The sequence below is a fragment of the Lycium ferocissimum genome, chromosome 9 (genome assembly GCF_029784015.1).
Source record: "Lycium ferocissimum isolate CSIRO_LF1 chromosome 9, AGI_CSIRO_Lferr_CH_V1, whole genome shotgun sequence".
Classification (NCBI taxonomy): domain Eukaryota; kingdom Viridiplantae; phylum Streptophyta; class Magnoliopsida; order Solanales; family Solanaceae; genus Lycium; species Lycium ferocissimum.
Genome location: NC_081350.1, coordinates 30573855 through 30645815, shown reverse-complemented (window position 1 = coordinate 30645815; position 71961 = coordinate 30573855). Strand labels below are relative to the sequence as shown.

The window sequence follows — 71961 nt, the reverse complement described above, 5'->3', positions numbered from 1 at the left end:
CTTGTAACATAAATAGGAAGCTAGATAGGAGATATGCTTTTGACGTTCCATGAGGCAATATGTATATAGAAGGAGAGTCTCATCTCTTCATGTAAAAATTTTTTGTAAGCTTAAATGAAATCCTATCAATCTTAGTATGGGACTTGTCCATACAAGATAGGTACAGTTGGAGATGATCCACTGTTTTTGTGCTTTAATGCAATGAATAAAAGAGCCCCTCGGTTGGGGGGTTGATTGATAAAAAAAAAAAAAAAAAAAAAAAAAAAAAAAAAAACGACCAAATGAGTCGTTACAGTGATAAAGTGGATATGATACATGTAGATCTCTGGGGAGCTTATAAAATTCCTACTTTTGATGAAAACAAGTTTTTCTTAACAGTTGTAGATGATTTTTCAAGATTTACATGGGTATTTCTACTTAAGCATAAGTATGATGTATGTGTATGCTTACAACAGTTTTACCAGTTCAACAAGACTTAAAAAATCATCAGAACTGAGAATTGCTAAATTCTGTGTGTCCAACATGTTTAATGAGTTCGGCATAATCCATCAACGAACTTGTGTGTATACACATCAGCAAATGAAGTTGCTGAGAGGAAACATAGACACATTTAGAAGTTGCAAGAGCTATAAGATTTCAAGCTCATATTCCTATTGAATTTTGGGGACACTGCATTGTAGCAGCAATTTATCTAATTAACAGATTGCCAACTACTGTATTAAACAATATGTCTCCTTATGAAAAATTCTATAATAGAAAGCCTTCTCTGAGTCACTTAAGGATATTAGGCTGCTTTTGTTTTGCAAAAGACTTAAGTCAACATGATAAATTGCAATCAAGACCTGAAACTGCAGTACATATGAGCTATTCTGATATACAAAAGAGCTATGCCTTAGCTAAGAACACATCGATATATTGTGTGTGAACATCATATTGTTTTTCCAACACTAAGATACACAAGCAATTTAGGACATGAAAGAACACAATCCAAGTGATACATTCTAATGAAATCAACTAGGTTAAAAGGTCATAAGAAATGATTGTCAAAGAAGAATCAAGAATTCTTGTTTTCTAATTAAAATCCAATTTTACACCCAACATAATGACTCTGAAATAATGCAAATGCACGTATGGTTCTCCCCATCCTTGGCCTTGGTACTAACCTATCTACAGTGCTTTTATTGGCGCCATTTTTGAACTTTGTAAATCACGTATGCAATCACTATGGATACGATATTTAATTTCCTTACTCTTTCCTCATAATACTTTGGATCTATTTGATACGAGGAAAGTTCGGTAAATGCAGTGATGGGTTTAGCCTTTAGGATGAAGCTCATAAAGCAAAGGTCTTGGGCCTCAAAATTTTTGGCCCCTTTTTTTATTTTTTTTATTTTTATCTATTATAAGTTTAAAAATTAATTTTTGAAAAAATGAATATTTTAAAGTTAAAAATATAAATTTTTAATTCAAAAATAAAAGATACAATATATTTGAACAATTCGAAGCATATGAAATTTTTTAACTACTGCTATCCAGAAATCAGTTGGTAAAAACAACGATGTGTACCATTCATGCTCGAGAAATCGTACTAGCTGTATTCCCTCTAAATTTAAATCATGGGATGCACGTGCGACAAATGAGATGCACATGTGGCGCACAAGATGCACGTGCCTGAGCTAGTTTTATTGAATATACTTGAGACATCTTGTTAAGATTTGGCTCTAGGCCAACAATTTTATTGAGCCGCCACTACTAAAAAAATAGAGAATTTCGACCTCATGCGGTCGAAAAAGGTCAATTTTCGGTCGCTAAGAGCTAGGTTGAATTTTTTTTGACCGCGTGTGGTCGATAATTTGACCACATGCAGTCGAAAAAAATCTACCTAAATTACGAAAATACAGTTTTCGACCGCATGAGGTCGAAAACGTTATTTTTTACTTAAATATTAGCAAAAAAATTCGACCGCATGCGGTCGAAAATATTATTTAAAGTTTTCGAGACCACGTGTGGTCGAAAATATGAAAGAATATAAAAAAAAAAATTCAGGATTTCGACCGTATGAAGTCGAAATTTAGCAATATTGTTGCCAGGAGGTCGAAATTCAAAATGCTTCCCAGAATTTCGACCTCATGGGGTCGAAATCTGGAAACATTTTTGCTAAATTTCTACCACATGCGGTTAAAATTCTAATTTTTGGGTACAATTTCGACCTCATGAGGTCAAAAATTATCAATATCTGGGCTTATTTTCGACCTCATGAGGTCAAAAATCTGGAAAAATAATTCCAGCATTCGGCTGCTTTTATAGCAGCCCACCTGCCAATCTCATTCATCAACCAACTCAACAATGCAATTCATCAATCATCCAACACATCCAATTAATCAACCATCCAACACATCCAATTCATCAACCAAATCATCAAAGTACTTCTACAATCATAAACTACAACATTCTGCAATCATAAACTACAACATTTTACAATCAAATTCAACCTAAAAGTACTTATTCAAATGAAAACTACATTCAAACACTTACACATCATAAACTTAAAGAACCATAAACTACATTCTACAATCAAATTCGCATTCAAAGTGTTGTTGAAATTCAGGGTCATCGGCGTGCCGCTTGGCTGAGTGGCACAAAACTCCCCAAAGTGTTGTTGAAATTCGTTCTGAAGTTGAAGGATACAATGTTAGTAGCTAAATTTAGTTTTTAAAAAGTAGTTATTATTGTTAATTAGTGACTTACCTAGGTTCACTTGGCCCTTGGTTCAATCCATTGGTCTGTACCATTGGCGTTCTTCGTCTTTCTCGTGTGAGTAATCTTGAAGATCTCATCTTGAGGTACTACATGACCCCTCTTGAGCTCCTGCAAACAAATCAAGATTAACAACTAAAAACAACTATAATTAAGTGACACTTATAGATGATAAAAGTGTATTGGACAATGTTTTTGAAATTGAAGTGTACTGGTCAATGTTTTTGGGTAGTGCCACTCCAAGAACATGGCAGAAAATGAATGCAGCAAGCCAAATGTTGATTTAGCGTTGACAGACGGTAACGAAGATTCCACACGGCCAAAAACTAATGTCTGATCATCCACAAAGTCAATTTCCTAGTGGAGAGGATCATAATGGTACTGAAGTGAATACTTCAGAAGGGGAAGAACATCACCATAGTGAATGCATGGACAATGATGACAGAGAATGTTTCAGTTCCCGACAAAAACATGTCTAGAAAGAAAAAAAAAGCACTAGTTTGGTCTTGTTTCTTAATTTCACTCAGTCATGAGCCATACTTTTAGTGCAAATGCAATACTCTTCACAGTATGGTCATATTGCTTAATTTCTCGCATTCATGAGCCAAACATATTTTGAATCTTTACTTGTTGTTAACTTATACACTAGCCAAGAATGCACAAAACTTAAAACTACTTCTGGTTTCCAAAGAAGCACATAATTATAAGATACATTTTGTTAACTGTAATTCCAGTCCAGTCCCCGAAATCCATGAAAATAGAAGTAATTCCAGGGTATAGAAATCTTAGTTACAAGTCATCAATTTACAAGTCCAAAACCAACAGTTTGTAAACTAATAACAGAACAACATTCTAACACCCAATGCTTGTCATATTGCTCAATATTTCTCATTCATAAGATAAGCATTATTCAAATTCTCCAGCGTGAATTTTTATCAGACTAACATTACTGTGAGTATAAGAGCTCCTACTTACGATATAGTAGTGAAAAGAAAGAGTGTACAAAAACAAAGAGTAAAAGTTGTCAATTGACTGATTTGATTTGAATCATATGCAAATAAGTTGGTTTGAATCCCTTATAGACAACTCCACATATCAACAACAACAACTCCAGTACAACACAACAAGAACAACATCAACAACAAGGCACAATATATCAACAACAAGTCATCAATACCTCATGATGACGGCAAGCTCAGATTGGAATCCCTATATCACCCTTCAACCCTATTATTATTGGGGCCCAGGAATCTCTATAGCACCCTAAAACAATCAAATTATACATCTGTTCATAGTAAATTGATGCCCGGGAAGAAAATTCTTTCTTAGTCCCAAGTCCCTAGACAATTAGCTTTAAATGATTACACAGAGAAACTGATTACCTCAATTATATACTTCATTCTATTCTTAAAAAGTTGACGCAATTGAACCTACATTTTACAAGTTGCCTCTGAAATAAGGAATCCGACTAAGTGCTACCAATGAATGTAAATGTAGCTGTTATGCGTGAGTATACTTGTAGTAATTCTCATCATAAAATTTATATTAAAAAAAAAAACAAATAGAAGAAGTTTAAAGATTGGAACTTTATCATAGCATACAATCTTGATATACTTCATCTGTTACTTGCTAGTGAAAGTAGTACGTAATATATTTTTGTCTTCATACTAATTTATGACTAAGGCATTAGTTGTATGCATTTTAAAGTCCATGCTAATAACACTTTGATCTACCATAACTATCCTATGAAATTCAATAATTCAATTTTGTTACAGACGGACTTACTGGAGAATAAAAAACAAAGCTCTCTCTTTTTTTTTTGATCAATTGATCAAAACCCTAAAATAAAGTTAACATTCTAAACCCTAAAACAAACATTGAACAATCAATAAAGTTAACAAATCTAGTAATTAAACTACACCTATACAAAGTAATGCAACTAATAATGATAAAATGAGATTGAAAATCAAAAAAGAAAAAAAAAATAAGACTAACCTCACTGTCTGTCGGCGGTGGCGGCGGAGGTGGCTGCTCCGGTGGTTTAACTGAGCGGCGTCACATACTTGGGGAACGCCGGTGGTAGGTGGTGGTCGTAGATGCGGTGGTGGGGTGGTGGGAATTTTGGGGAAGATAGTTTATTTAGAGAGGGGAAAGTTTGGACACGGGATGCAAATGGGGTTTTCAAGATCTGATAGGGTTTTTCTATTTTATTATTTTCAACCGTATGCGGTCGAAATATGTTTTTTTTTTTTTTAATAATTGTTTTTTATTTATATAATTTTTTTTTTTTTTTTTTTTTTTTTTAAAAAAAATTGTTTTTATTACATAGGGGGTAGGGGAAGAGGAAATGGGGGAGGGATTACAATGTAGGGATTCGAATTATTTATATAATTTAATTTTGTATAAAATGATTTTTTTTCCATTTATTATTTGAACAAAAATTAATTTCGACCACATGTGGTCGAAATTATATTTTCCCGTTAAAAAATCGACCGCGTGTGGTCCAAAACCTATAAAAAATAAAATAAAAAATAAATTCTAAAAATTTTGACCTCTTGGTCACTTTTTTTTTTCCACCAAAAAGTGAGGTCGAAATTTTTTGGTGGAAAATTGCAGTTTTTTTAGTAGGGCGCTCCTGGGTAAATGTTTCCATTTATGGAAAATATTTAAGTGGAAAATCTTATTAGTGTTTAGTTGGAGAGTGATAAACATTTTCAAAGATAATGTTTTCGTAACATTTCTAGTTTTGAAGGTGATAATAATGTCTTAGTGTTGGCTAAAACTATAATAAGAGCTTAAAAGTTGAAATAATTGTAACCAAAATGGCATATGTGTTCCGCCCAAAAATAAGAAACGTGATGCACATGACACAAAGGGCGAGCCGGGCGGGTCACGGAGAAGCAGTGAGAGACTTCTAGCAATGTTTTTTTAGCATACTCGAGCCTGTAGCACTCCACAAGTCCAGCTGAAAGCACTGCCATCACAGCTATGACAAGTCCCATACCCATCTGTTGAAGTTGAATTATTCCTTGACCCTCTCCCATTTTCTTAATCTTTTTTACTGTGGGATCAAGTACTAGGCGGTAAAGTAATATTACAACCGTTACGCTCATAATGTCAAAGCAGGACATACTAGCTGATGGAATACTAAAGTTCTGGAGTGTAATTTTCATTGCGTCACCTTGCTCACGAAGATTGAGGCCATTTGCATAAAAACTATAGTACATAGCCAAATGTGCAACAACCTCAAGATGCACTTAACCTCTTCAACTTGTGAAATAGGGCATCGGTGCTACGGGTTGCGATCGCTCTGCTTCTTATTGTCAAGTTCTTTGGATGTGAATCTACATTTAAAAAAAGATTTATCAGGGCATCTTAGAATGGGAAAAATATACAACCACAAATTGAGCGTCTAAGTAACTTTATTTAAATTGAACATTAGTGCTTTGACACTCACTTGAAACCGTGAATGTGGAGGATTAATCTACTAGCAGTTTTGAAGCCTTTGTCATCGCCTTCATATAATGTGTCTTCCTTCTCTGCCATCTCTACTCTCCACTTCTTCGATGCAACGACTATAACCTAAGAAAACTAGGTTATAGGGTTGCCATTAGATCGGAAATGCCTATACTTGGCGGTGCCTCCAAGAAAGAGCACAAATCCCACAAAGGTAGATGCAATGGACGCCCAAAAACCAAGAGGCCACATCCCGCCATACTAAAGGTAGTCTAACACGGCGTTAGAAAAAACCAAATCAAGGCTCAAGGCCAGGTAAAAATAGCTGAAGAAGGCCTGTTTGGATGACTTCTCCCTCAAATCATGCTCATCGAACTGATCCGCTCCAAAGATAATGATGTTAGGCTGATACCCTCCGTATCCTAGAGCAATCATGTACACGGAGATGTAGAATAGACTAATCGCCATGTTTGAATGCTCTTTACATAGACTAATCTTCATGATTGAATGTTCTCCACAGATAATTGCACGAGATGCACGTGCGTGAGCTAGTTTTATTGAATATGCTTGAGACCTCTTGTTAAGATTTGGATTTAGGCCACAAATTTTATTGAGTTGCCCCTGAGTAAATATTTCCATTTGTGGAAAATACTTAACTGGGAGATCTTTTTGGTGTTTAGTTGGAGAGTGATACACATTTTTAAAGATAATGTTTTCGTTACATTTTTAGTATTGAAGGTCATAATAATGTCTTAGTATTGCCTAAAACTATAATAAGAGCTTAAATGTTAAGATAATTGTAAGCAAAATGACATATGAGTTTGTCCCAAACATAAGAAACGTGATGCTCATGACACAAAGGGCGATCCGGGCGGGTCACGGAGAAGCAGTGACAAACTTCTAGCCACAAATTAAGCACCTATATAGCTTTATTTTGAATTGGACATTAGTGCTTTAGTACTCACTTGAAATCATGAATATGGAGAATTTTTCTGCCAATGAGATCTCATCATCGCCTACGTGTAACACAGATATGTAGAGTACTCACTTGAAATCATGAAGGCCTATTTGGATGATTTCTCCCTCAAATCATCCTCATCGAACTGATCCGCTCCAAAGATAATGACGTTAGGCTGATATCCTTCGGATCCTAGAGCAATCATGTACACAGATATGTAGAGTAGACTAATCTTCATGCTTGAATGCTCTTTACATAGACTACTCTCCATGATTGAATGATCTCCACATAGAGTTACACTAGATGCACGTGCGTGAGCTAGTTTAATTGAATATACTTGAGACCTCTGGTAAAATTTGAATTTAGGTCACCAATTTTATTGAGCCGCCCTGAGTAAATATTTCTATTTATGGAAAATATTTACCTGGAAGATCTTTTTGGTGTTTAGTTGGAGAGTGATACACATTTTCAAAGATAATGTTTTTGTAACATTTTTAGTATTGAAGGTCATAATAATGTCTTAGTGTTGGTTAAAACTGTAATAAAAGCTTAAAAGTTGAGATAATTGTAACCATTATGACATCTGAGTTCGGCCCAAACATAAGAAACGTGATGCTGATGACACAAAGGGCGAGCTGCGTGGGTCACGGACAAGCTGTTACAAACTTCTAGCCCAAATTAAGTATCTATTTAACTTTCTTTTGAATTGGACATTAATGTTTTAGTACTCACTTGAAACCATGAGTATGGAGAATTTTTTTATTTGCGAGCTCTCATCATCGCCTACGTATAACACGTCTTCATTTTATGTTATCTATACTCTTCACTTCTTCGATGTAGTGACTATAACCTGAGAAAATTGGGTTATAGGGCTTCCATTAGATCGAAAGTGCCTTTACTTGACGGTGCTTCCTAGAAAGAGCACCAATCCCACAAAGGCAAACGCAATAGATGCTAATATTCTGTCATCCTCAAAGTAGTCTAATACGGTGTTACAAAAAAGCGAACCAATGTTCAGCGTCAGGTAGAAGTAGCTGAAGAAGGCATGTTTGGATGGCTTCTCCCTCAAATTATGCGCATCGAACAGATCAACTCCAAAGGTAGCAATGTTCGACTGATACCCCGTATCCAAGAGCAATCATGTACACGGAGATATAGAATAGAATAATCTCAATGCTTGAATGCTCTTTACATAGACTTCTCCCATGATATCTCTATATGGAGTTGCACGAGATGCATGTGCGGCATACGAGATGCACATGCAGCACACGAGATGCACGTGCGTGAGCTAGTTTTACTGAATATACTTGAGACCCCTTGTTTAGATGTGACTTTAGGCCACCAATTTTAGTGAGTCGCCCTTGGGTAAATGTTTCCATTTATGAAAAATATTTAAGTGGAAGATCTTTTTGGTGTTTAGCTGGAGAGTGATAAACATTTTCAAAGATAATGTTTTAGTAACATTTTTAGTATCGAAGGTCATAATAATGTCTTAATGCTGGCTAAAAGTGTAATAAGAGCTTAAAAGTTGAGATAATTGTAACTAAAATGATATCTGAGTTCAGTCCAAACATAAGAAATGTGATGCTCATAACACATAAGGCGAGATGGGCGGGTCACAGAGAAGCAGTGATAAACTTCTAGCCACAAATTAAGCTTATATATAACATTCTTTTGAATTGGACATTAGTGTTTTAGTAGTCACCTGAAACTATGACTATGGAGAATTTTTCTACTATCGAGCTCTAATCATCGCCTACGTATAACACGTCTTCATTCTCTGTCATCTCTACCCTTTACTTCTTCGATGCTGTGACTATAACTTGAGAAAATCGGGTTATAGGGTTTCCATTAAACCGGAAATGCCTATACTTAATAGTGCCTCCAAGAAAGAACACCAATCCCGCAAAAGTAAACGCAGCGGATGCCCAAAAACCAAGGGCCCATATCCTGTCATCCTCAATGTTGTCTAACACGGTGTTAGAAAAAAGTTAACCAATGTTCAGGGCCTACTAGAAGTAGATGAAGAAGGCCTGCTTGGATGGCTTCTCCATCAAATCATACTCATCGAACTGATCAGCTCTAAAGATAGCAATGTTAGGCTGATAACCACCATATCCTAGAGCAATCATGTACAAGGATATGTAGAATAGACTATTCTCCATGCTTGAATGCTTTTTAGATAGACTACTATCTGAATTTCCTCGGCATAGATTTGGACGAGATGTATGTGCGGCCCATGCGATGAACGTGCGGCGCATGAGATGGATATACGTGAGCTAGTTTAATTGAATATAATTGAGACCTCTTGTTAAAATTTGAATTTAGGTCACCAATTTTATTGAGCCGCCCTTGAGTAAATATTTCCATTTATGGAAAATATTTAACTGGAAGATCTTTTTAGTGTTTAGTTGGAGAGTGATACACATATTCAAAGATAATGTTTTTGTAACATTTTTAGTATTGAAGGTCATAATAATGTCTTAGTGTTGGCTAAAACTGTAATAAGAGCTTAAACGTTAAGATAATATTAACCAATATGACATCTGAGTTCCGCCCAAACATAAGAAACGTTATGCTCAAGACACAAAGGGCGAGCCGCGCAGGTCACGGACAAGCTGTGACAAACTTCTAGCCACAAATTAAGTATCGATTCAACTTTCTTTTGAATTGGACATTAGTGCTTTAGTACTCACTTAAAACTATGAGTATGGAGAATTTTTCTACCTGCGAGCTCTCATCATCGCCTACGTATAATATGTCTTCATTCTCTGTCATCTCTATTGTTCACTTCTTTGATGCAGCGACTATAACCTGAGAAAATCGAGTTATAGGGTTTCCATTAGACCGAAAGTGCCTATATTTGACGGTGCCTCACATAAAGAGCACTAATCCCACAAAGGCAGACGCAGCAGACTCCTAGAAATCTAGAGCCCATATCTTGTCATCCTCAAAGTAGTCTAACGCGGTGTTAGAAAAAAGTGAATCAATATTCAGGGCCTGGTAGAAGTAGCTGAAGAAGGCTTATTTGGATGGCTTTTCCCTAAAATCATGCACATCGAACTGATCAGCTCCAAAGGTAGCGATGTTAGGCTGATACCCTCCGTATTTTAGAGCAATCATGTGCACGAAGTTGTAGAGTAGACTAATCACCATACTTGAAAGCTCTCTGCATCGAGTTGCACGAGATGCATGCGTGACACAAGAGATGCACGTGTTGCGCACGAGATGCACGTGCGTGAGTTAGTTTTATTGAATATACTTGAGACCCCTTGTTAAGATTTGACTTTTGGCCACCAATTTTATTGTATCGCCCTTTGGTAAATGTTTCCATTAATGGAAAATATTAAACTGGAAGATCTTTTTGTTGTTTAGTTGGAGAGTGATGAATTTTCAAAGATAATGTTTTTGTAACATTTTTAGTATTGAAGGTCATAATAATGTCTTAGTGTTGGCTAAAACTGTCATAAGAGCTAAAAGTTGAGATAATTGTAACCAAAATGACATCTGAGTTCGGTCTAAACACAAGAAATGTGATGTCATGACACAAAGGGCGAACCGGGCGGGTCACGGAGTAGCAGTGACAAACTTCTAGCCACAAATTAAGCATCTATATAAATTTCTTTTGAATTGGACATTAGTGATTTAGTACTCACTTGAAGCCATGAACATGGAGAATTTTTCTACCAGTAAGCTCTTATCATCGCCTACGTATAACACATCTTCATTTTTTGTCATCTCTACTCTTTACTTCTTCGATGCAGCGACTATAACCTGAGAAAATCGGTTTCCATTAGACCGGAAGTGCCTATACTTGACGGTGCCTCCAAGAAAGAGCACTAATCCTGCAAAGGCAGACCCTGCTGACGCCCAGAAACCAAGAGCCCATATCCTGTCATCCTCAAAGTAGTCTCACACGGTGTTAGAAAAAAGTGAACTAATGTTCAGGGCCAGGTAGAAGTAGCTGAAGAAGACTTGTTTGGATGGCTTCTCCCTTAAATCATGCGTATCGAACTGATCAGCTCCAAAGGTAGCGATGTTAGGCTGATACCCTCCATATCCTAGAGTAATCATGTACACAGAGATGTAGAATAGTCTAATTTCCATACTTGAATGCTCTTTACATAGACTACTCTCCATGATTGAATGCCACATAGATTTGCACGAGATGCATGTGTGGCACACGAGATGCACATGCGGCGCACGAGCATCACTAATGTAAGCAGTTTAATTGAATATACTTGTTACCTTTTGTTAAGATTTGAATTTAGGCCACTAATTTTATTGAGCCGCCCCTGAGTAAATATTTCCATTTATGGAAAATATTGAACTGGAAGATCTTTTTGGTGTTTAGTTGGAGAATGATACACATTTTCAAAGATAATGTTTTCATAACATTTTTAGTATTAAAGGTCATAATAATGTTTTAGTGTTGGTTAAAACTATAATAAGAGCTTAAAATTTGAGATAATTGTAACCAAAATGAAATCTGAGTTCGGCCCAAAGATAAGAAACGTGATGCTCATGACACAAAGGGCGAGCCGGGTGGGTCACGGAGAAGCAGTGACAAACTTCTAGCCACAAATTAAGTATCTATATAACTTTATTTTGAATTGGACATTAGTGCTTTAGTACTCACTTGAAACCATGAGTATGGAGAATTTTTCTACCTGCGAGCTCTCATCATCACCTACATATAACACATTTTCATTCTATGTCATCTTTACTCTTCAATTCTTCGATGCAGTGGCTATAACTTGATAAAATCGAGTTATAGGATTTCCATTAGACCAGAAGTGCCTATACATGACGGTGCCTCCAAGAAAGATCACCAATCCCACAAAGGCAGACGCTACAGACGCCCATATCCTGTCATCCTCAAAGTAGTCTAACACGGTGTTAGAAAAAGCGAACCAATGTTCAGGGCCAGGTAGAAGTAGTTGAAGAAGGCATGATTGGATGGCTTCTCCCTCAAATCATGCGTATCGAACAGATCAGTTCCAAAGGTAGCGATGTTAGGCTGATACCCTCCGTATCCCAGAGCAATCATGTACATAGAGATATAGAATAGACTAATCTCAATGCTTGAATGTTCTTTACATAAACTATTCCCCATGATTGAATGCTCTCCACATAGAGTTGCACGAGATGCATGTGCGGCATACGAGATGCAGGTGCGTGACCTAGTTTTATTGAATATACTTGTGACCCCTAGTTAAGATTTGACTTTAGGCCACCAATTTTAGTGAGTCGCCCTTGGGTAAATGTTTCCATTTATGAAAAATATTTAAATGGAAGATCTTATTGGTATTTAGTTGGAGAATGATAAACATTTTCAAAAATCATGTTTTTGTAACTTTTTAGTATCGATGGTCATAATAATGTCTTAGTGTTGGTTAAAACTGTAATAAAAGCTTAAAAGTTAAGATAATTGTAACCAAAATGGCATCTGTGTTCAGCCCAAACATAAGAAACGTGATGCTCATGACACAAAGGGTAAGCCGGGCGGGTCACAGAGTAGCAGTGACAAACTTCTAGTCACAAATTAAGCATCTATATAACTTTATTTTGAATTGGACATTAGTGCTTTAGTACTCACTTGAAATCATGAGTATGGAGAATTTTTCTACCAGCGAGCTCTCATCGTTGCCTACATATAACACGTCTTCATTATCTATCATCTCCACTCTTCACTTTTTTGATGCAGTGACTATAACCTGAGAAAATCGGGTTATAGGGTTTCCATTATATAGGAAGTGCCTATACTTGACGGTGCCTCCAAGAAAGAGCACCAATCCCACAAAGGCAGACGCAGCGGACACCTAGAAACCAAGAGCCCATAGCTTGTCATCCTCAAAGTAGTCTAACACGTTGTTAGAAAAAAGAAAACCAACGTTCAGGGCTAGGTAGAAGTAGCTGAAGAAGGCCTGTTTGGATGGCTTCTCCCTCAAATCATGTGCATCGAACTGTTCAGCTCCAAAGGTAAGCAATGTTAGGTTGATGCCCTCGTTATCCTAAAGCAATCATGTACACAGAGATGTAGAATAGACTAATTTCCATGCTTGATTGCTCTTTACATAGACTACTCTCCATGATTGGATGCTCTCCTCAGAGAGTTGCACGAGATCCATGTGCGGCGCATGAGATGCACGTGCGTGAGCTAGTTTTATTGAATATACTTGAGACCTCTTGTTAAGATTTGGATTTAGGCCACTAATTTTATTGAGCCGCCCACAGTAAATATTTCCATTTATGAGAAATATTTAAAGGAAGATCTTTTTGGTGTTTAGTTGGAGAGTGATACACATTTTCAAAGATAATGAGCCTGTTTGGATGGGCTTAAAAAAAGCAGCTTATAAGTTGGAAACAGCTTGTAAGCTGCTTTAGATAAGCTAAGCCAAATGAGCCCAATTAATTTTTTGGGCTTATTTTAAGCACAAATCCGTTTTAAGTCCACCAAACACTCAAAAAAGCTTAAAACAGCTTATAAGCAACTTATAAGCCAATCCAAACGGGGTCAATGTGTTCGTAACATTTATAGTATTGAAGATCATAATAATGTTTTGATGTTGGCTAAAACTGTAATAAGAGCTTAAAAGTTGAGATAATTATAACCAGAATGACATATGAGTTCGGCCCAAAAATAAAAAACGTGATTCCCATGACACAAAGGGCGAGCCGAGCAGGTCACGGAGAAGCAAAGGACTGATAAACTTCTAAAGAAAGTGTGTACATAATAATCTTAATTAGCCGAATCCCCCGTTGCAATGAGACATCAAAGTGAAGAGCTCTATACGTCATAACACATGATCACCCGTGCTTTTAAGTTCCATGATCATGTACTCTAAAAGACAAATTTGTAAGGCCTACTAAATCAAAAGTTGACAATACGTGTCATGAGTTCGAATTATGACAAGAAAAGTCTTTCCATCTTTTAGTGAATTTTTTTTCTTGGAATATATTTTGTAGCAATCAAAAATCAGAAAATAATATATTCTTGAAAATATTATACCAAATACTTCCTTTGTCGCAATTTATGTCTTTTTTTTTTTCAATCTAGAAAAAAGCCACCATTCTATATTTTTGTAACAATTTAACCGTTTAATGTCCATTTTATCCTTAATGACAGGTTTGTAGTACAAATGTCAATAACTTATTTTAGATCACAAATTTTAAAAGACTTCCTTTCATTTTAAAACTCCTGTGCAGTCAAATACTATCTCATTAAATTGAGATGGATGGGTACTCCCTCCGTTTCATAATAAGTGGTCTTTTTAGCCTATACACACCCCTTAAAAATTGCTCACTCCTAGAAAATTAGGAGTATTTTTACTAACTTACTCCTAACCAAATTCTACCTCTTTCTAAGTTACATCTTTCCTAACAAAACTACTTAATGATTCTTAATTATGTAAATAATGGTAATTTTGGAATAATAAGATCAATTCGTTTATTGAAATCCTAAAACACCACTTATTTAAAACAAAATGGAAAGCCTAAATACCATTTATTTAGAGATGGATGGAGTATTAAACAAGTGGATAAAGGGACCAGCTTGATATTCAGCACTCGGATCCCACCAAACATCAACATCAGTTTGTTGATTCTTAGAACTAACTTGATGGCGTCAGTCTGAGGCAGACTCGTATGTGCAGCGACCTATTATGGTCCTATTGATTTCACACACTTCACCATATTCATTGGCTCTGCTTCATGGTCCAATCTTAATTTTTTCTCATTTTCTTGAAAGCTTAATGTCCGACCCACGTAATAGCTCAAGAACCCATTATTTTTAAATTTAAGCCAAATATTAATTATATAAAATATACTCCCTTCGTCTCAATTTGTTTGTGTTCTGACTTGATATAAAATTTAAAAAGTAAAAAAAAACTTTTAAATCTTATTGTCTTAAACTAAATATCGATAAGTACGTAGAATATACCAAAATGTTTTTAACTCAATCTTATGGTCTTAAACATGCCACGTGAAAAATTGAAATTAAAGAGTTGACAAAAAAAGAAAATGAGAGACACATTCTTTTTGAAGCGAAAGTAAGATAAACAAATTGAAATGGAGGGAGTAATAATTTCTACAAATATATTAACTGAGCACTCAATCTTAATGTGATGCATATGCGGATTGATGAGGGTGAGTGAAGCAGGACCATAGGCTTCTAGACTGACTAACTTCTAAAGATAAGACACACATAACATCTTAGACGAATTCCAAATCAGGATATGTCAGAGTACTTTATAAGACATAACTCAAATTCACACAGATTTAAAATCTTTTGAACTCGATAATAACATAGCCCAAAGAACAAATTCGTGCATACGTTGGTCCTAAGCAGACAATATGTGCCATGTACTAAATTCAATGTGACACGTAATATGTTCAAATTAAAAATAGCTTAACATCCATTCTCTAATTTAAAATTCCTAGATTTAAAGCTTATGAAGCTTTGGTGAGTTGGGTCATTTCTCTGAATCTTGGGAAGGGCCTGCACATAATATGGTAGCCAGTGGTCGATTCATTGTATTCGACTCGAATATTTATAATGAAAAAATTATTAAGCATAAATATTAATTTATTGTCGTAAAGCAATAATGGATAAATAATACTTTGCACTTTACGATTTAAAGGTTACAAACTTGTCTCTGCCAGAATCAACCATAAGCACCACACTGCCTACTTCTTGTTTATTGCTATCAAAATACAATTTGGATCCAGTTATCACGGAAAAATCTGTTGCTTTTATTCTTTTTTTCTCCTTTTACCTTTTTTTGGATTTTACTAGTGTTTAAAAGTCTTTGAAGTAATCATCAACTATCTATCATCATATTTCCCTTTTGTTCCTCTTGCTGCTTGCTCTGCTGGTGGATTATGTCACATAGGTTATAATGATGAGACAACGATATGTGCATTTTATCCTTTTTTATAGACTTTAAGTTGGTACACGTACCGTCGATATAAACAATTTTTACGCCATCAGATCATCCAAAAGATATTTACAAGCAAAATAGTTTAAAATTTGAAATTTGAAAATTTTGAAAATAAGATATATTACATACCAAAATTTAAAATTCTTGAAAATAAGATACAATTATACATATAACACAAGAAGTAAAAATAATCCAATGTTATAAAAATTATTTATTTTAACAGTATACGTTATTTAAATAATAATGTTGAAATGAAATGTTGGGGCAGAGAAAAGAATTAATTCATGAGTCGTGTAAAGCACTATAAATAGTAAGCATAATCCATTCTATTCATCTTCATTCTGGAGATTTGGACCACAAATATTTTTCAAGAATATAATTATCCCTCTTATATGAAATAGATAGAAGCTTTTTATTTGTTTATATACGCTTTCCACGTGTGCAATCTGAAAACCTAAAACATAACGTGGATTGAGTGCTAAATTTGTGCATGCTTAGGTTTGACCAGCGAATCCCAACTGGGAAACAAATCCGAACCAAAAAAGAAGAAGATAAAAATAAGAAGTATGGTGACCATGTATTTTATTTAAAATATTATCTTTATATTTTTTATCCTATTATCGGCACAGTGGCAAATGTTGATCCATACACATTCTCAAGTCTCAACCCTTGCCCTTTTGGCATGCACTGGCTACTAGCTTTTCAAAAATTTCTACAAATCAAATGGTACTTTTGTTTCTACAGAAATTGAAAAACTACTCTTCATGTGATTTTAGTCTTTGAAAAAATTGGAAAAAAAAAAAAAAAAAAATCTTCCGATGGTGTTGGGTTAGTTGAAAAGATTTTTAAAAAGAAAGAAAAAAGTTCTGGTAACAAACGCGGCCGCCACTGAAGTCCAATGGCATGATAAAAGGAATTTTTATACTACATAGCAGCTCAACAAAGTCCATAACAAAAATGACCATAATCTTTATTCTTTTACAAATTTTAGTCAATAAGCAATATATAACAATATGTTATCACTGTAAAATTGTATATAATTAAGATTATACTGAGTATACACTTGTTATACACTCTCTCTTATATACTAAGTATATAAAATGACTGCTGCAAACTATTACAACTAAGGGGTGAAACTTTTTTAATTAGCTGACGGGTTAAAAATGTTAAGATACCCGGATAAAACTTTTCTAACACTTTTCAACAATTCTTGAGGTTTTTGTTCTAATTTTCGTGAGAGCTGCATAAAATTTAGTTGTACTTGCAAAGGATTCCGACCAGGAACAAAGATTTTCCCGGCCGCAAACAAGATTTTCCCGGCAAACAGATTTTTCGGTGGTGAAATGTGTTCTCGTTTACTCGAGTTGGTACCTCCGGTAGCCCATATCCATTCTCTGTCCTTTGGCCTATTTCACTACGTATAGACTCTTGCTAACTTGTGCTTTAGTATTGATCCTTTGTTTTAGATTAACCTTTGACTAGCGCATATTTACTTTAGTGGCTTTGGCGAGGGATGGTAGACTAGGGTCATGTCCTCGGTTGGGGACGGGGGCTAGGGTTGGGGGGAGGGGTTGGGGGGGGGGGCTAAGGGGGTTAAGGGAGCTTCTAGGTTGAGAGTAGGGTCTTGGAATATTGGGACTTTATCGGGGAAGTCCATAGAGCTAGTTAAGATTCTTAAGAAGAGGAGGATTAATATTGCTTGCATCCAAGAGACCAAATGGGTAGGATCAAAAGCTAAGGATGTGGACGGGTATAAGCTTTGGTTCTTGGGTAAGTCGAGGTGTAGGAATGGGGTAGGGATCTTAGTAGATAGTGAGCTAAGAGATTAGGTGGTAGAGGTTAGGAGGGTCAATGACAGGATGATGACGATTAAGTTGGTCATGGGAGGGTTCACCTTGAGCATTATTAGTGCCTACGCGCCGCAAGCGGGTTTGGATAAGGAGGAAAAGAGGCGCTTTTGGGAGGACTTGGATGAAGCGGTGGGAAGTATACCGCCTAATGAGAAGTTATTCGTAGGAGGAGATTTCAATGGGCACAATGGGTCTGTTTCGAGGGGTTATGATGATGTACATGGGGGGTTTGGCTTCCGGGACAGGAACGGAGGAGGAGTCTCACTCCTGGATTTCGCAAAGGCTTTTGGATTGGTGGTAGCCAACTCGAGTTTTCCGAAGAAGAAGGAGCACTTAGTAACTTTCCGTAACTCGGCGGCTGCGACGCAGATATACTTTTTGCTCCTTAGAAAAGATGATAAAGGCCTCTGTAAGGACTGCAATGTCATTCCGAGTGAGAATCTTACGACCCAACATAAGCTATTGGTGATAGATTTGGAGATAAAGAGGAAGAAGAAGAAGAGGGTCGTGGATGATCGATCGAGAATTAGGTGGGGGAGTTTGACTTTGTTTAGTGCCCTAGAGATGGGGGAGAAATCGGCGCTGGGGGCGTGGGATAGTAGGGGGGACGCAACCAAGTGGGATAGAAAACCAACAGACAGGAAGTAGCTAGAGAGGTACTGGGGTCTCAAGAGGTTGTCGTGGTGGGCACCGAGGGGATTGGTGGTGGAATGGAGAAGTCCAAGGGAAGGTGGAAGCAAAGAAGCAAGCGTATGCGAAGTTGGTTGACAGCAAGGATGATGAATAGAAGCGAACGAACAGGGAAAAGTATAAGATGGCAAGAAAGGAGGCGAAGTTGGGTTACAGTAAAACGGGCGGTTTGAGAGCGCCTCAGATGCGAATCCGTAGGACAAAGGTGGGGATAAGAAGTTGTTCAGGCTTGCCAAGGTGAGAGAGAGGAAGGCACGCGATCTAGATCAAGTGAAGTACATCAAGGACGAGGATGGCAAAGTGCTGGTAGAGGAAGCTCACATTAGACGGAGATGGCAGTCGTACTTTCATAAACTCTTGAACGAAAAAGGGGACAGAGATATTGTGTTGGGAGATTTGGAGTACTCTGATAGGCATCGCGACTTTGGATATTGTAAGAGTATAAAGGTTGAGGAGGTTAAGGAAAATGTTCGTAGAATGCGCAGGGGAAGAGCGACCGGACCTAATGAGATTCCTGGGGAATTTTGGAAGAGTGCAGGTAGGGTAGGCTTGGAGTGGTTGACTGGGTTATTTAATGTCATTTTCAGGATGACGAAGCTGCCTGAAGAATGGAGGTGGAGTACAATGATTCCCTTGTACAAAAATAAGAGCGACATTCAAAGCTGTAACACTATAGAGGTATCAAGCTGCTAAGTTGCACTATGAAAATGTGGGAGAGGGTGGTGGAGATGAGGGTGAGGAGATATGTGTTTATTTCAGAGAACCAGCTCGGATTCATGTCGGGGCGCTCGACTACAGAAGCCATCCATATTGTGAGGAGATTAGTGGAGCAGTACAGGGAGCGGAAGAGGGACTTGCACATGGTATTCATCGACCTAGAAAAGGCTTACGACAAAGTGCTAAGAGAGGTTCTATGGAGATGCTTGGCGGCTAAAGGTGTACCTGTGGTGTACATTAGAGCGACAAAGGACATGTATGTTGGAGCCAAGACCAGGGTAAGGACAGTAGGAGGAGACTCGCAGCACTTCCCCGTTATGATAGTGGTTGCATCGGGGGATCGCCCCAGCCCGTTTTTATTTGCCTTCGTGATGTGGATTGACGCGACAAATACAAGTCGAGGTGCCTTGGTGTATGTTGTTCGCGGACGACATAGTCTTGATTGACGAGACTCGCAATGCGAGTTCACGCTAAGTCGGGAGAGTTGGAGACAAACGTTGGAGTCTAAAGGATTTAAGTTGAGAGACCAAGATAGAGTACTTGGAGGCGTTCGCGGCATACCACATGAGGTCCGACGAGAAAGTGAGGCTTGGTACCCAGGCCATCCAAAAGAAAGGAAGTTTCAAGTATCTTGGGTCTATTTTATAGGGAGATGGGGATATCGACGATGATGTTGCACATCGTATTGGTGCAGGATTGATGAAATGGAGGCTCGCTTCCGGAGTGCTGTGTGACAAGAAAGTGCCACCAAAACTTAAAGGCAAGTTCTACAGAGTGGTAGTTAGACCTACTTTGTTGTACGGGGCGGAGTGTTGGTCAATCAAGAACTCTCACATTCAGAAGATGAAAGTCGCGGAAATGCGAATACTGCAGTGGATATGTGGGCACTCTAGGAGGGATAAGATTAGGAATGAAGGTATCCGGGACAAGTTAGGAGTGGCATCGGTGGAGGACAAGATGCGGCAAGCGAGGCTGAGATGGTTTGGGCACGTGAAGAGAGAGACACGGATGCCCAAAGCGGAGGTGTGAGAGGTCTATGGACGGTTTCGGGGAGAGGTAGAGGTAGGCCAAAGAAGTATTGGGAAGAGGTGATTAGACAGGACATGGCGCAGTTTTAGCTTACCGAGGACATGATCTTAGATAGGAGGATGTGGAGGACCCAGATTATTATAGAAGGACCCAGATTATGATAGAAGGCTAGGAGGTAGTCTCGCTTTTTCTCTCGTCCCAGTAGTTGTAGTTTTGCTCATTCATGTATTGTCATTTGATCTCTGCTTATATTTGTTGGGTCATGCACTTCGATTATCTTATTTATCTATGGTAGCTACTGCTCCTTTCTTTCCAGACTGCTTTATCATGACTTTCTCACTTTCATTCTCGTTTTCATATTGTTTTGATATGCTTAGCCCTATCAGATCTTTTGTCTTGTTCTCTCTTGAGCCGGGGGTCTTTCGGAAACAGCCTCCCTACCTTAAAAGGTGGGGGTAAGGTCTGCATACACTCTACCCTCCCCAGACCCCACATTGTGGGATTATATTGGGTATGTTGTTGTTGCCCCTCTTTTTAGGGTAACTTATACAGTAACTGCTTCATGAAAGAACTTGTTACTGTATTTTTTCTCTTTTTATACAAAAAAGACACCCCTGTCCCAAGATAATTAATTACATTAATGTTCGCTTCTCGAGAATTTAAGTCGGAGTTTAGACATAAATGTGGTGACATTTGAAATACAATAATATTTGAAGTTAAGCTATAAACGGACGTTTAAAAATTAAAGTTGTGTTTGAATATTCATTTCACTTGAGATAATGTTATTTTGTGAGGGATGAATTTTGTTGAACTTAAAAAGTGGTTAGAATAAGTTTTTCAAACTCGAAAAAACTAAACTAATTTAAGCTGGAGTGAAAAAATTGACTATATTGCGAAAAGTTTGTATTATGATGTGACGAATACTGCAACTAGTGACACTTTTCCTTATATCTTAACTCTTATGATCTTCATATAATTTGCTTCAATTAACACTCAAAAACATTTATTGACCCTTTATACTAAAAGGTTCATTGAAAAATAACTTCTATAATACCAACTACCAAGCAACCCAACTAAAAAAGTTAAAACTATCGATGAAAAGTCGCGAACCTCCAAATTCTAACGAAGATACAAAATACATTAGAATGCGGGTGAATCGAAGGAGGGGAACTTTACACACATATCCAGGTGACTAAAATTGCTCACGCTCAGCTAGCCTTATCCCTTGTAGCCTGTATAAGTGTATACTTATAATGTATAATAAGTTTATATCATGGGTATAAACAGTGTATACAATATGCACAACGCTTATACACATTTCATATAGTTATAATATTGGCTATGTTTTATTGCAAATAAAGCTTAAGATTTTTTTTTTCAACTGGGCCACTTTAGGATGTTGTGTATGTTAGTGATTTACAAAAATGACCTTTGAGGTAGGTGGTCTTGAACGTTTGACCCTGCTTGTTTTATGGCCAAAAATAAGTTTAACAAATTTTGACTTTTGACTTTAAAGGGGAAATTGAGGGCCAAAAGTTAAAGACCACTTATTTTCAAGATCATTAGGTGTAACTTCCTGTTGTGTAGTATAAAAATCTCTCAAAGCAGTCCCTCCTCGATCCACATACACGTGTCGGTCTATTTGAAAATTTAAATCTAATTGGGCCGCACCGCCAATTTATAACGGGCTACAGAAAATATCCAAAATTCGATCCACATTAACATGAACCTCCAATCCTCAAAATCTTGAAGCATGTTGTTCCTTTTGTTGCACCTAATGCAAACATACTTGATAATTATTAATTCAATCCACGTTAACAATAACCTCCTCAAAATCTTGAATCATATCTCTCTAAGCATGTGTAAATGATATTTTATATTGTACTTGCCACCCTTGAGCTAATGTTAAATGATGATTTAGAGCCTACAATTTTCTTGAGCATCATTGAAGTCCTAATGATTTCAATGTATGAAATTCTTCCTTCTCTTTCTTTTACAAAATTCTATTTAGTTACCTTACCATTTCAATTAAAAGAAATTTTGAACTCTGCTTTCAAATTATTCTATTATCTATTATATAGACGAGGGAACAAGTAGCTCGTGGTTGACATGACTGTTTGTTGATAATGAACAAAATTGTTTATGTGCACTTCATCTAGAGGCCATTAAAAATTCAGTGAAAAGTAAAAAAAAAAATTCACCTTGATTTGGGCCCATAAGCTAACCACAGGCTTTTCCCCATGAAACAAATAATATTTCGTATTATTAAAATAAGAAATAGTTAAGTGACCATAAAATTAGATACATGCTCCAATGAACATCTTAATTCGTGGGAAAATTGAATTCCCCAAAGACTTCTTGATACAAAGAGATAACTAAACATATATTATAAATAAAGTTACTAGGAATACGCAAAAATTGATCACTAATTGAATTTGAGTACCTCTGTAGGATAGATCAGGTTCTTCCATGATCCTCCCAATACGACATCTATTACCCTTATTACTACAAAAAGGAAATTAAATACAACTAGTGTACAACATAACCATTAATAAGTTATGAGTAACATTATTTCGGAGGAATAAAGAGAGGAAACACTACCAAGCATAAGAATCAGGAACAACTCAATTAAACACCACAATACGTTTTGAGAGCATCTCTAGCTTCATTATCAGCTCCTGTCATACGATATTTAATATATCCAACAATGTCAAAGGGCTTGAAGAGTATCGGGTGTTCCTCATCCACCATTTCTTTTGGAGCCTCTATAATTTTGCCTGGTTTTGGCGATGAAAATAACATGATGGAGAAACGTTCAATGTCGCCCGCTATTGTTACTCTATGAAAAGCAGATTGTATTTGATCATTTGTCCACGCCTGTAAATTATGAAGAAAAGGTCAAATTTGCTCATATATATGTCAACTTTGTAATGGGAAGGGCCTAATATATACCCCAACATGGTTTACTTTTTCTAATAAAAGTAATAAGTATCTATTACTATTTATTTGTTTGATAAAAAATAAGGAACAAAAAAATGATAATTTCCTCTTTAAATTGGAAAAATAAGTTATTCGAAATTATGGAATTAATGTCAATTATCACTAAATTATAAAAAATAATATATGCATGGATAATTAGGAAAAGACATTAAAATATAATATATTAAAAGAAAGTATACAAGATGAGATCCAGATAGATAAAATTACTAAAGTATACGGTGTCTTCGTCCGTGTTCTTTGTTTAAATAAATACCACTTGAAGAATTTTATTAAAAAAATAAAACGCGAGGATGCCGTAATGTAATAACTAGGGGTGTCAATTGTACAGTTCAGACGGTTATTTTATAAAATTTATATCATATTAATTTTTCGATTATTTTATTTTATGTAACTAAAATTATACTTTTTGACACCGTCCCATTATCTCTATTTCTTTGTTGTTTAACAAATATCAAGGTTTATCCCAATTTGTGCTCTGAGTCAAAATTTTCACTAAGTGGTTTCAAAATATAAATAAGTAAATTCAAGAAGAAGTCAAGGGGTGCCAATATTTTTTTTTATTTTTTATTTTTACTAAAATTATTACTTAGGGGGTAGGGGAAAGGGGAAAATGGGGGGAGGTTATATACATAAAAAAATTATTTTTACCTAGCTTCATAGTGTAATTTTCCAATAAAGGGGTGTGAGGTGTTAAGTACATGTAGCTCCGCCACTAATCTCTATTTATTTGCTGTTTCCGTTTTTTGCAATAGAAACACGTGTAAATCCTTATTCGCATAGGACGTTTACATCAAATTACTATATTTAAGTAAGATTTAGGGAGATGAAAATGTATGTTAATTAACTAAATGTATGTTAATTAAATATTATAAGTGCTAAATCTATATGTAAACACATATCATGCATTTTCGGCTTGGTGTAAGCATCAACTGCGAATAAATTTTTACCTAAAAACACTTATCCTCAAGGCATCATCTGCTAAAATGACAAAGGAATCAGGAGAAGGATTGGACTCAATCCGTTGCAATCCAACTTGATCTTGTTTCACTATTGTCAAGAAGCCAGTGTCTGTATGGCCAATTAATCTTGGTTTGCTCACATCTTCACCTTGAACTTCCTTCTTGTAGTTCATAAATCGTAAAATAAAAACTTGCTGATCCAAGAATTCATCAATGTAATTTTTTAGCCCCAAACTCTCTAAAATCATCCTTATCAGCATTTCATTTAACTCCATAAGTGACTTTGAGTAGGACTTTACCACATTGCTGCCAAATTTATTTATTTTATATGGTTAAATTTAACATATAAAAACTTGTAGAAATAGGAATATAAGGAGATAATAAGAACTTGTAGACATAGTAATATAAGGAGATAATATTTAAACAAAAACAAGATAAGTGAGACCAAAATAATAGGATGTATTAAACAAAATATTAAGTGGTCGTTTGGTTGGAGGGGTTAGGATAGAAATCCCTCAAACAAGATTATTCTTTCCCGCATTGGTTTCCAGGATTAGAAATCATGGATTTATGATGTCACAATTATAGTATCATTTTTATACCACACTCAACGTGGGGTAATGATTAGGGGATAAAATACAAAATACCAAAAATATCATTATCCAAAACTCTTCTTCAAAAGTTGTTACGTAAGCTAGGTTAAAATTGAAAATCAATGTTTATCCAAAAAATAAAATAAAATAAATAAATAAATAAAATTGGTCAAAAGTTTATTTAGCCTAAAACCAAACACATGTTTTGTTATTATACCCCGTAAATCAGATTATTAGTCCAATGAATCAAACATCACTAATATAAGTGTATACACTAAATAATCCTATTAATATACCGTTAAATAACAAAAGGTAATTAATGAAGTAATTAAGCATAATACCCATAGTGAAGATTTTCATCAGGCCAGAAGCCTCAGAAGGTATTGACGAAGGTTTCAATACTTTCAGGGAGGAGCAAATCAGTGGTGCACCTAATCTCATTGTATGGAGTGTGTGGAATTTGGTCTTGGTACCGATCAAAGGGTTTGTCTATAAACTCTCTCACTTTGGACTCCAATGGAAATGCTTCTTTTAAAGCATCGAACATGGTTTCTCCAATTTCCTTTGGAACCTTATCATATATTGCTTCAAAGCAACCATACTCTTTTAAGGCTTGGAGGACTTGAGCTTTTGTTAATTCCCATTCTAAAGAACCTGGTTTCAGCTCGGTCTTGAGAAAATCTATGGTTGGAATCTTGGATGCCATGGATGATATTCAATAATATAATGTATTTGATCAAACTAAACTTACTTAGATATATCACACGCCTATGACCTATTTATTAATCTTCCCCTCGAGCTATATATATATATACTAGTCGCATGGTACGCCTAGTAAGTAGGTTTTTTTTTTTTTTTTTTTTTTTTGGTTTTCCATCCGGTGTCCGGTATCCGCATTAGAGCCCAACTATATTTGAATTCGCACCGCATAGGGCCTCATTCCGGGGGAAGCGCTCCCTACTAGAAATTTTTCCATACCTAGGGCTCGAACCCGAGACCTCTGATTAAGGGAGGAGCAGGCCCATCTGTTGCACCACATCCTTTGGTGGTATATGTAGTAAGTTGCTCTATATCATTTGATGAGATTTTACTTTTCTCTACTTGCTTTTTTTCTCTTTTCTTAATTTTTAGTATATGTACTTTTGACTAGGGGAAATGTGGAATATAAAAGTTGATTTGGATACATTTCTCTTCTTTCAATAATGAAGGGTGACCTACAGGAAATATCGTTTCTTTTCGCTTTATCAGTGATCAGTGATATCTTATATATGTAAGATGGGATATATTTCTTTATTAAGTTACTATTACAAATCATTTGATGAGATTTTATTTTTCTCTATTTGATTTTTTCTCTTTTCGTATTATATGTGCTTTTGAGTACGTTGGGAAAATGTGGAGTACAAAAGTTGATTTGAATACATTTCTCTTCCTTCGATAATGAAGGGTGACCTACACGAAATATGGTTTCTTTTCGCTTTCTGGGTGATATCATATATATGTGAGATAGGATACCTAATTCGAATTTTTCTTTATTAAAGTTAGTATTATATATCATCTGATGAGATTTTACCTTTCTCTATTTGATTTTTTTCTTTTCGTATTATATGTGCTTTTGAGTACGTAGGGGGAATGGGCAGTATAAAAGTTGATTTAGATATTCTTTTCTTTCGATAATGAAGGGTGACCTATTGGAAATATCCTTTCTTTTCGCTTTCTCGGTGATATCATATATGTGAGATGGGATACTTATTAGTATGGACTCTTCTTTATTAAGTTACTACATATCATTTGATGAGATTTTACTTTTCTCTATTTGATTTTTTCTCTTTTCGTATTATATGTGCTTTTAAGAGTGTATATAAAAATTGATTTGGTAAATTTCTCTTCTTTCGATAATGAATGTTGACCTACAGGAAATATCATTTCTTTTCGGTTTCTCGGTGATATATCATATATATGTGAAATGGGATACTTAGATTGGATTCTTCTTTTTTAAGTCACTACATATCATTTGATGAGATTTTATTTTTCTCTCTTTGATTTTTTCTCTTTTCATATTATATGTGCTTTTGGGTACGTAGGGGAATGTGGAGTATAAAAGTTGATTTGGATACATTTCTCTTCTTTCGATAATGAAGGGTGACCTACAGGTAATAGCGTTTCTTTTGGCTTTCTTGGTGATATCATATATATGGCATACTTAGTTTGGGTCAAAAATGTCCTCCGAATTTATTTTGGGTCAAAAATAGCCTTCTAGTTATGAAATTTTTCAAACATACCCCTCTATTAATAGAAATATCCATTTCCCCAAAAAAAAAAACCAATTTTTGAACCGATCCAAACTTAACCCTACTCAAACAAAATAATAACTCTTTAGTCCCCCAAAAAAGACTCAAACGTTCAATTTGAGATTGGTAACACTTCAAAATCTCATACTGTAGCTTCAAAATCTCATGTTACAGATTAGGACAAACATTTTAGGTGCTTCTTGTTGTTAGATGAGCGGGGAAAACAAGCTGTGGGCATACTGCTTCTTCCATTTCATGGAGGAAGTTGGAGAAAGAATTATCGGGTGCTGTTTGGGTTTCATCGCTTGCTTGAATAGGATTTTTGCAGTGAGAAGGAATTTGTTATTTAAATCAGGTACTATTTCTGTTTTATTTTTATTTTTTCATGTTCTTCGTTTGGTGTTTGTATTGTCTCTAGAACTTTGATTTTGTTGCAGTGAAAACATGGCAATGACTGTGTATAAAATATGCTTTGCTGAGAAAGAAGATCTCAAATTTCTATCAAAATAACTAAAAGTTCCAGCAGAAATTACATACTTTTTTAGTTCTATCCATCCCTAAGTATACTCTATTGGTCTTCATTTTGTCGAAGTTGAGATAATATTTGAAGCCATATTGAATTGAAAGTTGGCTGGAAAAAGTGAAGAATCGGATGTGGAATTGGGAACCATCACTGTTCTCACTCTCTAATGTTATCTCTCTCTCTCTAATGTTGGTGAAGAGGAATTGAACGTTTGAGTCTTGTTTGGTGGACTAAGGAGCTATTATTTTGTTTGGGTCGGGTTAAGTTTGGATTGGGTCAAAAAATGGTTTTTTTTTTTTTTTTTTTGGGGGGGGGGGGGGGGGGGGAATGAATATTTCGCTAACAGAGGGCCGAGGGGTATGCTTGACAAGTTTCATAACGGAAAGGGTATTTTGACCCAAAATAAGTTCGGAGGACATTTTTAGCCCTTTTTCCAAAATAGAGAGATATTTTTGACCCTTTTCCCTTTTTTTTTATTAAGTTACTGTTGCATATGCATATCATTTGATGAGATTCTACAGTATTGAAAGAATCTAGCTAAGGGACAAAAACCTCAATCGACAGCCATTTTGGTTTGTGGGGCTATAATACGAAAAAAAAAAAAAGAAAAAAAAAAAAAAATTATCATATATCATATACTATATTAAAAGTGGGAAAATGTTAAGTGTAAAATTGAATTACCAAAATATACATCAAAAGTTAAACGGTATTTTTATCCCTCATCTAAATATCATTTTATAGTATTTTTGTACTAAATAGTAAATTCACCTTCAAATAAATGATAATAACACAATTAATTGAGAAGTTACTAGTGTGAAGTTTCTTTATCTTCCAAGCGCTTATTGCAAAACCATTAGCGTAGTTTATTCATTTTCTTGAATTTACTTTCATTTTCCGGTAGTTATAATTCATTGTAATTTAATAGTCAATTTTCTTTTTTTTTTTGCAAGAAGTATTTGTTTGAGGTTTTTCTTTTTGTGTGGAAAACATTAAGTGTGTAGTCGAAGCAAACATAGTGGAATATTCATGTACTTATCTATACTAATATAAAAGTGGGAAGCTTGAAGGTCAAATTTAAATTACAAAAATATTCGTGAAAAAGCCAAACCATCATTTTAGCCTTCACTTAAAATTATTTCTATAATATTTTTGTACTAACACGTAAAATTTACCTCTCAATAAGCAATGAAATAAATAGTAAAAATGTAAAAGATCCAGGAAAACAAATGTAAATGATGAACGCAATCATAAAGAAGGATCGCATATGTGGGATTTTTTTTTTCTTAAGCTAATGCATTTATTACAACTTAGTCAGATTCTTAATGCTTTTATCTTCCACTATTTATTGCTGTTTTTTGCAAATATGCACTTATATACTGCTCATTCAATATTTATTTCTTTCAATCTTCCAACTACAGTTACGAATTCATGTATGTTAGTCTTTCCATCTCCTTTATTTATTTGTTAAATCAAGAGTGAACAAGGAGCTCAATTAACCAACTTTTTTTCAGCCAAAAGTCATTGTCAATTGGCATTCTTTTTTTCTTAAAAAGCAGTTCTTTTAGTTTTGTATATGTCGTCACCATCTCAACAAACCAAACTCATGTACATGTATTACTCATGTATATTTATTTTCTTTTCCTGTTATTTTTTATGAATACTTTGATAATCCCACAACTTTTTTTATCCTCTACAACTAATCAATCATTTCTATATACGATAGTTATGTAAGTGTTAACAATTTTAATTTTAATGGAGCGGTTGTCAAATCTTGACAGGTTTTTGTGATATCAAAAAACTTAAAGGCAGCTACAAAAGCGGAGGCTGAAGTAATTCTCCCTTATTGTTAAAAATTTACCATTGAGATCGTGAAAAGGTTTGTCTGAAGTCTTATTTGTTTTTAATTTAAAGTGTTTATTATTACTGTTTTCTGTCAAATTTATTTTTTGTTGGAAAATAATTCTTTCTTTTTCCTGATGAGTAAAAAAGGAAAAAAAAACCAAGAAGTTTAGAAGAACCCAACATATTACTTAATGAGAAATTATGTTAGAGTTTAACTTTTTATAGAACATACACGAAAAACATCGTCTATAAAGAAGTATTAACAAAATATGATCTTATCACATGTTTGTACATAATAACATCAAAATTAATTTCTCTATACATCAGACCTATCCAACTTAATTTAGTTATCCAGTTTTACAAATATAGAAGATACCCGATCATTTTTGTTCAACAATCAAATTGGTCGAATAAGCTCACCATTTTTCTCTTTTAAAATTCATATTACTAATCACAGACTTGTTAATTAGTATATTAATATTTATGTTATTTAATAAAAAATTGTCTGGTTGCATGGAATACACATGCAACGCACATGTCTAGATACTAGTAAGATGAAAATTTGGACTCATCAATATATTGTGTATTAACATCATGTTGTTTTTTCAACACTAAGATACGCAAGCAATTTAGGACATGAAAGAACATAGCCCAAGTGTTAAATTCTAATGAAACCAACTAGGCTAAAAGATCATGCGAAATGATTGTCAAAAAGAAGAATCAAGAAGGCTTCTTGTTTTCCTAATTAAAGCCCAATTTTACACCCAACGTAATGACTCTTATACATTTTTTTGCGCGGATTGCCCTTCTTTTGGGGTGGTCTTTAAATTTTGCCCCTCATATTTGTGGTCTTTAAATTATGCTCCTCATATCATTGGTCTTTAATTTTTTTGCCCTTCGCATTGCAACTCGAGCGTTCACGCAAATCATGAGGTTAAGTTCGAACCCCGCTCAAGCATAAATTAAAAAAAAAAAAATGCAAGGCAAGGTTTGGGTCGCGTGTATGCTCGGACCGGCATACCTCTTTGTTAAGGAATTACCAAATTTATGCTGGGACCGCATACTTATGCCTTATGGGCGTATTCTTGGCATAAGCATGCATGCTAGTCCCATATACTTTGGTAATTCCTTCACAAGTTTATGCCCGTGGGGGCATACTTTTAATGGGCAAACTTTTATGCCGGACCCGACATAAACTTGTGGAGGAATTATCAAAGTTATCTTAGCCGGACTCCGCATACTTATGCTCTGCCCATAAGGCATATAAGTATTCCGGTCCCATAACTTTGATAATTCCTTCTAAGTTGTATGCCGGTGGGCATAGCGAAATTTAAACTCGCTTTGCGAATTTTTTTTTTTATTTTTCACTGTGTGGGGGTTCGAACCTGGAACCCACGGGTTTTAGCCGAAGGGCAAAATTTAAAGATTTCAAATATGAGGGGTAAAATTTAAAGACCACCCCAAAAGAAGGGCAATTCTGCGAATTGCCCACTCTTATATGCAGTAGCACTATGAAAGTAGTATGATTGGTGTAAGCATCGACTGCGAATGAATTTTTTACCAAAAAACACTTACCCTCGAGGCATCCGCTGCAAAAATGAAGAAGGAATTAGAGGAAACATTGGGCTCAATCCAGTCTTCATTTTTCATCTGAACTTCCAATCCAACTTTATCTTGTTTCACTATGGTAAAAAAGCCAGTGTCTATATGCCCAATTAATCTTGGTTTGCTCACATCTTAGCCTTGGACTTCCTTCTTGTAATTCATAAACCACAAAATGAAAACGTTTTGATCCAAGAATTCATCAATGTAATTTTTAGCCCTAAACTCTCCAAAATCATTCTTTTCAGCATTTCATCTAATTCCATAAGTGATTTTCAGTAGGACTTTACTAGGGGTGTTCGTGGTTTGGTTTGAGACTTTGGGTCGGTTATTGATTAAACCATAACCAAATCAATTTAGTCGGGTTTTAAATGTCTAAAACCATAACCTAACCAAATAAAATAATAACCACCGGTTTGGTTCTTTAGTCAATTTTTCTAGTTTATAGTAGCAGCCCTGGGCTAGACTTATCAAGTAAAACATTAAAAAGTTGAAAAAGACATGTCTTTTTTTTTTTGTTCAAATGATTACTTTTATTTATAGTTTAAGGTGGAACATACATCATAGAAACATTTTCATTATTAGTGACAGTGTAGTACTCAAGTTACCCAAAGTTGCTAAACCATTACATATAGAGCTAAAAACTAACTTAGTAGTGGCTGCACCATTTTTGTCATCTTAAAACACATACTTGGAAATAAAGTAGAGCATAGGAGTTTTTAGTTGTTGTTACAAACATACATATTAATTAAACATAAAGACTACCTAAAATTAAAATTAAAATATATAAAATAAAAAAACTTTGTGTAATGATCCCAAACTTTGGGGCAATACTTGCATTTTGCCCTCAATTCTCCCATTTTATTAAAAAACTTTGTGTAATGATCCCAAACTTTAGATGTTTTTCTATCATTATCTCCAAGGCTAGGGTCTCGACTACAAAGAGTTGTTCTTTTATGCTTTTTAGGAGGATTATCCACGGAAGAAGTATTAGGGCATTACCATGCGTCAGTGAGTTGGAAGAAATCTTTGATGTTATCAAGTATCTTTTATAGGAACATCCAAATCTACAACCTCTGTCCTTTTCATATGAAAAATATTAGAAGTTTAGGACCCATTCAAAAGAAAAAAAGAAAGGTATAAATTCGAAAAAAGAAGAAGAAAACAACCTAAAATCAAATGGCTGACAAAAAAATGCTAAAAATTTAAGTTAAAGACATTATTAGACTCTAACGTGAGCTTCTGTTAGTAGGTTTACACTTAACACTTAAAATAGTTAAAAGACTTAAAGACATGGGCTTGGACATATTCTTAAAAACATGAGCCTTGAACAATCATGTGAAATAAGTAGATCAAAAATCAAATTAATGATTAAAAGGTATAAAATATTTATAATTATTTATAAAAAACTAATATTATACATATAAATAATTATAAAATTTATGTATATAATTTATCGGTTTGGTTCGGTTATTTATTCTGTTATTTTATAATAGAACCATAACCAAACCAAATATTATCGGTTTTTAAAATTTAAAACCAAATTAAACCAAACCAAACCAAATGTCGGTTTTTTATTCGGTTTGGTTAAATTTTTTGTTTGATTTTGGTTTTAACCAAAACCGTGAACAGCCCTAGACTTTACCACTTTGCTTGTTATATTTGTCTCCACTATCTACAAGCACTACATTAAATTCTTGATTTTTCCTATATTCTATTTATCTTTCATTAATGGATGATCTTCTATAGTTGTGAAAGTTCTTCTTTACATAGTTTTAATGGAAAGCAAGTAAGAACTCATTGTACGTTATACAATTATTGATGCATTTTACTGGAAAATGAAGAAGAAAGAACTGAGGCATTTTGACTACTGTACTGCCCCTGGAAGGACATTATATTTTTGCTTAAAAATTCTATTAAACAGATTGTCAAATCATTAAGCGCAACAACGATACAAAAAGAAACTTAAAGCCCAAAATTAACCAAATTCCAATTTCAAATTATCAAAAAACAGGTGGGCGAAAGCCTCCATCAACGACCAAATTATGGCCGGTGACAAACTGAGACTCATCAGAAGCCAAAAACAAGACGGCGTCAGCTATATGAGAACTCTTCTGTGGCCCATTATTTTTCAAGCAACTGAACAATTCGAACACTTTCTCCGCATCCATTTTCATTCCTTTCTCAAACAAGGGTGTAGCTACTGCCCCAGGAGTAACACAATTCACACGTATACCGTACTTACCTAGTCCCAAGCTTGCACACTTCACCAATCCAAGCAGCGCGTGCTTAGCCATCGCGTAATCAATATGATTAGACGTCCCATTAGTCGTCACTGAGCTACCCGTGCATATTATTTTCCCTTTCACACCCCCCTCCACCATCGCCTCAGCCGCGTGCTTCACACACGCTGCTGATCCCCGAACATTGACGCTCATTATCTTGTCTAAACTATCCAGGTTAAAACCTAGGATAACTTGTTCACTATCATCAATAGCGAAAATTCCAGCATTGCTGAACATAATGTCTAGTCGACCGTGAATCTCCACCGTTGATTTTATCAACGTTTGGACCTGTTGCTCATCAATGACGTCGCATTTGATGAACATGCAGTTTCCATTCCCAATAGATTCGGCTACCGATCGGCCTCTTTCTTCATGGATGTCTGCAATAACAACTTTAGCCCCATGTTGAGCAAAGAGACGTGCCGTGTTCTCTCCGATACCACTGGCTCCTCCTGTGATGATGGCGATTTTACCCTCCAAGTTTTTATTGGATATTGATGGAACTGGAGTTTCCATTTCTTCAACCTTAATTATTGGACTGGATGGACTCAGTTCGAAGGTAACACAACTCTTGTCTTTTTTACTTTGATGTTGTTGTACTACTTGCACTTTATAAGAACTTGACAGTAGCATCTTCTTGCAAATTGCACATAGAACAAGTTAATACTCTCTTCGTCCCATAATAAGTGTCATTTTAAAGAAAAATCACGCCCATTAAAAAATCAATAAATACAATGTGAAGTTTACTAAACTACTCGTATTTATTGCGTAAATGTTTTTTGAGAATTGAAAATATTAAAGAGGATTACTTTTTTAATGCTAAGGACATAGTTGAGAATACTTGTCAATATTTGTCTTGAATTCCTAAGATGACACTTATTTTGGGAGGAAGAGAGTAAATGGCTTGTTGGGAAAAGAAATTTCTGGCGGAAAAAGTTGGCACACATGTACATGTCATATGTAAGTAAATAATGGAACCTAGGGGTGGGCATGGTATGGTAGATACCGATTATTATGCTGAAATCGAAATTTTTTATACCGTGGTTTCGGTATTTGGTATGCCTTTTTTAAAAGTTTGGTATTCGGTATTCAGAGAGAAAATACCGAAATACCGAATACCATACCGAAGTATATAATTACATATACAATTCATATATCTTAGTAGTATAATACTAACAAATATATAAACTAGTATTATTAGAAAACTAATTGTTTAAACGTTGGAACTTTGACTACTCTATCTTGATTTAAATGTTTTTTTTTTGTGTAATTGATTTACGAAGGGGATTGCTTGTACTTTCTTTTGAATATCTTTACATGCGTAAGATGTTTAGTACATAATAATTGAGACATTATTTCTTAAGCAGCGGAAGTCATAATTCTCCACGATATGAGTATATTTAAGTCGAAGTCGGACAAACTATGGTACCGATTTATCGTACCATAAAATACCGAAACCGAACTTTAAAATACCGAACCATACCGAATTAATTTTGTCACACCCCTACCAGGAGTATGACGGGCTCCGACCTGTATGCCGGGGACCACCTGACTTATACGTTACCTTGAACATCATAAACCATAACCCAAAGAACACCTGCACGCAGAAAAGGCCCAACAAAGGAATATCCGATCATTCAGCACATATGTACATATGCAGAACGACAAGGTTGCCACAACATAACGTATATCATAAAGCCGGCAAGGCTAACAGTAAAGTATCAAGAGCTCAAAATAAGGCCGATAAGGCCACCAATATATCATACAATAATATGAACCGGTGGAGCTATAAAACATCTAATATCTTATACGTCTACGAGCCTCTACGTGGAATACAATGATCATAAGGACAACACCAAATAGACTGCAGCTCCGAAGTAAGTGGAGTGCTCCTAAGAGTCTTCTGTGATAGAACACTTACGGGTCTGATCTGTCTCCCTGCCTACCTGCGGGCATGAGCGTAGCGTCCACCAGAAGGGACATCAGTACGAATAATGTACTGAATATGTAAGGCATGAATAACAATATAATATAGATATGAAAGGTAACATGGAATGAGGGAGATAACCTGTACATCTGAATGCCTCATAAGGCGGATGTCATGCATGCTTAGCCTTTAAAAAAAAACTTTTTCTTACATACATATATATAATATCGTCATCATAATGTACCCGGCCTTTTCAAGACTCGGTGTGTAACGTAACCGGCCCTTTCGGGACTCGGTGTGTAACGTACCCGGCCCTTTCAGGACTCGGAGTGTAACGTACCCGACCCTTTCGGGACTCGGTGTGTAATACCAACTGATCAGTAGTTGCACAATAGGTGCCGCACCCGGCCGACTATAGCGCGGGTCGGTGTGAGAAAATACATACGTATATATAAAGCATGCATAAGATTAAGAGCCCAATCAAAAGCCACAACTATATCGAAGTGACGTAAGGTCGGTAATCTCCGATTATATTATGGATCAATCATCATCGTTTATCCCACCTTGAAGGAACAAGGGTCATAAGGTGAGTTTACCAACAATGAAGGAAATTAAGAAATTGCAAAGTAAGCTCAATCACCTCATAATAATATAAAGCTCATGTACTTGGAAACCTCTATGAATAAAATCATCTCATAATAACATGAAATCTGTATGCCTTGGAGCTTGGATAAATAAATCCCTCATAATCATCGTCATGGTTATCATAAAAAAAAATTATTCATCTTTAGCACCATAAAAACTAAAGAGTCATGAATCTCTAACATTCTTGGAAATAAGGATTTTTATAGTCATGTATGGGTTAGTAGGAAAAGAATCATGCCTTTAAAAGAAAGAGGATTAGCCTTAACATACCTTTTGGTCTCCTTAACTACTGAACGTTTATCCTTCCAAGCTCATAAATCTACATGTAAACCATTCATATTATTGTTAGGCACATCGTTATACGCTCATCTTAAACCCTTAATTTAAATCCATTTAGAATCTGCCGAAATTCGGGCAGCATCTCCCCTGTTTATATGCCTAGCTCGAAACCATAATATCAACAACCAATCAACAACAACAATACCAACATCATCAAGATCATTATCCATACCAATATATTTCCTAAAACATCCCACACGTTGTTTTCCAAATTTCTCAACTAACCAACTTGTGATACTACTATTTAATCCCTCACTTTGTATGACATATTTGCCCCTATATGTGTGCTGGGCTTTAGGATTTGTTTTGGAGCTGAAAAATGGGGTCTTGACCCTTTTATAGGTGGGCAAAGTCGGTGACACTGTAGCAGCACTGGTAGCAGTACTGTAGCATGCGTTTCTGTTTTGTCAGCCGAACTTGTAACGTCCATAATTTTCTACTCTGATGTCCTATCGACGAGCGGTTTGTTGCGTTGGAAACTAGATTCGACGAACTTCATTTCAAGCTTTTAAAACACCTTAAAACTCCTCATATACTTAGAGATATACCCCTCCAAAGTTGACCCAAAATTCTATCCTTAATTCTGCCAACTTGTTCCAAATTTTCGACAGACTTATTTTCGTTGATTTGCTTGGTCCCAAAATCTTTCGAAACTCTGATTACATGATATTTATCACTAATCATACTTGATTATGGTCATGTCCTTTGGTTCCAAGGCTGTCCTTCTCGGCTACGGCTTGCAAGATCATAATTCATCCTTTACTTAAACCATATACTTAATAATGTTTCATTCCTCACACTCCAAAGTTGTTTTACCTAGCCATAGCTCAACATACTTACATTCAAATTTAACCAGTGTTTCTCCGAGGTACGGGGTGTAACACTGAAAGTGCGGGGTGTAACAAATTTGGTACGATAATGGTATAGTATTTTTAGAAACCAAAAATCGAAATTACCGTACTGAAGTTTCAAATACTGTACCATGCTCATCCCAAATGGAACCAGCACGAGACATGTTTCCTATCTTTTCAACATCTCATGTAATGTTATACTCTCACTTGGCCTTTATTTTTTAGTCAAAAAGAGTGTTCATTACTAAATTAAAAAAAAAAATTAACCTTATTTTTTCAGATTTACCCTTATTAAATATTAAGTGATCAAATTCCAATAAATATTTAATTAGGGGTAATTTAGTCAAATTATCTCTTTTTTCCTTAGGAATTAATATTTTCTTAAGGGGTATGCAATGGCTAAGTGGACACCTTTTTTGAATCGAAGGGATTATAATTAAAGAGATTATGATGAATTATTGTTTAATTGTCCTTGTCTTTTATTTTTCTTTTTGTTTTTCTTTCTGAAATACTCATTCCGTTTTCTCCTTTAGTAATCTTCGGAACTGGTTTTATCCCCTCCACCCTCTTTCTCCTAGAATTTGTTTCCGGTTCGCCTATTAAATTTGTGTTAATTCTTAAATTCCTTCAGATATACATGCTTATATGCCATTAATGAGACTTTTGGCTGCTAGTATTAATTCATAAATTTCCAGAATGAGAAGCAATGGAAAATGGAGAAAACTTAATTTTATATGTAAATTTGGCGTGTTAATATATCACTTTGTAAATTGAATCAAGCTTATTCTATCTTAAAATTCTGGATCTACCTTCGACTTATCCAAGCAGGTCAACCGTAAAGTTTACTTGAAGGTGCAAGATTTCACTTTGACTTTTTGTATGATTTATCATACTTATATTTTTTTTTAATGTAAAAACAGAAAATTAAGAATGAATTTATTTAATCTGAACATAAATAGATTTAAAAAAAAAAAAAAACTAAATGATTCTAGACTAACTAAGGAAACAATGTCAACTAAAACTAAACTAAATCAAACGTAATACAATTCATAATTTTGATTATGGAAGTCCACTAGAACTATAAACGTCATAAATAAATAGTACACCATCCGTCCCAAATTAACAATCATTTTAGCTAAAAAAATTGTCCTAAAATAACTGTCACTATTGTTTCAACTATACTCTTAATATTAAAAGAAAATGCATAGTATTTAAGCGGAAAATACCAATTTACTTTTATTACATAAGAATAATTTCGTGAACTATACGGGCATATCTTATTTTTATTATCTTTTAATAGACGTAAAAAGAAGTTATAACGATAATTAAAATGGGACGAAAAGAGTAGTTTGTAAAACACAACACATCATGAAGGAATTTCTAGAAAAAAGAAAAAAAAAAAAACACGAACTCGACTTTGCTTCTTGATGGCAACGTGGAATTAAGTTCCGTTGGAAGTGCTGTACAATAATCATGAGTGATGAAAGTGCTCCCAATGGAAATGCAACAAACCAGCTTTACTTGTTTACAACAACTGGTTTCTTTCTCGAAACCAGAGTCCAAATGTATGTATGTGTATATATATATTTCTATTACTAGCCATATATGCCCGTGCGATGCACGGGCTAAACATGATTATTCATTTTAATTAGCCGGTCTTTAAGATTTGTATTTTGTAAATAACTTTTAAAAATTTGTCCCAGTTATGACAATGAAAGTTGTTCATCAATGTGAAAAAAAAAATTAGTAAGAAGGTGAGGGAAAATTAATATTTTGATTCTAGATTTTTTCTTTTAAATTGTTTAATATCTTATATGTATACCGACAAGTTGATATTCATCTCAATCAATTAACTGTTCAGATCCAAACATAAGAACCATTGTTGTATATATTGGATTTTTTAAAAGCAAAACTAATAAAATATTTTTATTAATTAATTAAAAAATATGTTAATAAGGGGTAAATTAGTTATATTATAATTTTTTATATTAACAATTATAGATAAAAAGAACTGTTACAAAGAAATCAAAATTAGAAAAATATATGTTATATCGTAAATCACCAATTTTTAATTCCGAAATGAAAATATAAAGTAATACATTTTATAAATGTAAAGGAACAATAATCAGAGAATGCAAAGGAGAGTAAGATAAGTAAAGTATTGACAAAGAAAGAAAACGGGGATAAAAGTAATTGTCTATGTTAACATATCAAGAGAAAGGAATTTTCGTCTTATTTTACTCTTTACATTAATTACTTATTTTCAAATCATTTTCTAAGGCTATTGAGACTATACACTAATAAATATGGATATTATGATAAAATATATACTTCATTTATTAATTCTTAAAGAATGTGATAAGACGGAGTGACTTTTATCCCTGTTTTCCTTCTTTCTCAACACTTTAAACGTGAAAAGAGAACGAACAATAGCAATCCAAATTTGTACCAAAAGTTATGGATATATGCATGAGAAGAGAATAAATATTCAGCAAAAATGTGAAAAGTGAACAAGTAAAAGTGCACGGAGAAAATAAATATGTGTTAGAGAATTAAAATTGAAGTGCATACGTGTATACATGAGAAGAGAATAAATATTCAGTACTGTTAAAAGTGAACAAATTAAAGTGCACGGAGGAAATAATTTGTGTAGGAGAATTAAAATTGAACTGCAAATGTCTATACATGAATAGAGAATAAATATTCAGCTAAAACACGAAAAGTCAAAAGTGAAAAAGTAAAAGTGCACGGAGGAATATACATGAGAAGGGAATAAATATTAAGTACTATGACATATGTCTACGTGGAATATAAAAATAGTTGGATAAAGTCTACAAGTTATATAGCTTATGGTACAAGCATTCATTGCGTGTACAATTTGTGAAGTTCATGGTACAAGCTGGAGGAGCGGTGTTCGTCAATAGAAAAGAGAATAAATATTCAGTACTATGGTATATATCCACGTGAGATTTATTAATTCTTAAAGAATGTGAAAAGTCAAAAGTGAACAAATTAAAGTGCACGGAGGAAATAAATTTGTGTAGGAGAATTAAAATTGAACTGCATATGTCTATACACGAAAAAGAGAATAAATATTCGACTAGAACACGAAAAGTCAAAAGTGAACAAGTAAAAGTGTACGGAGGAAATAAATGTGTCGGAGTATTAAATTTGAAGTGCATACGTCTATACATGAGAAGGGAATAAATATTAAGTACTATGACATATGTCTATGTGGGATATAAAAATAGTTGGATAAAGTGTACAAGTTATATAACTTATAGTACAAGCATTCATTGCATGTACAATTTGTGAAGCTCATGGTACAAGCTGGAGGAGAGATGTTTGTCCCTCCTCCACGCTTATATATAATAAAAAAATATATATTTTTAGTAATGTGGCCAAGTAATATGGGACGAAGGGAGTACTTCATTTTTATTAATTCTTAAAGAACGTGAAAAGTCAAGTATAGTAATGTGGCCAAGTAATATGGGACGAAGAGAGTACTTCATTTATTAATTCTTAAAGAACGTGAAAAGCCAAGTAATGTGGCCAACTAATATGGAATGGAGGGAGTACTTCATTTATTAATTCTTAAATAACATGAAAAGTCAAAACTGAACAAGTAAAAGTACACGGGGGAAATAAATATGTGTTGAAAAATTAAAATTGGAGTGCATACATGTATACATGAGAAGAGAATAAATATTTAGTAAGAACGTGAAAAGTCAAAAGTGAACAAGTAAAAGTGCACGGAGAAAATAAATTTGTGTAGGAGAATTAAAATTGAACTGCATACGTCTAAGTAAAAGTGCACGAAGAAAATAAATGTGTCGGAGAATTAAAATTTAAGTGCATACGTCTATACATGAGAAGAAAATAAATATTAAGTACTATGACATATGTTTACGCGGGATATAAAAATAGTTGGATAAAGTGTACAAGTTATATAGCTTAGGATACATACATTCATTGGATGTACAAATTGTGAAGCTCATGGTACAGCTATTGGAAGCTGTGTTCGTACCCCCCATGGCACTTATATATATTGTAAATATTATATATAAGTGTCCAAGAGGTACTAACACAACAATGAATACTTGTACCAAAAGCTATATAAATTGTACACTTTAACCAACTATTTTTTTTTATCTCGCGTGGACATATGTCACAGTACTGAATATTTATTCTCTTCATGTATATACGTATGCACTTCAATTTTAATTCTCCGACACATTTCTTTCCTCCATGCACTTTTACTTGTTCTCTTTTGAGTTTTCACGTTCTTTAAGAATTAATAAATGATGTACTCCCTCCGTCCCATATTACTAATTAATTGGCCACATTACTAAAGTACTTTTTTATCCCACGTGGATATATGTCATAGTACCGAATATTTAATTCTCTTCTCATGTATACATGTATGCACTTCAATTTTAATTCTCCGACACATATTTATTTCCTCCGTGCACTTTTACTTGTTCACTTTTGACTTTTCACATTCTTTAAGAATTAATAAAGGAAGTACTCCCTCCGTCCCATATTACTTGGTCACATTACTAATGGAAATATGTCCAAATTACTTGTTCATTTGAAAAACCAAGATAAAATTAATTAAATTTTTTCTATCTTACCCTTAGTAATAAATGTTCTTGCAAATAATCAATTTTAATTAGAATGTATTTATTGGAGAGAGATAGGGGTAAGATAGTAAAATATATCTTTTATTTATGATTTCTCAAGGGGCGTGCAAAAAGGAAAGTGACAAGTAATATGGGACGGAGGGAGTATATATTTTACCATAATATTCATATTTATTGGTGTAAGTGTCAATAGCCTTGGAAATGATTTTAAAATGAGTAATTAATGTGAAGGGTAAAATTAATAATAAGAAGAAAAATTTCTTTCTCTTGATATGTTAACGTAGACAAGTAAAAATGAACGGAGGGAGTGACTTTTATCCCCATTTTCCTTCTTTGTCAATACTTTAAACGTGAAGAGATGACGAACAACAGCAATGCAAATTTGTACCAAAAGTTATATAAATTGTACAATTTAACCAACTACTTTTTTATCCCACTTGGACATATGTCATAGTACTGAGTATTTATTCTCTTCTCATGTATGCACGTATGCACTTCAATTTTAATTCTCATACATATATTTATACCCTCCGTGCACTTTTACTTGTCCACTTTTGACTTTTCACGTTCTTTAAGAATTAATAAATGAAATATATATTTTATCATAATATCCATATTTATTGGTGTATAGTCTCAATAGCCTTAGAAAATGATTTGAAAATGAGTAATTAATGTAAAGGGTAAAATAAGAAGAAGAAAAATTTCTTTCTCTTGATATGTTAACGTGGACAAGTAAAAGTGAAGGGAGGGAGTGATTTGTCAATACTTTACTTATTTTACTCTCCTTTGCATTCTTTGATTATTGTTTCTTTACATTTATAAAATATATTACTTTATATTTTCATTTGGGAATTAAAATTTGGTGATTTACAATATAACATATATCTTTCTAATTTTGATTTCTTTGTAACAATTATTTTTATCTATAATTGTTAATATAAAACATTATAATGTAACTAATTTACCCCTTATTAACATATTTTTAAATTAATTTAATAAAAATATTTTATTAATTACAACAATGGTTCTTATATTTGGATCTGAACAGTTAGTTAATTGAGATATATATCGACCTGTCGGTATACATATAAGATATTAAAGAATTTAAAAGAAAAAATCTAGAATCAAAATATTAATTTTTCCTCATATTCTTACTAATTTTCTTTTTCACATTGATGAACAACTTTCGTTGTCATGACAATGAGAAAAAAGTCCAACTCTTTCCATCTCAAAGACTTAATTTCATCATATGTTTTTTTTTTTTTTAATTTTTAAACTCCATTTTTTAATTATAACTAAAGTGATGGTACATAAAATACACTTTGTATATGTTGCTATATATAATAACAATTAGAATGTTTTTAAAAGTTATTTACAAAATACAAATCTTAAAGACTAGCTAATTAAAGTGAATAAACATGTTAGGCCCGTGCATCGCACGGGTATATATATATATACACACACACACAAAAAAAAAAAAAAAACAAAAAAACAAAAAAAACAAAAAAAAAAAAAACAAAAAAAACAGTAGGCGGTCGAACATACATTTGGATGAAACTTGAAATTGAAATTATACATTGATATTTAAAATTAAAAGTTGAGTTTTGAACATGCATATCATTTGAAAAAAAAAATTGTAAGTGGAGAATATTTCACGTGCAAAATAGATTAGACTGCTTTTCAAGTTTTAAAAAATTAACTAATTTATCATTCCAATGCCAATGCATAATCAAACAATTTTGAATTATTTTTAGAAAAAAAAAAAAGGAAAAAAATCATCTCAAAACGGTAAAAAATGTTCGAACTTCTAAATTCAGGCTTTTAATTTGAAATATCATATATATATATATATATATATATATATATATGCCAAAGGCCTGCCACGTGGCGCCTCTCATCAATCAGGAAACCCATTTTTCTTTTTCTTTTTTTTCAGATTTTTGGCTTAAATCCTATTTTCCCTATTTATTTAGTATTTGTTTTAGAAAAACAACAGTCAGCTCTTTGTTTTTACTTTTTTCCCACACAACGCTTCTCTACCTCTTCCTCTTCTATTACAACGCTTTCTCTTCTTCCAAAACTTCACGAAATGGTGTTATTTACTCAACAGATGGAAAATTCCCTACAAGGACGGCTTTACGAAAGGGTGTTATATATTAGTCAACAGATGCAGGTTGGTAATTCTTTGAAAGTAAATCTTTACCCATATGTGTTCTTGGTATATATTTGCAGCATGTAAAATCTACACCTTTAATGTTTTGTATATGTTTTATCATTTGGTATACATGTAGTTTGCCTTTGTTGCATGAAGTTAAACAGAAATCACAGAACTGAAGATTTTAATCGCTCTGTCTATCTATGTGTACACGGTGGGTGGATGAGCCATTTGCAAGGAGTTAGGTGAGAGTCTTTGAGTAACCAATGTATAAGAAAAGGTGTTCTTCAGTTGATTATAACTTGTCTGTTTCTTATATATTTTCTATTTTCAAGAGAGAGAGAGAGAGAGAGAGAGAGTATGTAAGAAGTTATTTTCATAATGGAGTACTTAGTACTATTTAAGGCGAGAATTAGGCTTTGTTTTTGTCAGTGATAAGAATGTGTCCTTGCTGGTTGTTGCTATCTGATGGTCGATGTTGCAGTGACTGCAATTTTCGTCTCTAATGTATCTTTTTGGAAACGTGGCACTCTCCTAGGCCAGGATTCTTATTTGTCTATTTTCACAGTTTTTTGGCTTTTCTCTTATTTTCCTACCTTTTTTTTCCTCATTGTTTTGATAACTCATCTATAACAAATCGCAGTTTCACATCCATCCTGAAACAGTTAAAATTATAATGAAACAGTATTTACCCTCCCAAACGTAACCAATATCTCTTCTACACGGTTGTCTCGGAAATGAAAAGATTAGCCTAAGGCCCTAACCCAATACTTTTCCCTGCTTCTACCTCTCCATGGTGATCTTTGCTTTGCAGGGGCTATAGTGATCTTTTTCCCTTCTTCGTTTGATGTGGCTTAGGAGGAATTGAAATGACGGTGCCATAATTGCGTTGCTTTTTTTTTTTTTTTTTTTGGTTTGTGCCTCTAATGCAGCCTTCTTCCCTTCTTAATTACAATGATGAAAATAACAATGAGAGAAATCAATTCTCCCTTATTTCTCCTTTCAATTCCGTAGACCCATATTTTTCATGAAAAAGGGTAAGAAAGTTTTATTCAACTTTATTTCATTTATTGTTTATGCAATTCAATGCAACTTGTATATGTGCTATGTATATGCCAGTTCTTTGTCAAGAGAATACAAAGTTTGGCTCCATGAAAGTTATTATGATCTTCAATTTTGTCATAAAAAAATTATGTCTATTGTAACTGTGTTAATGAATCAGCTTCGCGCCAGTTGGCCATGAGGTTGTATTTGATGGAGAAGACAATACAGTAAAGGTCAGCTTTTGTCCCTTTCATTTTTCCCTCATTCAGTAATATGTTTAAGAGAAATTACCTCAATCTCAAAGTCATTGTTCATTAAGTGAAGGCTTGTCGTACCATTGCTCCTCTCTTGGATCACTTCAGTATGAATGGGTGTTTGGTTTATTCATAATTCATCGAGAAGACTTCTATTCGTTCTTCCTTACTTTTTGTGATCTAAACCTACTATTTTTGTTAGACTGATAGGATAATAGTATATCAGCGGACACCCTTGAGAATATCTGTACTGGACCGATTCTTAAGACAAAAAAGGGAATAATAACTATGAGACTAGCTTTATGATGGAGCCAAATGAAACAAGATGCTGAACAGAGCACCATTTTATGCATACATCCATCCTCCAGTCCAAGCAGCCAAATGAAGTATGCAAATAACATATATTCATTGAATGACTTCCTGGTGATCTGTTGAAGCTGAAAGTCAATAAGATTAAATCTCATGAATTTTGCATATTAATCTAAAGATTGCAAAAAAGTATTAATGTGTGTTATTTTTGCACCGCTGATTTGTCTTAGATGCAACAATTGTGTCTTATTCACTTTTCTCCCAATTGAGTGGAAAATTTAAAAGGTCGGTGCTCATTTTGTTCGGTTTAATTCTCAATTGTTTTTTGAAGTTGTTTTGAGTTTTTACCTTTTTGTTATGGCAAAGCACTGAAGTAATTTCATGCAGATTTAATGATAATTGCCGACAACCATTTATAAATAGGTAACTTGCATTTTCACTGGAATAGAGATTTAATTGAATACTCATGATCTTGGAACAAATATTGCCTGCTTCTCCATTAATTTAGGTGACGTTTGATGTTAGTTTGCAACCACTTCTTGAGTGTATCTCTCTATTGATCCCCAATAAATTTGATTCTTCCTTTGTCTCTTCAGGAATATGATGCTGCATCAGTTTGTTATTGGTGAAATCTTTTATTTGAAGTTTGATTCGGGGATTTACTTAGACTTTGGTGGTGTAAGGAAAGCCCGTAAGTATTTTAATATAATCCGGAAGATCAGAAGTTTTGTGCAGTAAGATGTATAGTTTCTTCAAGAAATGGCTTCTTCTATTGCTAAACTGGTTCTCATTTATTAGTCTGTCATCATTCTCAAAATCTTTTACTGCTGTTTTTTTTTTTTTTTTTTTTCAGTTTGCGACTTCATTGGAGCAGGTTGTTTCAGCGTAAAGAACGATGACTTGAAGCAAGAATTCTTTTGATTATAAGTTATATTATTGTTCGGCAAATTTGCTTTTGAAATTGTCATTTTTCTTAACACCTTTGTCTGCTAATTCTGGGAAGTTGCCATAACAATATTGATCAACCAAAAGTTCATATAGAGGGAGAACCTCAGATGAGACTATGAATGCAAGGTATTACTCACGTATTTGTTCATTTCCCTGAAACTTTTCCTGAATAAACTATTGATATCTAAAAACCATGTGAGTATTTAAGGAGTTCCGATCGTTGCTTTTTTTGTTTTACTTTGAATATAAATAGAGATGTAATTTAGCGGCCATTTGTTTCTCGGAAAACAAGTTTAAGAGATCTTTTTAATCTATTAAAAATTTATGTGATCTTCTGTTGACTACATATTATGCTCGATATCAACTTATGGTTTGAGAACATGAAAGTTAACTATTGTTGTTCATTTTGAATGCAGAAGGAAGTACTGAATACGAAGATGCAAAGCAACGGGACTGATTGGTATGTCTTGAGGCGGGTCATGAAAGGGATCAAGACTGTTGACATCCCGAAACCATGTGAGTAATCATAGATTTCTGGTCTTTGCATTTTTTCCACACTTGAATTGTGGACGGATATGTAATTTAGTGGCCACTGTTCAGAAAAACAAGTTTAACAGTTCTTGCATGGTAAAGAAAAAATCAAAAGCTTTCACTTCTCCCTAAATTAACTTGTGGTTGGCGGCAGCAATAGTCTCCACAGTACCAGCTGGACTTTCTAATAGAGGAGGTCTAAAATTTACTGTGGTAATTCAGTATCTAATGTTTCTTATGTTCTTAAATTAGCTAATTTTATCAAAGAGATTATTGAGGTTGATTATTTTGCTCATTCTCTGCTTTCCTCCAATTTTGTAATTGATAACATGTTCGCATATCAAGATGCATTAGGTCAGTAACTTAAAATGAAAATAAAAATCTTCGTTTTTTGTCGTTCTACAAAAAAGAAGCCTTTGCTATTGTGCATATGTTTTGTAATTTAACACTATCTTAGTGCTGTATTTTGATAAAATACATTACCTTCCTCTAAAAAGAGTACATCCAATGTCATCAAGTATTTTACTGATAGTAGGACTCCACCTCTGGCAAATTGAGGTTGCAGGTTAACTGTGATTGTATGCCTACCTTATTGTATTCTTCAGCTACTACATATTTTGGCTTTTGTTGGATTTAAGTTTTAAAAAATGGTAATACCTTTTCATGCTCTTTAGATACTTATTTTAACCTGAAAGAATTAAGATCACACCCTTTTAGATACTTACGTTTTCTTGCGGCTCATGGAATTGTATGAACTATCATTTAGATTCTCTTTTATTCCCCCTTTCAATGTTCTCATAAAGTTTAATAAAATTTGAAAGTCCATGAAAAGGCTTTGTTCTTAGTTGCATTTTGTCTTGATGTGATTTGATTTGTCCTGCAGGTTACCAAATGCTCCTGACATGGAGATTTATTTGATGTATGGAGTCGACATTCAAACTGAAAGAGCATATGCTTACAGACAAAAACCAATTGCAAAATGCAATATTCCATTCCAGATTGATACTTCAGGTAATGAAGAGGATGAAGATAGCTGCTTCAAAACTGGTGTTTTCATAGTATATGGCCATGAGACTGTCCCCGCATTCGCCCATTACACCTCGGAAATTCCCCTTAGCATACAGGTGAATAGACTCATGAGGGACATGATGAACATGAGGTTTAGATGAGCGAGGATAGTATGTGATGACCCTAATTAAGATTTTCAGAAGACATTGGGCTTGAAGAAAGAAAGTTGTTAAGAGAAACGAGTTGTAAGTTGAGAGTATCGGATAAGGAGTACGAGCATTGAGTTAATGGCGTATGAATGATGCTCAAGGGAGAGTTATAACGTCCCTTAGAATGGTATTGAAGTGATGAACAAGTGTTAAGGAGGTTCCACAAGGATCGGAGATCAAACGAGGCGACGAAACAAAACTCGGAAAACTGGGTAGACATACGGCCAGACATACTGGCCGTATAAAATATACTGGACGTATGTCCAGCCGTAGATCTAGCCCAGCAAGACATAACTCTCTGGACCAGATATACGGTCCAACATACGGTCAGTAGATTTTATACGGACCGTATGTTGGTCCGTATATTTCCAATCGGGCTGAACTCAATTTTATATAAAGGACCCTTTTTCATTTCATTTCACTTCATCTCTTCACCTCTCTCATTCAAGAAAACTCTAGAGAGTTCCATACACCTCAAACACAAGAAAATAAGAAGAAATCAAAGATCAACAACAAGAAATCAAGAGAATCAAGTGAAAGAAACCCATCAAAAGTCATACAAATCAAGAAATCCCAAGAGAGAGAAAGTAGGGTTTTGGTGGAAAAGGTGAATTGTCATCCAAGGCTTGTTCCTCCATCATCAAAGGTAAATTTCATGTTTATTACATGCTAATTGAAGTATTATTATGTTGAAACATATGAATTGAAAGAGTGTATAGCAAATGGGTTAGATATGGAAGAATAATGTCATCTTGAAATAGTAGTTGGATTGAATCATGGAAATAAATATGTTGATGATATAAATACGTTATAAATGACCTTTAGGACATGAAATAAGTATTGGATACGAAAGAATACGACGATGGATTTTTAGTCATAACTATGGGAAATTGAGGTGAAATTATGGAATGCGAATCGTGTGAATGAACTACGATTATTGTTAATGATATTATGATGATTATTATGAATGTTGGGAGTTGATATGGAATATGGCGGAAAGTAGTATAAACAAAGGAGATGCTGCCCAAATTTCTATAGCCTTAGTAAGTATAATTCCACGATTATATAGCTAATGTTGATACGAATTCCATTGAAGGTAAACGAGAGCATTAAAGGAGAATGAGCAAGCAATAGAATAAGCTAAACGACAAAGGTATGTAAAGCTTAGCCCTTTCTTTCCAAGGCATGACTTCTATGGCATGAAATCTCTCTTTACTACGAATGTCCCATCTCCAAGAAAGTCAAGAGTCCTCGCTCACGAATAGCTATACGAAATAAGAGATATGAGTTGAATGCGAAAATGATGATAGTAAGCTAAGAGTCTTTATGATGAATTATGATAAGCATGTTATAAAGGGCATATTATGATAAGCATGTTATGATACGCATGTTATGGTAAGCATACTATGATGAGCATATTATTGATTATTATACACCGCGCCTATATGGTCGGGCGATTATTACGATTATGCGTATATGATAGTGATGTTAAGTTACGATAGAACCATGATATGCTTATAAGACAATCCATAATCATAAATCTACAAGATGTACGATGTTGAGTATATAGTATGTATGCACAAGTATATATATTATGACGATATGAGATATATGTGATGTGATCAAGCCCTCGTGGCCGAATACGATATGCTGTCGAGCCTATGAGGCCGAATACGGATAATGATCAAATGTGTATAAATAGATGCGACATTATGATAAGTATATGTATGTGTATGATGAATGCAAGATGATGACTAGATACGTTAAGGTCATGATACCCCTATGTGATGTATATGTATATATGTATGTATCGAGCCCATGAGGGCCGAGTACGGATACTGTTAAGCCCATCGAGCCCGAGAGGGCCGAGTACGAATGCCATCAAGCCTATCGAGCCCAAGAGGGCCGAGTACGTATACCAGAAATGTCATCGAGCCGAGAAGGCCGAGTACGTATGCTAGCGATCCTATCGAGCCCGAAGGGCAGTACAAATGATGCCAACCTATATGACTACGAGTATGCTACATGTATGATACCGTTATGAATACGACTATGTTATATGCATGATGCTTCTATGAGCACGACTATGTTTCACGTATGATATCTATGTGAGTATGATTGTGTTACCTGTATGATTATACCATGTGCATCACATTCATGTGAGTACGAATGAGATAAGTATATGACATCTTTACGAGCACGAGTATGCTATGTATATGCAAAGTACGGGATACGAGCATGAGCATGACAAGTGAATAGATATGAAAGGTAAGTAAGTAAAAGATATGAATGTATGTACACGAGCACGAAATAGAACATGGAACGTCCCTACGGAAAGCAGGCAAGTACTATGAAGAGCATGTTAATGTCTTCCATCTTATGTCATTTCATATAATACTGTTATGTTTCTCCATCCTTACTGCTCATGCTTTACATACTCAGTACAATATTCGTACTGACGTCCGTTTTCTTGGACGCTGTGTTCATGCCGTAGGTAGACAGGGAGACGGTGCCGATTCACAGTAGCCCTCAGCGGAGTTGCAGACGCCCTCCTTTATTCCGGAGGTGCTATTTTGAGACATCATTTTGTGTACATGTATTTTGGGCACGGCGGGGGTCTGTCCCGTCCATATATCTAGTATTCCGATGGAGGCTCGTAGATACGTATGTGTGGGTAGTATGGTCCCATAGTCATTATGCAAATGAAAGCCTATGTATATTATTCTTGTTTCGATAGCCCAAAGGGCCTACGTTAACTAAGTGAATATGTTTTATACGAAAGTCGTTTTCTATGATTATAAATGATAAGAGAAATGCATAAAGACAAGTTAAGCAATAGAATGAGGGGTGCTCGGTGGTCAGCCTCGGGTACCCGTCGCGGCCCGTAGGTCGGGTCGTGACATTAACCGCAGGATTCATGTTTGCAAATGGCTGGTGGGGAAGAACTAGATTTTATTCTCTTGGTATCAAAACTTATATAGGGGAGTATATCATGCAGCTCCGGCAAACCTTCTGGAGGTAGTGATACACAGTGTTTTGCCGAGAGAGCATGATAATACTTTCTTATATAAGTTTACTTTGATAAAGATATAATGAGAGCTGCTGCCGTTGGTACAAGTGAAGACTTGGAAGGTGATCGAGTTTACACAAATATCTTAAGTGGTCTGAGAAGATCAATTTGCTTTTGTGACTCATTACTGAGGTATAGAATATCTTTTGGTTTCCTATTTGCTATATCAAAGACAGATGTAAAACATATTATGCAAACAAATTCAATTAATAAAAAAGTAAGGAAGGTTCTATGAAAATGCTTAGAAGCATCACATAGTCCCAAGCAAATTAATGTCGATCATTTTTTATCAGTGAATGCATATCATTTTTAGTTAACGCAGTCAAAAAAACATGCTATTTTCATTATTTCTATCTACCATTAAGATTGAACTCATCAGGCAAGCGAGGTTTTGAAAATTGTTTATGTTGCCGTTGCACTTTATACAAATGCATTACCATGTAAAGTACTGAGATATCTTTTATGGCTACACATGATGTTGATCCATGGCACCATAGTAATCTTTGTCTTTTCTATCTCGATTGTATATACAAAATTATATATTTCATAAACTTAAAATGTGTGTTATGACCGCGAAGCGCGGGCAAATTAATTTGTTAATACTATAATTTGGGGCCGTATAGTATAAGTATTCATTTCAGTCATTTTACACTTTGGGTTGTAATAAGTATTTTTGACACTTTTATGCGCATGTTTGTGAGTTTTCATTTACGCCAATACGAGCCAACAAAATTACTATGTTGAAATCACGGGACTCGAGGGGTGCCTCACATCTTCGTCTCGATCATCATCATTTTTTAACCGGAATCTCTTTCGCAAATAAGTTTTTGGAGTCAAACTCAAAAAAGGATATATCAAACAGACCTACTTTTTATGCTAGGAAACTTGGATGCCATGGATGATATTTTCACTAATATAATGGATTTGATCACACTAAGATCCCTTTAGATATATCAAACAGACCTATTCTTTACTCTTCCCTTCCAGCTATATATACACTCTTTGATACTTCATGTCAATGAGTATACATGTTTTAAAAACTTGTATAACTATTATTAAGTCATGAGTTTGTGTTAAATACTGCCTCCGGCTCAAAATAAGTGTCCATTTAGCCTTTTTCACACCACTTAAGAAAACACTAACTCCTATAAGAAACACAAACTTCTAAAAAAGATAGGTATTTTGACTAAACTATCTTTAATTAATTAAGACTTTTGCCTATTTATTGTCTTGAGTAAATCGGGAAAAATCTGAAAAAATACCTTTAATTCCTTCTTAATAATGTAAGTGACCACTTATTTTGAACCAAAATTAAAAGACTAAATGGTACACTTATTTTGAACCGGAAAATTAAAGAAGAATGTCAACTTTTCACACTAAAAGAAATAAAATTGCTCAGTGCATATTTAAGTGATTATTTTGAACCTATCCTCAAACATATAAAACCATTTTGTCTATTTTTTCACCATATTAATATGTAAAGAATTGCAACCTATAAAAAAATTCGTATAATATTTTAAAATTTGAATCATAATTTTAAAATATTAAATGAATATCATTCAATTTAAATCCAAATTGATTCTCGAGAATCGAAATGTAACAAGTGAGCGAGAGAGAGTATTATAAAATGATATACGTATTAGTTTAGATCTAATTTTCTTGATATAATTAGTAATGTAGAAATATAATTTAACATATAAAATGGACAGCAAGATATACTAATCCGTGTTTGATTTGTGTTATGATATATTAAAACTTACCGCATTTCAGTTAAAATATTTGTTTAATTTTATTTTTAATTGTAAAAAATCATCCTGATTTGCAAAATATAGGAGTTTTAGTCTTTTAGTAGTGACTTTATAACATTTTTAAATTACGCTAATAAGGTGTGAACAAAAGTCCATGCTAGGAGCAAATGATATTAAAAGATTCACATACGAAACGTGAGTTGCAACCTTCATAAAAACTCTATTTCCTTAAAATAAGCTTAAAAAAAATTTTCTCCCTTTTTCTTAATTTTTAAGGCAAAAGTGTGAATCTAATAATTGGCGTATGTTTGGCATAACATGTACTAAAAAAAAAAAACATCATTGTGCTATCAACTCCCCTTTTTTTTCAATGTCACACAAACAATGCATTAATGTGAAAAGATAGAAACTTCACCATGAGGTTTGATACAGTGAATCATTTGGCAACAAAAGATTTGCATGGTGATCTTGTACATCGATCCTTTTTCTGCCTATCAAGGACTTATATTGCATAACTTGTTTATTCTGCTTTTAATTATATAAAAATAAATTTTTATCTTTACTTGTCCATTTTATTTCAAAGAAAGATTTAAATAAATTGTGTCCATTTAACATTGATTACTTATTACAAATCATTTTCCAAGTCTATTGAGATTATACAATATAATCACCAATTAATATGAGTATTATGGTATACTTCATTTATTACTCAAAAAAAGTCATCCATCTTTACTTATTTACTAAAAATAGTTATCTATTTTTACTTATTCAGTTTAGAAAATCAAAAGATAATTTACTATTAATGCATACATATTTTACCCTTATTATTAAATATTGGGTTGACAACTTCAAGAAATTCCTAATGGTTGCATTAACTTTGTAAAATATGTTCTATTGTTTTTAAGTTTTAGGTTTTTTAGCAATAATTAGGGGGTGATATAATAAAATTGTAATTTTATTTTTGACTCCTTAATAGGCGTGCCATGTAAATATATGACAAATAGAAATAGACAGAGGGAGTAATTATTAAGGCGCGTATAAAAATGAACAAATAAAAGTGAAAGGATGGCGGAGAATAGAATAAAAATGAACAAATAGAAATGACTTGCTTTCTTCGTTTATCCTCCGCTTAATGGATAACCATTTGTTATCAAAGGAGAATTTTTATCATGTTAAATTCAGGTGATTGAATTTAAATCAACGAAACCGCATACACAATAGAGGGATATGATATACAATTTTTTTTTGTTAATAATGAATGGAATTTACCTTTATAACCACACCAGCGGAATAAAAACGAAAGTAAAACAAAGACAAAATTAAGGCTGTTATATTTGTCTCCACTATCTACAGGCAAAATACTAAATTTCTTGATTGTTCGTATATTCAGTTTATCTTTCATTAATGGATGATCTTCTGTTGTTGCAACAGTTCTTCTTACATGGTTAAAATGGAAAAATGGATAACTGATTTGTAGATTATACAATTAATGTTGCATTTAGATATGATACATTTTACTAGGAAAAAAAAAAAGAATAAAGAATTGAGGCATTTTGACTATTGTGGAAGGACATTATTTTTTGCTTGAAAATTCTCTTAAACTACCCAATCCAACCCTCCCATTAACCGCAATAAAGATACAACAAGAATACTAAAACCTACACCCGGCTGTTAGGGTAAGTGACAGGCGCTGCTAAGTATGTGGGCGCGGCGGTCGCTGTAAATTCTTGTGCGCGAGCCTGAACATATGTTGGTAGTAGTAGCAAATTATCAAACAGGAGGGCGAAAACCCCCATCAACAACCAAATTATGGCCTTGTACAAACAGAAATTCAGAAGCCAAAAACAAGAATCAATTAAAATGATAACTTTTCTGAGGCCCATTATTTTTACAACTGAACAACTCGAACACTTTCTCCGCATCCATCTTCATTCACTTTCTCAAACAATGGTGTAGCTACTGCCCCATGGAGTAAGTGGATTCACACGTATACCGTACTTACCTAGTCCCAAGCTTGCACACTTCACCAATCCAAGCAGCGCGTGCTTAGCCATCGCGTAATCAATATGGCTGGACGTCCCATTAGTCGTCACTGAGCTACCCGTGCATATTATTTTCCCTTTCACACCCCCCTCCACCATCGCCTCAGCCGCGTGCTTCACACACGCGGCCGATCCGCGAACATTGATCTTCATTATCTTGTCTAAACTATCCAGGTTAAAACCTAGGATAACTTGTTGGCTATCGTCCGTAGAGAAAATTCCAGCATTGCTGAACATAATATCCACCCGACCATGAATTTCCACCGTTGATTTTATCAACGATTGGACCTGTTGCTCATCAGCGACGTCGCATTTGATGAACATGCATTTGTCATTACCAATAGATTCGGCTACTGATCGGCCCCTTTCTTCATGGATGTCAGCAATTACAACACTAGCTCCATGTTGAGCAAAGAGACGTGCCGTGCCCTCGCCGATACCACTGGCTCCTCCGGTGATGATGGCGATTTTACCCTCCAATTTTTTATTGGTTATTGGTGGAACTGGGATATCCATTTTCTTCAACTTTATTGGACTGCACGGACTCAGTATGAAGGTAAGACAACCCTTTTCTTTTTTACGTTGATGTTGTCGTATTATTTATAAGAACTTGCGTTGAGAGTCGCATGCATCTTCTTGCAAGTTGCATATTCAACAAATTAAATTGTTTGTTGGGAAAAGATATTGTTAAATTTCTGGCTGTTGAAGTTGGCACACATGTAGATGTAATATGTAAGTAAATAATGGAACCTGACATGAAACATGTTTCTATCTTATCGTTATAATTAAAATAAACACTAATACAAAATAAACACTAGTACTCCCTGCCCCATTTTAACTGTTGTTTTAGTTCATTTCACACTCACTAAAAAGAAATAATAAAGAGTAAAAGATATAGTTTACTAAATTATTTTTAGGGATAAGGCATCATTACCCCCCTCACCTAGTAGCGTTTTTGCTACGACACACCTTACCTAATGTTTGGTCCTATCATCCCCCTAAACTATTTAAAACCGTAATATTTTACCCCCTAAATGCTGATGTGGCAAGGAGAGTGTGTTTCACTCTCTTTGAGAGAGTGAGAAACATAAAAAACTGAAAAACTTAATTTTTTCTTAAAAATTTGTATTTTCTTAAAATATGAATATAAATATAGTTTTTCACATTTTAAAAAAATAATTAATTTTTTCAAAATTTTATAAAAAATCAGTTTTTTTTTCAAATTTTGACAAGAAAAACACTTTTTCCGGATTTTATTTGAAAAATAAAAGTGTCCTAAGAAAATGAAATCATGAAAATCAAGATCTTTTAAGACATTTTAAAAAAAATAATCAAGCTTTCCATATTATTAACAAATCCATTTTTCCATATTTTAAAGAAAAATCAGTTTTTTAATTCGCATTTTCAGTTTTTTTTTTTTAAACGGGTTTTAAAAATGAATTTTTTAAAAGAAAAATCAGTTTTTTAATTCGACTTTTCAGTTTTTTTTTATTTTTAAAACGGGTTTAAAAATAAATTTTTTAAAAGAAAAATCAGTTTTTAATTCGCGTTTTCAGTTTTTTTTTTAAAAAAAAAAAAAGGGTTTTAAAAATAAATTTTTTAAAAGAAAAATCATTTTTTAAATTCTCGTTTTCAGTTTTTTTTTTTTTTTTTTTTAAAACAGGTTTTTAAAATAAATTTTTTAAAAGAAAAATCAGTTTTTTAATTCACTTTTCTTTTTATTTTTAAAAACGGGTTTTAAAAATAAATTTTGTAAAAGAAAAATCAGTTTTTTATTCTTAAAAATTGACACGTAAGCTGAATATTAAAAAAATAAAAATAAATGCACATGTGGCAAGGAGAGTGTATGTCACTCTCCCATATGAGAGTGGGCATCAGCGTTTAGGGGGTAAAATATTACGGTTTTAAATAGTTTAAGGGGGTGATAGGACCAAACATTAGGTAAGGTGTGTAAAAGAAAAAAACGCTACTAGGTGAGGGGGGTAATGATGCCTTATCCCTTATTTTTACTAAATAAAAGCAAATTGATTGTTTTTTACTAGATATAAACCACATTCTTCTTTAATAGTATTAAGGATATAATTGAAAACAATAGCTAATTTAATCGTGAATTCCTAACGTGACAGTTATTTTGGAATACTGTAATTTTTTGGAGAACTTATCACGGTCGCATCCGCTCTATTTTAGTAGTCAAATTATTTCTCTCTTTCAATAAGTTATTATATTCAGATCAAGTCCCCATCAGGGGCGGGTGAAGCATGTCGGTTCCGCTGGAAGCCTTATACAATTATCATCATCGCGACAGTGTTCCAAATTTTGTTTTGGTACGTGACTGTATTCCAAATGGCAATGCAACAAACCCACGTTACTTGTTGACAATAAATGATTTTTTCTAGTCCAAAACTCCACATATATATTATTCAGATTTTAAATTTTTGGAATAAATATAATATAAGCCATTAATTAAGTTAAATGGCGGAGTTCCAGCCTATTAAGAGTGTTCAGAAAATTAAATTGTGTACGTTGGTAAATTTCTTTGTTTATTGTTATATGATGAACATTGAACACTTTTTGATTCAACTAAATCACTTGGTCTGATGGTCAAGGGTGTTCATAACAGCCTTTGGGTTACAAGACCGAAATGTACGCGCTACAGTTTTAGTGTATAAACTAGGTAATACGCCGGCGCTTCGCGCGGTGATAAACATCATAATGAATTAACGACAGAACGACTTTATATAATTATAGTCAACATAATATGGGTAAATTTTTTCATACATGTATATAAAACTTAATTATATAAAATGATAAAAATAAACAAAAGAAGTAGCACGACTACTTTCCCAAAACCATTTTAGCAGCACCCACATTTAGATTTATTGATATTATACCTTTCTCTTCTTAAAATAAGGATACATATTAGCTGAACATTCTTGAACTACATATTTGTTTAAAAGAAAGAAATTACAACCTCAATCAATAAAGCTTAGAAAATAGACCAATTTCGCAAGTCTTTTTGGACTCTGTTGCATAGACTTTTTATCACAGAAAAAGACTTGCCCAAAATCAATAAAATTTTCCAATAGGTTGGCCCTAAACATGTTTCCTGAGAAACAATGGCTGCTAAATTACGTGTCCATTCACATTCCTAGTGAAACGGAAAAATCCTAGATCAAAACTACATGGGAACTCAGACCGTGTCTGGATATAAACTGGTGATCCCTTCACAACTTTTGTTCAGTGAGGTCTACACTGCATCATTCTGCCTTTATTTATGCAAGCAAACAGATTTTGGCCCATTCTTAATGAAATCGCTGCATTTTATGTTGGATTCTTTGAAACAATGTTGTTGTTTACCCCGAAATCGGATAAGTCAATTGAATTTGTAAGCGGGTATAGAATATGTGCTTGGGTCTTGATATATACGGAATAAAGAAGATGTATATGCGAGGGTTCTTCGATGAAGTGGCTAGTGATGGCGATTCGTTTGAGAATATGAGTGTTTATGAGCAATGTAGAACAATTGGTAGATAAAATGCAATATAAACTTGAGCAGGACGGCCTTGGCCGAATCAGAATTTAAGAGAAAGATTGTATATATAAGCTATTCTATTACAAGTGTTCTTAGAAAGCATGAAGGAGCCAACCTCCACAAAGGAGGGGGATGCCCCATATTTATAATGTTGCCCTCATGGGCTTCGTACAATGTGAACTAATAAAATAATGACAAGGACAGCTCTGAACGGATTTGATGGGATTAGGCGGCGGCGCCGTCTGACACACGCATGGTTGGTGGTTGACCATGGCAGGACGCTACTGACGCGTGGCTCACGTGCAACGGCTATTCGGACCAACGGTCGCTCGGGACAACAGCTATACGGGACAACTGCCACGGACGCTCGGAGCAGCGGACTTGGCCGTTTCGATAACGGAGAAGAGAGGCTCGTTTTACCCCGATCGATTACTTCCCCGGAAAGGACCCGGTAACATCCGGTATATTCCTAATCCTTCTCTATCACCGGTTTGGATCATATCCGGTTTTCACCGTACACAGATAGCCCCTCACTTCTCATCATGCCGATCCATCGGAATAACGGGGAGTGAATAACTTTCGAAACCGGTGATTCGGCCAGCTCGTTCTTATTTCCGTATTTTGGCGGGAGTCAACACGTAACGCCTCCCCTTTTATTGGCCACGCGTCTTTCCCCGAATGGTCGGCTCCTGTCAACCGCCTTTTGCCAGTCGTTTCGAGTCGCTTCTCATTAATAAACGGGCACCTGGCGAAATCTGATTGGTCGTCCACGGTAACCGTTCTCTTCCATGCCTATATAAGGCCCTTTACCCCTTCATTTTACCACTTTTACGCTTCGTTCTTCTTCAACTCCTCCTTATTTCTGCGTTCTTTCGTCTTCTCATTTGACTTGCTGTTCGATCCACGCTTCATATTTTGTGAAAAAAGAATCGATTTTGTCATCATCTTTTCAAGCGTTTTGATCCGAGCGTCGCTGTTTTGCCGTCCCTGACTCGCCAGTTTCTTCACTTTCCTTAAGTTCTACTTTCGAATCCCCTTTCTTTCATACTTCCAAGATGTCTGAATCTACTTCCCATGATGCTTCACCGATGTCACCGGGTTCCGGGACTGCTTCCCCGGCTAGAATCGAGCTCACGGCTTCGGATATTATACCGGCCAAGTTCAATTTTAACAAGGATCTCGAGGTTGACAAGCCGTCCTCTGTTTCGGACAGGGATACGATGTGAGGCGATACCCCTTCATCGATTACCGAGGAGAAACTCGATGTAGTCCGGCCGACCGCGGATGGGACACCGCCGTAAGGGTTTTTGCACCGGGCCGGATGAATCCATCACGATCACCGAGAAGGGTTCTTGTTCGTATATACCTACCCTTTTACCCTCGAAATCGATCCTCCGATTGATCCGGTCATTCTCGATATGTGCCGGACCTATGGTGTGACTTTGGCGCGCGAGATCGGCCGATCGTTTGGAGGGTCGTTGCGTGTCTCCGTTATTAGCCAACAACGCCGAGAAGGAATTTACGCCGGGCCACTTGATACGCCCCGTACTCCCGAGGGTCTTCGGGCGGCGTAATAAAACTTGTCAAGCGCGGCGAAACCCGTTCTTCTCGAAGATGGACGAAACCGGGACGGGGGCCGTTTAGAGCGATATGTCCGAGTGAAAACCGAGGACATCATCCCCGCCGCTACATGCCCTTCCGGGAGAAATGGAACGATAAGCGTAAGTTCGAATCTTTGGACAATCGTTTTTACGCATTTAGCCATTTTTTTGCCCTGCTTCGATCTCGTTGCCTCATTGCTTTCTCTTTGCTTTTATTCAGCCAACGGATACGTTCCTCCCGTTATTCGCGATCTGAGTGAATGGGTCACTGCGCTCCTCTGCGTCAAACACCCCTATGAGAATCGAACATGGGCTCACCTGTCTCGTGGCCGGTGGGTGGCGCAAAACCATGGTAATATTTTTATTCCCTTTCATGTTTTGTTGTGTTTTCCACTGCCCGTGGCCTTTTGAATTCACAACCTTCGCTACTGCTTTTGTCTTTCAGGTTTGCCCAAGGGCTCGGTGGCCTCGAGGCCTGAATCGGGACCGCTTGTCTGCACCGCCATCCGAGTTTGACACGGCGGGTTCTTCCCGTGTTCTTGACGATGCTGCAAAAAGAAAAAGGACTTCCGAAAAGTCGCCGACACCAAAAAGGAAGAAGGCAAGGAGCGTTGCCCGCCTTCGCGGAAGAGGCCGAGCCCGACATCATCGTTCGGAGAGTCAGCTCGGTCCCCTCCGTGGCCCCAATACCGGAGGAGGCGGTCTCCGTTCCGCCCCTTCCTTCTATCGGCGAAGGTCCGTTTGTTCCTGCTCCACATTCAGGTGCGGAAGAAATACTTTCACCGACTCCTCTTCGGTCGATTGACTTTGTCGACATTTCAGGCGAAACTTCTTCGGAGGATACTCCCCTGCAAAGGAAAAGATCCGGAGAAGCGATTGCTGCTGAGGCCGGTAAAAGGGCAGCTATAGAACCGGATATCGGAGCCCCTACAGGCGTTCGTCCGTCTCCCGGGTATGAGCCTGCCATGACTGCGGAGTCTCCGGCCTTTGCCGAAAATATTGAGGCTGCTCCAAGTTCATCCACTCCGGCTCTGCGTGTGGATGATTTTGACGATATGTTCTCGAGGACTCCTCCCGCCACTTGCGAAGCAGCGGGCTTCGGTCATCTTCCTATTCCTCGGGCCACGAGGCCGGCCGATCGGGCCTCCGAGTCTGGCGCCAGGGATAGTTTGGTGAACATTTTCCCGGCCCCGAGCGTGGAGCCAAGGAGAACCCGATCAGCAGTAGTCACCGTCCCCGAGGACTGTAGCTTCTTATCTCGTCCGGTGGGCGTGGCGAGCTATTTGCGTCCCTCATCTCGGATCTCGGACGACGCAAAATGGCCGAGTCTCTTGCGCGTGCCTTATTAACGAGGGTATGCATGCGGGCAACCGGGTAAGATTCTTAGCTACTTTTGCTCATTTTATTCTCAGGATGCCATCCTTTCTTCACCTAAGTTTTTCGGTTTGTTTCATCCGCAGAGCGTGGTGCTGGTCAATGAGGCCTTCACCCGTGCCCAACATGAGATAGACGATCTTCGGGCCCAACTCGATGCCCAGGGCCGAGAGACAGAGAAATATCGACACCTTCTTCGGGAGAAGGAGGGAGAATTTAACCGGGCGGCCGTGCTGGCCAACCTTCGCCCCGAGCTTGATGCGGTCAAGGAGGAAAACCATCATTTGAAGAGTGATCTGGCTGCCATGACCGATTATAATCGGAGCCTCGAGGCCGACAAGATCGCTCTTAGCCGGATAAAACCCAATTCTCTATGCGGTTGGATGAACTCGGGCCACGGTTTCCCGACTTCGGGAGCCGGATTCGATGAAGGCTGATGCTACGGGTTTGTCCGAGAGGAACCGGCAGCTCGAGTCTGAGGCTGCTTTGTTCAAGGAGCGCAGCAGGGTATTCGAGAAAAAAGCCGAGGAGCGGGCCCGGATATGTGAGGGTATTAAAACTGAACTCGAGGGGGCGATTAAAGCTAATGCTGACCTTAAGGCCGAGCCGGATGCGGCCAACCATATGAGAGATGACCTCGAGAGAAACCGGGCTCATTTGGGAGCCAAACTGGCCAAGGCTGAGGCCGATTTAGAGGAAACTTGGAGAAGAGTGGAGGCGGCCGAGACTCATACCGCTATTGTCGCTGAGTACGAGAAGTGGAAGTCTCGGCGTCTCACCCTCGAGCAAGTTGAGCACGGCATTGAGGATCTTCCGGCCCTGATACTTGAAGCCAAAGGAATGGAGGAGAAGGCTAACCGTGCTCTCGGGTCCGAGTTAGACGACTCCGAGCGGACAGAGTCCGAACATTCATCCTCCTCTGGTCATGCCGGATAGTGCAGGGCCAGTACTTTGGCATCTATCTTTTTATTTTTTGTCTTCATGGGACTTTTATTTTTCTTTTGATGTAAAGAACATCCGTTGTATAAATGAAAAGTGCATCTTTCTCTCGCTTCTTCGTTCGAATGTTTGTCATTATTTTTGCTGCGATCGTTGGTCCGTTTTCGGGACAAGGTGACTCGTGCTCATTGATTCATCATGCCCGTTTGGATTTTGTCCGATTCTTCGAGGGTTCGGTTGTCTCCGAATTTTGAGGACCGTTTTATTAGAGTCGATATTTTTCTTCGGCTCTATTTCAAGACCGGTGTCTTTTCAGCCTTGGCTAACAAAGTGGCGACCCGTTTGGGAGTCTTATCGAGTTTTTGGTCGATTGCCTTTGCTATCTTGTAGAGTACAATTTAACAGGAAGTTGCTAACTTTGACAGCTTTTGACAACTTTGCTTTTGTAAAGCGTTTGTACATATGAGAGTTTTGACTCTTTCTTCCTTTGCTGTAGCAAGTGTAAAAATGGGACACGATTCATTATGGTCGTTTGGTCCTTACATTGGAGGCTATGGCCGGCGGCCGGGCCGTATTTTACCGTAGCAAATTTTGGATGGGACACGATTCATTATGATCGTTTGGTCCTTACATTGGAGGCTATGGCCGGCGGCCGGGCCTTTGTTTTGCCGTAGCAAATGTTGGGTCTTCCCGTCTACTTTGATCGGTGTCATCTTCGGTGTGGGCATGGTACTCCCCCAGCACTGATCCGAGCTTTGAGGCCGGGTGAGTGCTGTTATTTTCTTCCTCGGAAGGCGCTGCACTGGGTATCCGGGTGAGTGCTCGTTATGCCCTTTATACTTGTTCAGTAACACGTTGTACTTGTTGCCTCGTTAAAAACCTTGTCGGAAAACCCTTTTTTTTTTTTTTTTTGGGACAAAACCGTACTAAGGAAAAGAGTGCAACACGTGCTTTCGTGCCTAGACTCTATTTTCCATCTGTTCTCGACTTCCGCGAGAAAGGTTAATGAGAGGATACGGGCCATACCTTAGCAAGAGATAGTATCTCTTTAGATGAGCCACGTTCCGGTTGTTGCGCGTACGTCAGTTGCGTCCATCGACTCTAATCGGTACGATCCTTTGCCCGTTACACAGGTTATCTTGTATGGGCCCTCCCAGTTCGGACCTAGCTTCCCTTCGTTGGGGTTCTTGGTGTGCAAGGTAACCTTTCGAAGCACTAAGTCCCCAACTTGGAAATGTCGAAAGCTCGATCTCCGGTTGTAGTATCTTTCCATTCTCTCATTTTTGGGCCGCTATGCGGATAGACGCGCATTCGCGTAGCTCATCCGCGAGGTCAAGCTTTACAGCCATGGCTTCCTCGTTCGACTCCCCGGTGGTATACCTGAAACGGAGAGTCGGTTCACCGACTTCTACGGGGATAAGGGTTTCGGCCCCGTAAACCAATGAGAATGGAGTTTCACCGGTGCTCGATTTGGATGTGGTTCTGTAAGCCCATAGTACCTCCGGTAATACGTCTCTCCAATGGTGCTTCGATGCTTCAAGTCTTTTCCTCAGATTTTGGATTATTGTTTTGTTCATGGATTCTGTCTGTCCGTTCGCGCATGGGTGATACGGGGTTGATACGATTTTCTTAATCTTCAAACCTTCGAGGAAACTGTTGACCTTGCTGCCCATGAACTGAGGGCCGTTATCACAAGTTATCTCGGCAGAGATGCCGAAACGGCAGATGATGTGATCCCATATGAAGTTGATGACTTCTTTTTCTCTGATTTTTTCAAAGGCCTGCGCTTCAACCCACTTAGAGAAATAGTCAGTCATAAATAAAATAAAACGGGCCTTACCTGGTGCCAGTGGTAACGGGCCCACGATGTCCATTCCCCATTTCATGAAAGGCCGTGGTGAGACCACCGAGTCAATAACTCCCCGGCCGGTGAATCATCTGGGCGTGTTTCTCGGCACCCGTCACACTTTCGACGAAATTCTTGGAGTCTTCATCCATCCGATTCCAATAATAACCGCCCGATGATTTTGCGGACTAGAGCCTCGGCACCGAGTGGTTGCCACGGGTTCCTTCGTGGACCTCTCTCAATACATATTCCGTTTCGCCGGGCCCAAACATTTAGCCGTGGGGCCGAGAAAAGATCGTCGATACACCGACCATCTACCAAGCAAAATCGGTGCGCTTCTTTGTCCTTAATGACCGCGATTCCTTTGGGTCGTTCGGGAGCTTGCCATCACGCAAGTAGTCGATGAACCTGTTGCGCCAATCCCAAGTTAGGCCCATTACGTTTATCTCGGCCTGCCCGTTTTCTATGGCCGTGTTTGATAGGTGCGCACCGTGGTACCGGGTTGATTTCCTCCCCGTCGACCGAGGATCCTAAATTTGCCAAGGCGTCGGCCTCGCCGTTCTCTCGGTAGGTGCTGCACGGTCCATTCTCTAAATCGGTGAAGTACCACCTGGGCTTTCTCGAGGTACCTATGCATCCGTTCGTCTTTGACCTCGAAAACGCCGTTCACCTGGTTTGCGACCAAGAGCGAGTCGCATCGAGCTTCGATGAATTCGGCTCCCATACTCCGAGCCAGCTCCAAACCTGCAATCATAGCCTCATACTCGGCTTCATTGTTAGTCAATTTAGCAGTTCTAATTGACTGTCGAATGATATCCCCGGCCGGACTCTTAAGGACGATTCCCAGCCCGGAACCTTTAAGGTTCGAGGCCCCGTCCGTATGCAGAGTCCAAATGCCCGTGGTTTCTCCCGAGGTCGCCAGGTTCCTTTTCGACCTCGCGGGGACCATAGTCAGCAAAGTCGGCCACGAAGTCGGCCAAGATTTGGGATTTGATGGCCGTTCGGGGTTTATATTCGATGTCGTAACCGCTAATTTCTACAGCCCATTTTGTTAACCTACCGGACGGCCTCCGGTTTGTGCATGATATTTTTCAAAGGGTAAGTGGTCACTACACGTATAGGATGGCATTGAAAATAAGGTTTGAGTTTTCTGGAGGCGCTTACCAATGCTAATGCCAACTTTTCCAAATGAGGATACCGGGCTTCCGCATCCCCCAAAGTTCTACTCACATAATATACAGGGAATTGCGTGCCTGATTCTTCTCGGACCAAAACGCCACTTACCGCTACTTTGGAGACAGCTAGGTAGAGGAAAAGCGGCTCGTCGGCCTTCGGTGTGTGCGAACGGGGCTAGTCAAATACCTTTTCAACTCCCGTAGCCTCTTGACACTCCGGTGTCCAAACGAAGTCGTTCTTCTTTCGAGCAAGGAGAAGAAACGGTGACACTTGTCGGAGGACCTCCATATGAAGCGACTCGGGCCGCCGCTATTCTTCCGGTGAGCCTTTGCACCCTTTTATGTTGTTCACAACCTCGATGTCCTCGATGGCTTTGATTTTGTCCGGATTGATTTCGATTCCCCGGTTTGACACCATGAAGCCCAAAAATTTGCCGGACCTTACCCCGAAGGCACATTTTTCCGGGTTAAGCTTCATGTTGTATCTGCGGAGCACATCGAAGGTTTCCTGCAAATGCTTTAAATGGTCCTCTGTTTCCAGGGACTTAACAACCATATCATCAATATAAACTTCCATCGTTCTCCCTATTTGTTCTTCGAACATTTCGTTAACTAGGCGTTGGTAAGTTGCACCGGCATTTTTTAATCCGAAAGGCATGACGTTATAACAGTAAGTCCCATAACGGGTAACGAAGGATGTTTTCTCTTGATCCCCCGGGTGCATCCGAATTTGGTTATACCCGGAGTAAGCGTCGAGAAAACTTAACATTTCATGTCCGGCCGTGGCATCGATCATTCTATCGATGTGCGGCAACGGAAATGAATCCTTCGGGCACGCCTTGTTTAAATCTTTATAATCGACACACATCCGAAGTTTATTACCTTTTTTGGGCACCACCACCACGTTAGCAAGCCAATCCGGGTATTTTACCTCCCGGATGGAACCTATATTTAAAAGCTTTGTTACCTCGTCTTTGATGAAGGTGTGTTTTGTCTCCGCCATGGGCCTCCTTTTTTGCTTCACCGGGGAAAACTTCCCGTCCAAGCTGAGTTTATGTGATGCTATTTCTGGCGATATACCTGCCATATCTATATGCGACCATGCAAAGCAATCGGCGTTAGCTCGAAGAAACTCAATTAATTTGCGCCTGAGCTCCGGGGTAAGCCCCGTGCCCAGGTATACCTTCCTGTCTGGTAGGAACTCGAACAGGATGACCTGCTCAAGTCGTTCGGCATGACAAAAGACCTGGGTATCCCGAAGTCATCCTCTCCGTACACCGGATCAGCCCTGGTATTCTTTGATTGCTATTGGGGGGCTTCCCCTCCGGTTATACCCCTTTCTTCGTGAGCCGGTTCTTTAGGCCGGGGCGCTGATTCCTCTACAGCGAACATCTCCTTTGCTGCGGGCTGCTCACCGCGGATGGTTTTCACTCCCTCTAGGGTGGGGAATTTCAAAGAATTGATGCAGCGTTGAAGGTACCGCCCTCATGCTATGTATCCAAGGTCTGCCCAATAGCGCATTGTACTTCATGTCCCCTTCGATCACGTAGAACAAAGTTTGTTGAATGGCGGCTTCAATGTTCACGGGCGTGAGATCTCCCCTTTCGTGGTTTCGCTTGCCATGTTGAACCCGCCGAGTACCCGGGTTGCTTGTACGATCCGATCGAGCAATCTGCCAATCGTTCGACCACTCTCCATCGAATGATGTTGAGCTACCTCGGGTCAATCAAGATACGTTTAACCTTAGTTTTAAAGATAAGTACGAATTACCAACGCATCATCGTGCGGTTGAACGATGCCCTCTCGCGTCCCCGTCGTCGAAAGAGATGGAACCTCCGGTAAATGGTCTCGGGTACGTTTTTCCCCAACAATGAAAATCTTTGTCCGCTTCATTACCGGAAACCGAGGGATGTCAATACCCCCGACTATCATATTGATTATATGCTGGTGTTCAACTGGTTCGACCCTCTGATGAACTTTCCTTTTCTTATAACGGTTTTTGGCTCGCTCGCCCAATAGACCTCGGAGGTGGCCGTTTTTCAACAACCGGGCTACCTCCTCTCTCAACTGGCGGCAATCCTCAGTCTTGTGACCGTGGGTCCCGTGATATTCACAAACCATGCTCGAATCCCGTTGCCCCGGATCTGTCCTTAGTGGTTTCGGCCACCGCACATCCGGGACACGATCGATGGCCGAGACAAGATCCGAGGTACTGACGTTGAAGTTGTACTCCGAAATCCTTGGAGGGCCTTTATTGCTGGCTGAACTTCCGGTATCGCTTCTGAACGAGAGACCCCGGCTATTTAACGGGCGCGCGTCCAGCTTGCTACCTCGACCTGAGAAGTGGCTCGGGCCTTCCCTTAGTTTTTCCGACCTGGAATTTGATCGCTCCGGGTGCGAGTATGGCCGAAACCTTTCTTTAGATGATTCGGACTTTGCTTCATAACCCTTCCTCGGCTTCTCGAAACCTCTGTCCGCCTTCAAATTTACCGAGAGCTCGAGCGATCATCCTCTACCCGAATCTTCGATTCATACCGATCAGGACATCGGCCCATGTTACGGCCTCGTATTCCGAAGAATTCTCCTTCAACTTGGCCGAGGCAACCGAGCTTAGCATGTCGAGCCCTTTCGTGAAAGCTTGTGCGGCCCATTCCTCCGGCACCGGGGTAACTCCATCCGTTCCCTCCGGAACCGGTCACGAACTCCCTTAGTAACTCATCGTCCCTTTGAGTTATCCGGAAGATGTCGGCACTCACGGCTCGCACTTGATGGTACCGGCATGTGCCTTTATGAAGGCGTCGGCCAAGATTTCGAACGAAGTGATCGAGTGCTCGGGTAGATGGTCATACCATGTCGGCGCTCCGCTTCGACAGAGTTTCCCAAATTTTTCGGCAATACCGACTCAATTTCATCTTCTTCCATATCATTGCCTTTTATGGCGCAAGTGTATGAGGTCACGTGCTCGTGCGCGGTCCGTGGTGCCGTTGTACTTCCGGGATGTCGGGCATTTTCGAACCTCTTCGGGATCGGTTTCGGGCCGCGCTCGCGGAAAAGGTCTTTGGATGTACCTTTTCGAATTCGGCCCCTTCGAGAAGGTGGAGCCCCGTATCCGGTCCACCCGAGAATTGTATGTCTCGACTCTCTTCGGTCGAATCCACCCGTTTTGCCAAAGTCTCAAGCATCTTCGGGACCTCGGTGGAGGAACCGGCCCGAGAATCATTACTTTCGACCATCCGTGGCTCGTTCCTTCCAATTTCCACCGTACCCTTAGCCTTTTCCGCCCGGCTTCCCCTTGTCCACTTTGCAACCGGCAATCGCCATTCCTTGCTCGACGATTGTCGCTCTTTGTTCCCCGAACATCTCGAAAATCGGACGCAAATTAATGCCGATCGTTCGGTGCCTCCGGCCCCTCCGGCTTTGGGTCCGAGACAATGTGACGGAGTTATGGGTTCTTAGAGGATCGGTGGCCGGTGGCGGCATTCTCTTAATCCACGGTGTTTTGTCGATTGAGCCCCTCCTCGAGTTAATGGGGTTCGGGTCGGCGGGATTTGGTAATCCCCGTGGTTCGCTCCCTCATTTTCTCACAATTTCGGTGTTATTAACGTGACCGTATTGTCCGACGTCGCCATAGGCGTTACGATTTAGATGAGTTTGATAAAAATCAAGACTAAGAACTATTATCCTAGCCCTACGGTGGGCGCCAACCGTTTACCCCCGAAATCGGATAAGTCAATTGAATTTGTAAATGCGGTATAGGATATGTGCTTGGGTCTTGATATATACGGAATAAAGAAGATGTATATGCGAGGGTTCTTCGATGAAGTGGCTAGTGATGGCGATTCGTTTGAGAATATGAGTATTTATGAGCAATGGAGAACAATTGGTAGATAAAATGCAATATAAGCTTGAACAGGACGGCCTTGGCCGAATCAGAATTTAAGAGAAAGATTGTATATATAAGCTATTCTATTACAAGTGTTCTTAGAAAGCATGAAGGAGCCAACCCCCACAAAGGAGGGGGATGCCCCATATTTATAATGTTGCCCTCATGGGCTTCGTACAATGTGAACTAATAAAATAATGACAAGGACAGCTCTGAACGGATTTGATGGGATTAGACTGACGGCGCCGTCTGACACACGCATGGTTGGTGGTTGACCATGGCAGGACGCTACTGACGCGTGGCTCACGTGCAACGGCTATTCGGACCAACGGTCGCTTGGGACAACAACGGACAAGCGCCACGGACGCTCGGAGCGACGGACTTGGCCGTTTCGATAACGGAGAAGAGAGGCTCGTTTTACCCCGATGCGTACCCCTTCCCGAAAGGACCGGGTAACATCCGGTATATTCCTAATCCTTCTCTATCACCGGTTTGGATCATATCCGGTTTTCACCGTACACAGTTGTCTCAGATGGACTGGTGGCCGCAAACCACCACTGGATGGTTATAAGCAATCAAGACACAATTTTTGATAGTCTAAAATCTCAAATAACATGTATGAAGCTTTTTATTTATGCTAACCCAGAAGCTGCATTGTAGTAATTCCAAAAGAAAGAGACCATATCAAGTGTTCATCTAACTAAAACATGCAATGGCAATCAAGTAAAGGATACATGTATGTGATATTCTCGTGCACTTTGCCTGCACTGGAACAAAAATGGCAACAAATCTGATCACTCTCCAAAGAAACCACATATTTGCAACGATACTAATCACATTTGCATTAGCTGGCATAACCGGAGGAATACAAAATTAGCATCACATTAGATCAGTAGATTTGCAGACAAAATATAAGCTTCCCAAACTTCATTATCCAAATAGGAACCCAATAACAACATTTAGGTAAAGGAATTGAATGCATCACCGGAGAAAAACTAAAATAAAGAGAAAAATGTTAAGGTCTTGATCTAATGTTTCCACAAAGACAGACACATGTACGTAGCATTGAGCACGTTACTATAGAAAGAAAAAAAGTCGACTTAATTAGTCAAAAAATTATCTTTTTATTAAATGAATTAAAAGATCCAAAAAAAATCCTCTTAGTTCTTGCAAAACCTTGAATATTGTTATCGGTCATGTGCCAAAATCTATAGTTTGATCAAAAACTCATCGGAAGACGTATGAGCCAAACTGAATTAATATTAAAAAAAAAAAAATTGAAAAACGTACAAAATCCCTGTTCATTCTAATCCAGCAGGCTTGTAAAGTAGAAATAACACAGTGGTTTTTTTTTTTTTAAATATGTGGATACAAAAACGCATGTCAATCTCCATAGAGCATTTAGCAAATTAGTTGTGGCAAGTAAAGTTGCAATACTGATCATGAATAGACATCAAGATGCGTTGTTCACAGTACTCAATCAATTACTGCACTGTATGGAAAAAAGAAAAAAAAGTTACTGCACTTGAATGTAGAATGCACTAAAACAGGATTACAAAGTTAAAAAACATTAAAATCAAGTAGAACATTGGACTTTTGATATTCAAACTTAATTGGAATGGTTTAAGACTTTTTCAAAAAGCGGACAGGAAAAAGGGCAAAATATTTGGAGTTGTATTTAATCACCCTTGGAAACTAAATAGAAAATGAGAAAATCTTTTTATAGAAATTCAACTTTCAAAGTTATTTTCTCTGCTTGTAATCAAGAAGAGTGCTAATGTTTCAAAATTGTACAAACCTTCCAAGTTCTTAATCTTAATTGGTGCTCGACTTTCGTATTTACCACAGTCCATTAATTCTTTGATTTCAACCTTTCGCCAAGGAAAAGTAAAGAATTTTCAAACAGGGGAAAAATATAAACTGAGAATATATCGGCAGAGGGAAATGCGGAAAGAAGGATAAAAAGATTAAAAAAATATATAATTGTTCGTAGAACCTTATACTGCATCATAGGCCCTGCATCAAATGCTGTAAAGTAGAAGTTACTAATATAGCAATCGGACCGACAAAGATAAGGCCCAACAATCAGAGTGAAAGCTTGCAGCGGAATTCCTATTATGCTAACAATAACTGCGATTATCCTTAAAATAAATTATTTTCCTATACAAAAAAAGCCAAAAGAAGAGAGAACATAGATAATTGGTGTACATAACCTGATCTGGGGGCAGATAAGGCCACTATTAGTGTTGTTACATGAGCCACTGCGGAGAAATGAAAAGCACCAGAGAATATGAGAGTTTCAATAGCAACGTTTGAAGTCTGCAGTATAGAAGAGAATCATCACTTTAAGGAAAATTTACCTGCGAACGAAAACGGGTATTAGAAGCAAATCATAAT

At 36.8% G+C, this 71961-nt stretch overlaps 3 protein-coding genes, 1 long non-coding RNA gene and 1 pseudogene across 4 annotated transcripts; 1 reads left to right on the top strand and 4 right to left on the bottom strand.

The window, feature by feature from the left end:
- Positions 1-2377: 2377 nt before the first annotated feature.
- LOC132069391 (uncharacterized) lies at positions 2378-4987 on the bottom strand. The gene is made up of 2 exons (XR_009417768.1): positions 2749-4987; positions 2378-2671 (listed from the first exon to the last, which is right to left on the bottom strand). It is a non-coding gene; the product is annotated as an uncharacterized LOC132069391 (long non-coding RNA).
- Positions 4988-17975: 12988 nt separating this feature from the next.
- On the top strand, positions 17976-18611 carry LOC132031799 (uncharacterized). Its single transcript, XM_059421701.1, has one exon. The coding sequence runs from the start codon at positions 17976-17978 to the stop codon at positions 18609-18611; it is 636 nt and encodes a 211-aa protein (XP_059277684.1).
- A 4416-nt stretch (positions 18612-23027) lies between these two features.
- LOC132031797 (probable 2-oxoglutarate-dependent dioxygenase AOP1.2) lies at positions 23028-25657 on the bottom strand. Its single transcript, XM_059421700.1, has 3 exons — positions 25425-25657; positions 24355-24664; positions 23028-23276 (listed from the first exon to the last, which is right to left on the bottom strand). Exons 1-3 carry the CDS (start codon positions 25655-25657, stop codon positions 23028-23030), a joined length of 792 nt encoding a protein of 263 aa, XP_059277683.1.
- Positions 25658-33101: 7444 nt separating this feature from the next.
- On the bottom strand, positions 33102-34007 carry LOC132031796 (short-chain dehydrogenase reductase 3b-like). Its single transcript, XM_059421699.1, has one exon. The coding sequence runs from the start codon at positions 34005-34007 to the stop codon at positions 33210-33212; it is 798 nt and encodes a 265-aa protein (XP_059277682.1). The 3' UTR covers positions 33102-33209.
- A 20935-nt stretch (positions 34008-54942) lies between these two features.
- Positions 54943-55951, bottom strand: LOC132069389 (short-chain dehydrogenase reductase 3b-like; annotated as a pseudogene).
- Positions 55952-71961: the final 16010 nt, after the last annotated feature.

Bases quoted from the DNA above. Each gene is read 5' to 3' on its own strand.
- LOC132031797 (XM_059421700.1), bottom strand. From the start codon at position 25,657: ATGGCATCCAAGATTCCAACCATAGATTTTCTCAAGACCGAGCTGAAA. The intron at 24,665-25,424 runs GTACCAAGACCA...TAAATTTGGCAG, and splicing joins ATAGACAAACCCTTTGATCG to CAATGTGGTAAAGTCCTACT. The intron at 23,277-24,354 runs GTTTTTAGGTAA...CATAATTTACAG, and splicing joins ATGATGCCTTGAGGATAAGT to GCGTGGACAAATGATCAAAT.
- LOC132031796 (XM_059421699.1), bottom strand. From the start codon at position 34,007: ATGGAAACTCCAGTTCCATCAATATCCAATAAAAACTTGGAGGGTAAA.
- LOC132031799 (XM_059421701.1), top strand. From the start codon at position 17,976: ATGACGATTAAGTTGGTCATGGGAGGGTTCACCTTGAGCATTATTAGT.